Source organism: Mobula hypostoma, chromosome 1 (genome assembly GCF_963921235.1).
Source record: "Mobula hypostoma chromosome 1, sMobHyp1.1, whole genome shotgun sequence".
Classification (NCBI taxonomy): Eukaryota; Metazoa; Chordata; class Chondrichthyes; order Myliobatiformes; family Myliobatidae; genus Mobula; species Mobula hypostoma.
The window spans coordinates 210,767,664-210,839,752 of NC_086097.1; the positions used below are offsets into that span (position 1 = coordinate 210,767,664).

The following is a 72,089-nucleotide window of genomic DNA, read 5'->3' on the forward strand; positions in this document are numbered from 1 at the left end:
GGAAATAAATTATAGGTCATTTAGTCTGGCATCAGTGGTTGGCTCGATGTTAGAGTCAATTGTTAAGGACATGCTTCTAGTGGTACTTGGAGGCACATGATAAAATAGGCCATAGTTAGCATGGTTTCCTTAAGGGAAAATCTTGCCTGACAACACTGTTGGAATTCTTTAAATAAACAACAAGCAGGATAGACACAGGAGAATCGGTAAATGTTGAGTACTCGAATTTTCAGACATTTTTTTGACAAGGTGCTGCACATGATGCTGCCTAACAAGTTAAGAATCTATGGTATTACAGGAAAGATACTAGCATGGATAGAACTTTGGCTGACTGGCAGGAGGCAAAGAATGGGAATAAAGGGATCCTTTTCTGGTTGGCTGCCAGTGACTAGTGGTACTCCACAGAGGTCTGTTTTGGGACCACTTCTTTTTACGTTATGTCAATGACTTGGATTATGGAATTGATGGCTTTGTGGCCAAGTCTGCGGACAATATGAAGTTAGGTGGAGGGGCAGGTAGTTCTGAGGAAGTAAAATGGCTACAGAAGGACTTAGATTAGGAGAAAGGGCAAAGAAGTGGCAGATAGAATACAGTGTTGAGAAGTGTATGAACATGCACTTTGGTAGAAGAAATTAAAACACAAGAGTATTTTCTAAATGGAAAGAAAGTTAAAAAATTTGAGGTTCAAAGGGACTTGGGAGTCATCATGCAAGATTCCCTAAGAGTTAGTTTTCAGGTGAATCAGTGGTATGAAAGCCAAATGTGATGTTAGTATTCATTTCGAGAGGACTAGAATATATAAAGCAAGGATGTAATGTTGAGGCTTTGTAAAGCACTGGTGAGGCCTCACTTAGATTATTGTGAGCAGTTTTGGGCCTCTTATCTAAGAAAAGATGTACTAACCTTGGAGAGGGTTCAAAGGAGGTTCACGAAAATGATACCAGGTTTGAAAGGCTTTGATGGCTCGAGGTCTGTACTCATTGGTATTCAGAAGAATGAGGGATGACCTTGTTGAAACCTACCAAATGTTGAAAGGCCTTGATAGAGTGGATGTGGAGAGGATGTGGAGTGGATGTGCGAGTTTAAGACCAGAAGACACATCCTTAGAATAGAAAGGTGTCCTTTTAGAAAGGAGATGAAGAGGAATTTCTCGAGCCAGAAAGTGGTGAATTTATGGTATTTGTTTCCACATGTGGCTGTGGAGGCCAAGTCATTGGGTATATCTAAGGCAAAGGTTGAAAAGTTTTTGATTAGTCAGGGCTTGAAGGGATATAAGGAAAAGGCAGGAGATTGGGTCTGAGAAGGAAAATGGATCGGACATGATGAAATGGTGGACCAGACTCGATGGGCCAAGTGGCCTAATTCTGCTCCTATGTGGTCTTATAACCCGTAATGAATTATGTAAACAACAAAGAATGCTTAATCAAACTATATATTTACAATATTACTCAAATGTTATTGAAATATTAAACAAACTACAACTGTGAATGTCTGCATGAAAATGAATTACAGGGTTGTTTCTTATGACGTATATGTATTTTGATAATAAATTTACTTTGAACTTTGAATCTGGAATCAAAACTAGAAATGTTGGTGAAATATCATCAACCTTCAGTGTAACTCTGCTTCTATCTCCATAGAGATTGACTGACCTGCTGAAGTGCTACCAGCACTTTCTGCCTTTATTTTAGATCAAGTAGTTTTACTTAAAAGTAACATGAGCCAAGTAATTACTTTTACAAAATTACTTTTATATTTGAAATTGCACAGAAATAATTACATTTTAATTTAAATATTTTAATAAATAATGAAAACTGAAATAGACCTGACCAAAAGGGCTGACAACTTTAATGAATAAAAAGTCAAGCTATGTAGGAAAACAAAATGCCTACTCAAAACTGCCTGCTTTAGCTGAGGTGGTTGTTCAAAGTGGAGCTGAAGTAGAATTGTTGGAAACTAATGAAGCTCCTATAATTGCATTTGAAACTGATGCTACTGTCATAGGGGAAGTCATGAAAAATGAATCGTGACTGGAGGAAATGTCACTTATACCGACCTATGAAAGAGTTACTTTAAATATTTATGGCTTGATGCATATTACAATAAGATATTTTAGGTCAGAATGCCTGTTAGGGATCATTGAAATGAACACTTTACCAATACAACAGAAATTAAGTGTCAGCTGAGTTTTACACAATGCATTTTCATTTTCAGTAGCTTTTGCCCAAGCCTTGGTGTATATTCCCCACATAAATCACTTAAGGTGATTGAAAGAAAGTATAGGTGGGACATCAGAGGTAGTTTTTTTACACACAGAGTGGAGGGTGCATGGAATTGACTGCCAGATATGCTGGCAGAGGTAGATACATTGGGGACATTTAAGAGACTTAGAAAGACACATGGATGAATGAAAAATGGAGGTCTATATGGGAGGGAAGCATTGGAATGATCATGGGACAGGTTTAATGATTGGCACAATATCATGGACTGGAGGTCCTGTACTGCGTTGTACTGTTCTGTGCTCTGTGTTATACATAATATCTCCTAAACACAAATGCCAAGTCTATGAAAGAAACAATTTATATCCACGTAGTAGCCTTCTTGCTTGAAGGATATCCTACAGCCAGTCTTATGCTTTAACCTTTATTGAATGCTCTGCTGCAGACAAAAATTGCCCAAACCTATTTTACACAAGGCAAAATCTGAAAAGTAACAAATTACATAAACTGTTAAGTAACATAATCTACCCTTTGCTTTTGATTGAAAGTGGAAAAGTTGTCAGGACACGGTGAATTCTTCCTGTTTTACTTTGTCTATGTTATGAGGCCCCTAATGCCACCTGTAGCTGAGAAGTTATGGCTTTCATTTCTAAAATCAGAAGGTCAAGTACAATAAAAAAAACCTTTGAGCTCAAAGATCTAGGCTGGGGCACTAGGACTAAGCAGAAGATATGTAGCACACACAGAATGCTGGAGGAACTCAGCAGGTCAGGTAGCAACCATGGAGGGAAATATACAGTCAACGTTTCAGGCTGAGGAAATGTCTGTCTCTCAGCCCAAAATGCTGATGATTTATTTGCCTCCTTAGATGCTACCTGACTTGCTGAGTTACTCCTGTATCTTGTGTGTATTGCTTAAGATTTCCAGCATCTGCAGTCTCTTTTCTGTCAGAAGATACGAGGGGTGATTGATAAGTTCGTGGCCTAAGGTAGAAGGAGATGAGTTACACAGCTCTCGTTACATGCACGTGAAGTTCAACACTTTGAGTGATTATGCAGAAAGTTTGAAGTTAATAACTCATCTCCTTCTACCTTAGGCCATAAACGTATCAATCACCCCTGCTGTGGACCACTTTCTGGAGGTCCGAGACGCTGACTTCTACAAAGGAGGTATCCCTATGCTCCACAACCGCTAGACTAAGTGTGTAAATGTAGGCGGGGACTATATTGAAAAATAAATGTGCTAGGTTTTCTAAAATTGACTCCTTCTACCTTAGGCCACAAACTTATCAATCACCCCTCGTATGTAGTTCAGTTGGAAGTATTAATAAGTCCTTAATCCAATTCACTGCATATTTACTCAGGAATTTTCACTGATCATTAGATTTTATTTGTGCGTTTTGTAAGAAGAATTGTGGAACTAGATTATGGGTGCAAATTTAATCATAGATGTTCAAACACAAATCTGGAGGGATGCCTGTGAATTTGAAAAGCTGCAATAATACAGGAACAAAATTAGGCCTTTTGGCCTTTCAAGTTTGCTCCACTATTTCATCATGGCTGATCCATTTTCGCTGTTAATCCCATTTTCCTGCCTTCTCCTCGTAACCTCTTCTGTCCTCTCTGGCTAAAGAAATCCCTCTGCATCTCCAATCTAAATGCCTGATGTAGTGTGTGAGGGAAGAGAAGTGGGTGTAGTTACTGTTACGAGAGAGAAGGTGCTCAAAAAGCTGAAAGACATAAAGGTACATAAGTCACCCAGACCAGAGGAACTGCACCCCAGGGTTCTGAAAGAGGGAGCATTAGAAATTGTGGTGGCATTAGAAATGAACTTTCAAAAATCATTGGACTCTGTGTCATGGTGCTAGAGGACTGGAAAATTGCAAATGTAACTCCAATCTTTAAGAAAGGAGGAAGGCAGAAGAAAGGGAATTATAGACCAATTAGCCTGACCTCAGTGGTTGGAAAGATGTTGGAGCCAATTGTTAAGGATGAGGTCTCAGGGTACCTGAAGGCAGATGATAAAATAGGCCAAAGTCAGGATGGTTTCCTTAAGGGAAAATCTAGTCTGATAAATCTCTTGGAATTCTTTGAGAAAATAATGAGCAGGACAGACAAAGGAGAGTCAGTGGACATTGTCAAGGCCTTTGTCAAGGTGCCTCACAAGAGGCTGCTAAACAAGATAAGAGCCCATGTTATTTCAGGAAAAAATACAGCATGGATAGAAGATTAGCTGATTGCCAGGAAGAAAAGTGGGAAGAATGAGAGCCTTTTCTGATTGGCTGCCAGTGACTAGAGGTGTTCCGTAGATGTTGGTGTTAGGATTGCTTCATTTTGTGTTAAATATCAAAGATTTTGGATGTATCATCTTGCCTTTAGAATACTTCTTCTTTGGAATGTATCTCTCCTTCGCCTTCCGAACTTCTCCCAGAAACTTCACCTGTTCTGCCATCATCCCTGCTGGTGTTCCCTTCTGATCAACATTGGCCAACTACTCTTTCATGCCTCTATAATTCCCTTTGTTCCACTGTAATTCCGACTTTAGCTTCTCTGTCTCAAATTGCAGGGTGAAACCTATCATATTATGATTACTGCCTCCTCGGGGTTCCTTTACTTCAATTTCCCGAAATCAAATCCAGTTCATTACATAACACCTAATCCAGAATAGCCTTTCTCCTGGTGGGATCAACCATAAGCTGCTCTAAAAAGCCATTTTATAGGCATTGTACAAATTCTCTCTCTTGGTATCCAGCTCCAAACTGATTTTCCCAATCTATCTGCATATTGAAATCACCAAAGTTTATTGTACCATTGTCCTTTTGACATGTCTTTTCTATCTTCCATTGTAATTTGTACCCTACATCCTGACTGCTGTTCAGAACCCAGTATATAACTCCCATCAGGGTCTTTCTACACTTGCAGTTCCTTAACTCTACCCACACTGATTCTACATTTTCCTATCCTATCTCACCTCTTCCTAAGGATTATGAAAGGAGCCACTCCACTCTCTCTTTCTCCCTGCCTGTCCTTTTGATACAATGTGTATCAATGAGGGAGGGAGGAGAAGATGGCAGCACGATGCAGCGCGCGTGGCCGTTCCGAATGCTATTGATATGTTTTAACTAGGGGGCCATGCACAATCCTGATTTGATGGAGACAGCTGTGAGAAGCATGGAGGAACACCTGGAGAAACTTCTGAAATGCCCGCTTTGCAGCCGCTGCGACTGTGCAATCGAGAATCTCCGGAGGGGAAGGCCCCAAATCCTCGGGTTTGCCTATTGCCTGTTGCCAGGGCCGGGGTTGAAGTGCTCGGCAGAGGTAGTGCTCGATGCTCGGAGTCGGAGAGCTGGTCGGAGGCTTGGAGTTTTCGGACGGACTCGGAGTCGGACTGTGGTGAGATGCTTCCAGGATGCTGCATCGGCAAGTTTGCAGTGCTTGAGGTTCAACATCTGCGTGAGATGATGGGACTTTTGAGAGACTTTGAGACCTTTACCGTGCCCATAGTCTGTTCTTATCAAATTACGGTATTGCTTTGCACTGTTGTAACTATATGTTATAATTATGTGGTTTTTGTCAGTTTTTAACTTGGTTTGTCATGTGTTTCTGTGATATCATTCTGGAAAAACATTGTATCATTTCTTAATGCATGCATTACTAAATGACAATAAAAGACTGTGTGTCCTCATAAATTAATCTAATGTAATCTAATCTAATACTAGGATGTTAAGATTGTAATTACAATCTCCTTGCAGCTGTCACTTAGTGATGCCCACAACATCATACTTGCCAGTCTCTGAGTGTGCTCTAAGATGATCTATCTGGTTTGTATACTGCATGCATTCAAATATAACACCTTCAATCCTGCAGTATATTCGTCTCCCTTTTCAATATTGTCCCCATATTACACTGCAACTCATCCCACTGATTGCAATTTTGCCCTATCATCCTGCCTGTCCTTCCTGACAGTCTCAATACACAATGCATCTGCTTGTACACCAACTGCCCCATTCTCAGCCCTATCACTCCAGTTCCTATACCCTGGGTAAATTAGTTTAAATCCTCGCCAACAGCTTTTGCAAACCTGCCCACAAAGATATTGATCCCCCGCAAGTTCAGATATAACCTGTCCTTTTTGTACAGGTCATACCTTCCCCAGAATGGATCCCAAAAATCCATAAATCTGAAGCCCTGCCTCCTACATCAGTTCCTCAGCCACACATTCATCTGCCAAATCAGCCTATTCTTACCCTCACTGGTGCACAGTACAGGCAGCAATCCTGATATTCTGCTCTACAGTTTTCTACTAAACTCCCTAATTTTTTCTTCAGGACCTCCTCCCTTTTCCTACCTATGTTATTGGTGCCAATATCAATCAGGATTTCTGGCTGCTCATCCTCTTGAGAATTCCGTGGGCTTATTCCGACAGGTCCCTGACCTTGACACCTGGGAGGAAACATACCATCCAGGTGTCTCCATTACATCCACAAAATATTGATTCTACTCCTCTCTCAATGGAATCCTCTATCACTACTGCACTCCTCTTCTCCTCTTCCTTCTGAGGCATAGATTCAGACTCAGTCCCAGACACCTAGTCGCTGTGTCTCCCCCTGGAAGATATCCCTCTCAACAGAATCAAAAACGGTATACTTATTATTGAAGGGAAAGACCACAAGGGTACTCTGCATTGGCTGCCTATCTGCTTTCCCTCTCACCCAGGTAGGTACCTGCCTCCTGCAGCTTAGTGGTGACTACCTCCCTGTAGCTCCTATCTATCACCTCCTCATTTTCCCATATGAGCTGAAAGCTCTAGTTCCTTAACATGTTCTCTGAGGAGCTGTAGCTTTGTGTACCTGGTACAGTTGTGGTTATCTGGACGCTGGAGGTCACCCAGAATTCCCACATCTCACACAAAGAACACAATGCAACTCCTGGAGTGAATCTCAGTGCACTAACAGATGAAGAATTAAGAAGAAACTTACCTCACCCAAGCCTATTGAGCCTAAGCCTCCCCACTCTAAAACTTGACCACTCCAACAACGGCCACTCTGCTTGTCCCTATCTTATTTTTCCTATTTTTATTTGCTTTTGCTAACAGATCATGATACAATTGGGCAGCTGGAAAAAGCCAAAAAGCCCGCAAACACTGCTTTTTAATCACTTGCCGTCACCTCTGTGGAGCCTCCTCTGTCAATTTGATTTGGTTGCCAGAAAAAGCCAAAGTCCTATGAACACTGCTTTCTAAATTCACTCCCCATTATGTATGGAGCCTCCACTGTCGATTGGATTGGGTCACCAGAAAGAGTGGAAAGCTCGCAAACACTACTTTTTAAATTGCTTGCCTCTACCTGTGTGGAGCCTCCTCTTCGATCTGATTAGGTTGCTGGAAAAAGCTGAAAGCCTGCGAAGTCTACTTTTTAATTCGTTCGCCTCTACCTGCGTGGAGCCTCTACCGTCGATATGATTGGGCCACCGGAGAAACCCCTGGAAGTTTGGATTGGACTTAGACAAAGGTCAAAGCTAACCAAAAACGTAAAGTTAAATAACAAAGAAGCCCATGCACTTACTACTATGTGAGAAGTAAGGAGCTGGAAGAATCTTAAGCAGGTGGTTTGCAAAAGCAGAAAGAAGATTCTGTTCCCAGAACACAAATAAGTTCTCCTTGTAGCCATACGTGAATAGTAACGTAATTGTAATAGAAAAATAAATGACAATTCTTTTTTGTTTGTTATTCTTATGATACTCACAAACCTCAAAACAATTAGGATTTTATTTGATAAGTCCACAAAGCTAACAACATAAACTATTTCTAAACTGCAGAATAGAACTGAAATTGAACATCTAACTTCAGACTAAACTAAAGATGCCGATGGGGAATGAGTTCTGTTATCTGTTGGGCCTGAAAGATTGACTGTTTATTCATTTCCATAGATGCTGCCATACCTCCTGAGTTCCTTGAGCATTTGGTATTTGCTACTCTGGATTTCCACCATCAGCAGAATATCTTGTGTTTATTATCTGTTGGGTTTATTCCCATCCTCTGGTGTAACTTTTCAAAATGACTGAAGAGAATGCCGAAACATCTGGTCTTTCACTGACACTTTCTGTTAAAGTCCGTTCTGTTGCCTTTACATCCCTGATTTACCAAATCTCTTGTTAATTCCAAGGAGAAGAGCTATCTTTTTTAGTAAGTTGATGTCACTGGTGGTATTTCCAAGAAATTGTCATAAATTGGGTCACTTTACCTTTGTTAAACAGATTGATTTAAACAAAATTTAAGGGCAACATGCATTTCTTTGGCATTTGCATCTGTTAACTATTGAAGAAAACTTTGCATAGATGTATATTTTTAAGCTGCTGATAACAGCACAGTTATATAAACTCATGATTCAATCCATGTTTGTTCATTCATTAATTATAATAGATTGTCATGGGCTGGGTTCTTGAGCAGAATGAGGCAGTTAAGAAGTTGAAGGCAAATTATGTAGTTAACGAGAGTGAGTTTAGTATCCAGGCCAGGCAGGAGGAGAACAAAGAGAACAGTATGGCCAGGGGTTTAATGGAGAGAGGAACACATCAGAGAAACACACACATAATGCTGGAGGAACTCAGCAGGCCATGTAGCACCTATAGAGAGGAATGAACAATTGATGTTTTGGGTCAAGACCCTTCATCAGGACTAGAAAAAGAAGGGGAAGGAGCCAGAATAAGAAGGTGGAGGGGTGATTAAGGAACGGAGTTCAAGCTGGCAGTTCAAAGGTGAAACTAGGTGAGGAGGAAGGTGGTGGGTAAGAGAATGGGACTGATTTCAGGTCAAGATTGCACTAGCAAACAATGATTGCTCGGGTGGACATCTTCCAGATGGTCAATTATTTCACCTTTTCTACACCACCCACTTATTCTTTTTACCATAATTATGTTTTGGAAACTGTTGGAGCCTGTGGCTTACAGTTTGGAGTTTAATCAAGTTATCTAGCACTCTGCTGTCTGCAAGAAAATTACAGGAGAGGACTGTGAGCACAAGGTGCCTTGAGCAGAAGACTAGAGAGGGGGCACAAAGTGTTGAGGAAGATTGAAACATTGAGGTGAATGCAGAGGAGGCCGGGCTGACAGAGGCTCTCTATAAAGGCCGTGTCGGGCTGGTGGCCAGGAGGCTGCAGGTCGGCGGATGGAGGCTGCAGATTGGCTGTTGCTTGCCATGGAAAGACTGAATTCGAGCTGTCATCCTCCTCGATGCTGACGGAGGATATCTTTGAAATTCCAAGGCATATGTGATTATTGGTGTGTACTGTGGTTTATATGGTCTCCAGTTTTCTATGTTTTATTTCTTGTTGCCATTTTCCATGGTGTTGGGGATTTGGGGTCTGATGTTCTTCGTGTTTTTTTGTGTGGGCGATATATTAGTTTTTGTACTTGTACTATTTTTAGCCACAGGTGAAGTTTCAAAGAACTGGAGGGAGAGCCTTTTTTGTACGGTTATTTAAAAGAGCAGCAAAACAAGCCAGGTAACTACAGGCCAGTGACATCAGTGGTGAGTAAGTTACTGGAGAGGAATCTGAGGGACAGGATCTATTAATATTTACATAGATAAGGACTGACAAGGCATTGTTAGCATGGTTTTGTACATGGGACATCATGTTTTACAAACCTAATGGAGATTTTTTTTGGAGAAGTAACCAAAAAGATTGGTAAGGGCAGGCCTATGGACACTGTCTATATGTATCTTAGCAAAGCTTTTGACACTGTACTGAGATCCAAGAAGAGGTAACTAATTGAATACATAATTGGCTTGATTAGGTGGGATTATGACTAAGATTCTGCATAATCCTACAGATTATAACTGAATACTTTACACCACTGGTTCCTCAACCAAACATATATTATGTTCTGTTGGGATAGACTCCAGCTGATTCATGCTGGGACCAGGGCCCTGGCAAATGACATAACTAGAGCTGTGGATAGAGCTTTAAAATAAATCTTGGGGAGGAAGTCAACATATTGGAAAAATGAAGCTAAAGTCCAAGGGAAGGAGGGTGCATATGGAATTCTCCAGAATAAAAAAAAGACAAAAAACTTTAGAAAGGGATAAGAATTTTTCTTCCAGTTACATTGGGGCAGAATTGAAATAGGTGATGAACACAAAACTGAAGGTGTTATATCTGAATGCACGCAGTTTACAAAATAAGGTAGATCATCTTGTAGATTGACAGGTATGACGTTGTGGGCATCACTGAGTTGTGACTAAAAGAAGATCAAAGTTGGGAGCTTAACATCCAAGGATACATATCGGACTGAAAGGACAGAGTGGTTGGAGTGGCTCTGCTGGTAACAAATGAAACCAAATACTTAGAAAGAAGTGATCAGAAGATGTAGAATCCTTGTAGATAGAGTTAAGAAACTGCAAGGGCAGCAAATTCTTGATGAGAGTTTTATACAGGCCTCTGAACAGTAACCAGTATGTGGGATTCAAATTATAATTGGAGAAAGAGATGGCATTATGGGGGAGTTCACTGTGAAGATAGATTTCCATTCTTCAGCTCCTTTTTGGCTGCCTTGTAACTCTCTAGACTCCTGTCTGATCCTTGCTTCCTAAACCTTAAGTAAGCCTCTTTCTTCCTCTTGACTAGCGTGTTTCCTTCACTCTACCATCCTCTTTCTACCTCAATGGGACAAACCTATCCAGAACCCCATGCAATTGCTCCCTAAACAGCTTCTACATTTCTGTTGTGTATTTCCCTGAGTACATGCATTCCCAGTTTATGCTCCCAAGCTCCTGGCTAACAGCATCATAATTCCTCCTCTTCCTATTAAAGTACTTTGCCATACTGTCATCCCTTACCCCTATCTTGGGCTATAGTGAAGGTCAGTGAGTTTGCCACTGTCACCCACTGAGAGATCTGACCTGGTTCATTGCCGAGAACTCAATCCAGAAAGGCTCTCCTCTCGTCGACCTATCTAAAAATTTGTGTCAAGAATCCTTACAGAAGTGTATAAAATCATGAGAGGCATTGGGAAAAAATTCAAAAGAGACTTAAGGGGCAATTTCTTCACATGGAGGATGGGGAATACATGGAACAAGCCTACTCAATCTCTCCCGATAACTGAAGCCCTCCAATCCCAGCAGTATTCTTGCGATTCATTTCTGCACTTTCTCTGACTCAATCTCATCCTGCCTGTCATGTAGTGACTATAAATGATGAATAATGTTGTTTTCTCTCCATGGAGCATATTTATAACTTCTTCCTCAGAGATCAAGAATTATGAGAATTGTTAAAAGTGAAGTAAATTCCTTTCCATCTTAATAATTTAAGCAGGAGATAACCTGATCATAAATCTGAAAAGGAAGCTCATTGAGGAGGAAGAAGGGTACTATAGCCCACAACCAGAGAACTAAAGTAAACCAGGAAGCAGTCTAGAGCGTAGAAGAATGAGGGGAGATTTGATAGAGGTATATAAAATTATGATGGGTATAGATAGAGTGAATAGAGTGAATGCAAGCAGGCTTTTTCCACTGAGGAAAGGGGATAAAAAAACAGAGGACATGGGTTAAGGGTGAAGGAGGAAAAGTTTAAAGGGAACATTAGGGGGGGCTTCTTCACACACAGAGTGGTGGGAGTGTGGAATGAGCGGCCAGACGAGGTGGTAAATGCGGGTTCTTTTTTAACATTTAAGAATAAATTGGACAGATACATGGATGGGAGGTGTATGGAGGGATATGGTCCGTGTGCAGGTCAGTGGGACTAGGCAGAAAATGGTTCGGCACAGCCAAGAAGGGCCAAAAGGCCTGTTTCTGTGCTGTAGTTTTTCTACGGTTTCTATGGTTTTTTTCTATGATACAGGAGCAGCTGTATGTTGTATGTTGAGAGTCAACTGGACAAGAGAAGTATTAGAAGTATTAGAAGCATTAGAAGTAGTCAAGAGGAAAGATTGCACGTTTAACAAGAAATAACAGTTCCAAACTAATGCTGTTGCTTATCGCTTTTCTTTGCCTGCTCCATTAAAACCTCAAGCTTTTTGTTGCTTCCAGTCCCTTTCTTCAAAGAGCTGCCAACTCCGCTCCTCCCACTATATTTCCTGCCTCCTGATCATAACCCATGTAGGGCATCTGTCCAAATCTGCCAAAACACCAAGTCAACACAAAGGATATCAGCTCATGATAAAGGTATACTACTTCACCCAATGCACTCAAAATAAAAACAGCTTCCAAATTCATGGCACATGAGGACTACTTAAGAAACACACTTTTTACTGATTACCACTCATCATTTTATTTTTGATTCTTTTCTCAGCTAGCTTTGCCATAATAGCCGTTTGCTTTGTCACTCTTTACAGTCACATAGCTGTGGATCATGTTTGTAGTTAATTAAGCTTGTTGTCGTCTATGGACTTCTGAGAAGTCGATTCCTCAAAAGTCATTGAAAAAGCAGGAGACATTGTTGAATGTGAAATCAATTTCACAGAATGACTGCTGAGATCAAATAAGAGGTGGACTTAAAATGCTCCGCATTGCAGAGAATACTACTGTAGGACTCAATGAATTGAGTGCATGATAGGAAAGAAGCAGACAAATAAAGTCACTTCACTTCATTTAATCAGAATTGATAGTCAGTGTGCAGTCTGTTCTTGCAGTGTGAACACAGCCCTGTGGTTCTCAGCTGCAGTGATTCATTGTACATTAAGCTGTTAGATCTGCAGCTTCTGCTTTTTTGGAGTGATTTCCTCAGGAGCACAAAATGAAGATCTTTAAGAGCTTTTTAAAAAATTGCCTTTGCTCATCATAGTTCATAAAATTCCACAAATGCATAATCAAATTTGCATGAGTACTTGTGAGCAGCATTTTCTCAAATAATAGCTTCTTAGTCACTATTTCCTCTGGAATGAGCAATGCGTTCTGCAGGTGTGAGATAAAGAAGCCTGCCTACAGCCACGCGTTACTGTGACCAGGCTCAATTCTGTTGAGCTGATGACACTTATTTAAAACTACATAATGCCATTGAATGTAATATTTAAAGCTTCCCATCCGACAACAGGGACAGCGATGGTTGGAAATGTTTTGTTAACCAATTGGACAACAGGAAAATGTTTCAAGCATGTTCAACGTGACCTTGCTTTTTGAGAGATTTTGCAAATATAATTTTAACTTGTTTGCAAGAAATGTGATGTATTGATGTAAACTGTAACAATAAAAAAAATTTAACTTGATGCAGTGGTACATTCCTTAGCAGCTCTCTAACAGAAAAGTCTTGGCTCCCCAGTTTGAATGCTCACAGGTATATGCTCCTCTGCACATACACATACATGCTCCTCTGCCCTGTCTTAGCTTCCCATGACCAATGACCCACCTAATATTGCTGAGAGGGCTGGTATTAGGTAGGCTGGTGCAGGCAGTGTGTCCCGTCACCACCGGGACTTGGGGCTGTAACTTAGTCAAGACCATAACAAGGGCCATTATTGAGATATCATATTGACAGATCAGAGATTTCTCCACAATGGCAAACCAAGTGGCTGGTGACTACAACTGAGTTTTTCACCCACAGGGAGATCTCCAGGACAGCAGAATTCATGCAGCCAAAGAGAGGTGCAGAGAACATCCTCCATCCCATCCCATCCAGCATGAGGTAGGTGAGAGAAACTATGGACCTGCGCAGTCTGCCAGTATGAAGAAGGTGCTGCCAGTCCCTTGAAATGGGCAGCACTCACTGTACTGAGTAAAGTCAGAGAGGAAAATGGTCCAGAGGAGGTTTACAAGAACGATTCCAGGAATGAAAGGGTTAATGTATGAGGACCATCTCTAGCCTTGTACTCACTGAAATTCAGAAGAATAAGGGAGTATGTCAATGAAACCAACTGAATATTGGAAAGCCTAGATATAGCGGACATAGACAAGATGTTCCCAATAGTGGGGGAGTCTAGGGTCAGTGGCGCGGCCTCAGAATGTAAGGGATTACCTTTAGGTCAAAGATGAGGAGGAATTTCTTTAGCCAGAGGGTGAAGAATCTGTGGAACTCATCATCCAGGTGGCTGTAGATGCAAAGTAATTGGGTATACTTAGAGCAGAGGTTTATAGGTTCTTGATTGGTAAGGCTGTCAAATGTTATAGGCAGAAGGCAGGAGAACGAGGTTGAGAAGGAAAATAAATCAGTCATGAATGAGTGCCAGAGAAGAGTTGATGGGCTAAATGGCCTATCCTGCTCCTATTTCTTATGTCTTCTGGCCTTCTGGTTTAAGGTACAGTTCTGAGCCCCAAAGCTCAGTGTTGAGTGACCATAACCTTAGCATCATTTCACTCCCTCCCAGCCTTCTCCACATTATACCATAGTGTGATACATTGCTGAATTCATGCCAGGATCCCAGCATCTAGGTTCTTGCTGTAGCAGTACAGAGGATGGGATTTTGCACCAAACCCCCAGCACAATAGGGCAGTCAGTAACATCAATCTATCTACATTGCAATAATGACTTCTGTTATCACTGGGTCCAATTGTGCTCTCACTCCTAGGAATGATCCTGTGCATGTAAGCAAGATATCAATGTAATAAAGAACTAGGAAATGAACAAGTGAGTATCTCTCAATTAAAGTGATTTGTGACAGTATTCAGTTATTGAATCTGCTATGTCATTGGACTACAATTGCATTGAAAAGGACTGTTTGTGTGGCCACTGCAAAAGCTTCAGTTGTGCCTGCGACATCCAGAACAAAGGTGAAGGGTCAGAGGAACTGTGGGATTAGGTAAATGCTTTGTTTTGAAACAACTACTGCCAACGTGGAAATATGTTCACTTTGTTGGCAGATGACTTGCATTTCTAAGATACAGCAAAAATGCATTAATTCAACTAGCAGAGATTTTATGAAGTTGGTGGTGTAGGTTTTGAAGTTGTGAGGTTAACAAACAATAGTGAAGAGGCAGCCCCATTATCTTGCTCCAGCTTCTTATTTCAATTGGCTTTGCTCTGTATTCGTCAGGGACTCCACTGTGCTCTTGAAGAATACTGCAGCCACATTTCCATTCACCTTTTCTTGGTTCTGATTACCTTTTCCCCACCTCCCCTTTCAGGAAAAACATTCTGATATTTAATTTGGATGTTTTCTCTATCAAGGTTTGGGTGTATTTGATATTACATGAAGCAAATTTGAATCTTTTATTCCTGTATTTTATAAAGAAGGTCAATAATCTTCACAGCTATTTTCTTGTTTTCTTCCTAACTACAGACACTTAAAACACAGCCTGTCATGGTCCGGTCCATAAGTCCGCATTCCGGTTCACGGTCTGGTCCGTGAACTCAGGACTCTGGGTCTTCCAGCTGTCCCTTGTTTCGGTTGGGTTAATCATAGGCACCTGATTCCCAGACAAGGCTATTTTGGTTGCTTGGAGATTCAGAACAATTAAACAGTATTAGAATATTTGAGCAAAATAGCAGGTAGCGATCAAAGGAACAGTTTCATTTTAACAATTATTCTTGGGGCTTGGAATATAAGTGGCCTTGGGGTCGAGTGTGGGCTGCTGGATTGCCTTGTCAAGATTCCCTGGGAGCAACCAGCCGGTTGAAGGCTAGAGCGGCCGCTTGCCATCTTTAGGTCGCGTTGGAGAACCATTGCTTCATGGAGCCTTGCTCTCAGTAGTCGGAGCTGTCTTTGCGGTATGGATTCCCGGGCCAGCTGAGTGGCTGTCAGCCACTCTGAGCTAGGTAGGGATCTGGCTGTTTCCGTAGCCAGCCGAGGTTGCTGGCCGTAACTGCGACTCGGAGCAACCCCGATGCAGAGATGGAACAATCTGTCGTTCTTCGGTGTTTGTCTCTTCTTGTCCTTGCCTCCATGGGGTAGATCAGGCTGTTCTGCCATTGCCCTGCGGGGGGATTTGTCTTGTCTTGTCTGTGCCTCTGTTGGATAAGTCCAGCCATTCTGTCGTGACTCGATGGATGGACCTGTCCCACCTTGGTGTGGAGATAAAGATGAGTCCCGGCTTTTCAAAGGATAAGTCCCGGCTCTATGCTGATGTTCAGTCCCCATTCTGTCTCCGAGCTCCAGCCTCCGAGTTATCAGCCTCCGCATTTCAGGACCCCAGCGTCCAGCCTCAAGCCTCAAGACCCCAGCCCGCAGCCTCGAGCCTCAAGACCCCAGCCTGCAGCCTCAAGCCTCAAGACCCCAGTCTGCAGCCTCGAGCACCAAGCCCCAAGACCCCTGCCTCAAGCCTCAGGACCCAAGACACCAGCCTCAAGTCTCAAGCCTCTAGACCCCAGCTACGTCCAGTCCTGTAGACATGTCATGTCCTTGCCAAGTCCTGGGGGCTGAGTCCGAGGCAAGAACCAAGTTCTGGGTCCTGGTCCAGTCTCTGGCTCGGAGTCCAAGCACAAGCTCCTAGTTCATGGTTCCTAGTCCTGGTCTCGCTTTCCCAAGCCCAGGCTCCTAGTTCATAGTTCCTTGTCCGGGTTCCCTGTCTCGTCCATGTCCTAGCCCAAGTCTGCGTTCTTGTCCCTGCTCTTTGTCTGTATCCTTTCACGTCCCTACTCTAGTCAAGTCCTGTTCCTAGTATTTCAGTGTCTGTGTCTGTGTCTTGCACTTGGGTCCGTTCTCAATGCCCCCCATCGTGACACAGCCATCCTCAGCTTCACATCCTCTGAAAAAAATCCAAAGCCCATTGTACCCATCCATTTTAATTCAGTAAAGTTTAAGGGTTAACTTCTTAACAATGATTTTTCTTTTTCTCTCAGTTCTTTTTCTTCCTTCCATTTCTTCAGAGTTTTGAAACCTAATTTTGACTTTACCAATATTGAAATACAGCTTTTAAAATTTACTCCTATATTATATTTTTATTAATTTTACTCACGACAATGCCCTAGAAAATGCCGTGCATTAAATAGAAATTCTTAAATCCATATAAATGAAACAATTGCAGGGGGATTAACTGCAGATGATTGATCAAATGATTAGCCAAGCATTAGTTTTTTTTGGAACAGTCTGTGCTACCAATGATAATGTGATTTGGATTATGTAAATCATATTTATAATTAACTTGTTAAATAGCAATCCAATTCAAATGCAAATTAGAGTGAATTTTTTATGTAAATGATATTTTCATTTACATATCCTGTTTTAATCAAATTAAGATTACAAGCAAAAAAGTACTAACACAGTTGTAAGAGGAATACTGCAAATACTCCCGAGTCCTGCTAAAATTTGTGAACTACAGGACACATGACAGGAATTAAAGAAAATATAAAATTATGAGTTAAAAAATGCCCCAAATTTCATAGTACTGTAGGTAATAAACAACCATGGTTTGAGATTGGTAGGAGAAGAGTATGGTTTAATCAACATGCCAGTATAGGCTAGTAAAATCAAAGCTGTGGCTGTATCATGAAGTAGATTATCTGTGAATTGGATTTGACCCTGAGAAGTGGAGTAGACTTTTCTTTAATTTGAAAAATATAATTTATTCATAAAATATAGGAAAGAAATACAATATAATCAGTTGACATCTGCATTATCAGTACTGTCAATGTATTCTCTTATCAATACCACTTATAATTTCTCCTTAAACAATGCCCCCGTCGCCTACGTCTCCGAGCATACTTCTTTGGCAAGGATTCCCCTCCCCCGACTGATGACCCCTTCTCCTGTCTTCAACCCTCCTCCTCCTCCTGGACACCCTGCCTGGGACTTCTACCTGCACGATCTCTTCATCTCCAACTGTCGCCGAGACATCAACCGTCTCAACTTCACGACTCCTCTCTCCTGTTCCAACCTCACTCCCTCTGAACGCACTGCCCTCCACTCTCTCCACACTAATCCAAACCTCACCATCAAACCTGCTGACAAAGGTGGTGCTGTAGTAGTCTGGCAGACGAACCTCTACCTCACTAAGGCCAAACGGCAGCTCTCTGACACCTCCTCTTACTTACCCCTGGAACAGGACCCCACCAAAAAACATCAAACCATTGTCTCCTGTACCATCCCTGCCCTTATCAACTCCGGAGACCTTCCATCCTCAGCCGCTAAACTCATTATTCCCACACCCCGTACCGCTTGGTTTTACCTCCTCCCCAAGATACACAAGCCTGACTGTCCAGGTAGACCCATAGTTTCTGCCTGCTCCTGTCCCACCGAACTTGTATCTGCCTAACTGGACTCAATTTTGTCACCCATAGTTCAGTCTCTCCCCACCTATATCCAGGATACATCCCATGCCCTCCACCTCTTCAATAACTTCCAGTTCCCCAGTCCCAACCGCTTCATTTTTACTATGGATGTCCAATCCTTATACACCTCCATTCCCCATCAAGAAGGCCTCAAAGTCCTCCGCTACTTCCTGGATAATAGACCTCACCAGTTCCCCACCACCACTACCCTCCTCTGGTTGGCGGAACTGGTTCTCACACTTAATAACTTCTCTTTTGGCTCTTCCCACTTTCTTCAGACCAAGGGTGTAGCTATGGGAACTCGCATGAGCCCCAGCTATGCCTGCCTCTTCATTGGTTATGTGGAACAGTCTGTGCTCCAAACCTATACTGGTACTGCTCCCCAACTTTTCCTTCAGTACATTGACGACTACATTGGTGCTGCTTCCCGCACCCATGCTGAGCTCATTAATTTCATCGACTTTACTTCAAACTTCCACCCAGCCCTCAAATTCACTTGGTCTATCTCTGACACTTCTCTCCCCTTTCTCGATGTCTCAGTCTCCATCTCTGGAGACGGACTGTCCACTGACATCTTCTTTAAGCCCACTAACTCTCATAACTACTTCGACTATACCTCTTCCCGCCCCACCACATGTAAAAATGCCATTCCCTATTCCCAGTTCCTCCGTCTCTGCCGCGTCTTCTCGCAGGATGAGACTTTCCGTTCCAGGACATCTCAAATGTCCTCTTTCTTGAAGGATCGTGGTTTCCTTTCTACCGTCATCAATGATACCTTCACCTGCATCTCCTCCATTCAGGCACTTTGGCCCTCAAACCATCCTCCCGCCACCACAACAGGGACAGAGTTCCCCTTGTTTTCAACTACCACCCCACCAGCCTCCAGATCCAGCACATTATCCTCCGCAACTTCCGCCACCTTCAACAGGACCCCACCTCTAAGCATATCTTTCCCTCTCCACCTCTCTCCGCTTTCCGCAGGGATCGGTCCCTCTGTGACTCACTTATCCACACGTCCCTCCCCACAGATCTCCCACCCGGCACTTATCCCTGTAAGCATAAGTGCTACACCTGTCCCTACACCTCCTCTCTTGCCTCCATTCAGGGCCCCAAACAGTCCTTCCAGGTGAGGCAACACTTCATTTGTGAGTCTGTTGGGGTCATCTATTGCATCCAGTGCTCCCGGTGTGGCCTCCTCTACATCGGTGAAACCCGACGCAGATTGGGGGACCGCTTCGTCAAGCACCTCCGCTCCATCTGCCACAACAGACAGGATCTCCCAGTAGCCACCCACTTCAACTCTGCTTCCCACTCCCATTCAGATATGTCCATGCATGGCCTCCTCTACTGCCATGATGAAGCTAAACTCAGGTTGGAGGAGCAACACCTCATATACCGTCTAGGTAGTCTCCAGCCCCTTGGTATGAACATTGAATTCTCCAACTTCCGGTAATTCCCTCCCCCTCCCTTCCTCTATCCCTATTTCACTCTGCCCCCTCCCCCAGCTGCCTATCACCTCCCTCATGGTTCCGCCTCCTTCTACTACCCATTGTTTTCCTATCACCTCCCTGCTTCCCCTCCCCCACCCCTTTGTCTTTCAAATTACTGGTTTTTCAACTGAACCTACCAGCCTTATCCTTCCAACCCTCTCCCACCTTCTTTATAGGGCCTCTGCCCCTTCCCTCTTCAGTCCTGATGAAGGGTTCTGGCCCGAAACATTGACTCATCGTTTCCACGGATGCTGCTAGACAGGCCCCAACATTTCAGTGTCCAGTCCTAATAGAATCTGTGGTAGCAGCACTGAGATTCAATGTGGTTCTCAGCACATCTTCCTACATGCTGGAATGTGCCAGCCAGCAACACTTGCTGACTGACATCTCCATACATTGGAAGATCAACAAACTTTGAGCAGACAAAACTGTGTCCTTTACTAAGTAGATCACCTTCCAAGAGCAACAGCTGATGTTTGCTTTCATATGCATCTCCGAGAATGCCTACATGTCAGAGAGTCCAGGACAAACCTCAACAAGGACCACTGGTTTTCATACATTTTTGGCAAATATACAATCATCATACATTTTGCCGTTGATTTTGATTAGGTCACATGGGAGCTGAAAAGATTTTTCTACCTGCTAAAGAACTGGGAGACTGAGCTCTGTTGCCCCAGATCCATCATCAAGTCATTTTTTTAAAGCTTAACTTTTGGATGATGATCTCTTGCAATCCATATTTGAACTATGGAATAGATGCATTATGTCTCATGCTTGACTGAGTGTATCTAGACCAACTTTGGGAGCATGGATAGACAACACCAGTGTATCAAGGGATCCATATAATTGTTAAAAACTCAATATGCATATGTAAATGACATGATGTCTGTTTCGAATATAAGCCCTTGAAACCAATTTCATCAATATACCAGACAATGCTTTTCTAGCACGAGAAGTGCAAAGTGGTGTTGAATGTGGAATTTGGAGAATGGGCAGTGTTTCATGCCAATTAAACTGACCTAGGTAGCCCCTCTCAAGCCAATTGCTAAAGAACTTAGGGATATTCAAAACCTACTGAACACAAATTAATATATGTATACACTAAAATGACTAATTTAGAATTTATAAAGAGTCAATTAATTAAAACACATATAAAGTATTAACAACTTTAAGGCAAAGAATTAATTAAAAATATTTTAAATTGCCTTCAACTTAATTTCCTCCCTCACAGTTATTTCTCTCCATTTAATGGTCAGGAATTGCTGCATGTTAATGGTCCACCACTGGAGCCCAGCATTAAACCTCAGCAGAGAAATTAACAACAGTGTTCAACTAATAAGTTCAGGTCTTTGATGTAAAACGTCTCACCAAGTTTTCATATTGTAGATCACAATGGGATGGCATCGTAGCATGGCGGTCAGCATAAAGCTACTACAGCACTAGTGATCACTGACCCGGGTTCATTTCCTGCTTCTACCTGTCAGTGGTTTGTACATTCTCCCCATGACCATGTTGGTTTCTTCTGGGCTTCCCCCCATATTCCAAAGGTGGACAGTTAAGATTAGTAAGTTGCATGGCAATATGGTGGACTGCGCAGAACAATCCTCACGGTATGTTTTAATGTTTCAATGTACATGTGACAAATAAAGCAAGTCCTTATCTTAATCTTTGTAAAAATGATACACAGTGGACTCAGAATTTCTTTAGTATTTGATCTCAAGTACTTCCTCTGAAGTCCCATAAGTCTGTTTTGTCATCTTCCCTGGCTCATTTGCTGATCTGCCTTCTCATTACCTGTATCATTGCCATTCAACCTCAACTTGTGGTAGTAAGTTTTCCTTCCAAGCACTGACAGCAGAGATCCTGAAGATGCTGGAAATTTTGAACATCGCGCAAATTCTGGAAGAATTCTGCAGGTCAGGTGTCATTTATGGTAGGGAGTAAACAGTTGATGTTTCAGACCATTGCTAAATAGAGAAAATTTATTGATGAATTTCTTATTTATGGCTCCTGGTTTAGTGTTCCCTGACACTTACTGTAGCAACTCTGTCAAACCCTTTCAGAGTACCTTCACTGTAGCAACTCTGTCAAACCCTTTCATACATCTAAAGGTCTATGACACATTCCACCTTTCCTGATTGAGGTGACTTTTGAGTTTTCTATTTTTCCTCCTACTTTCCTACGGTCACCCTCTACCCACACTACTCAACCTCCCCTAACTCCTGTACTTGCTTAAAACCTGTTAGATTTATTTTTCCAGTTTCTGTCTCCACAATCATTGCCTGACTAGCTGAATGTCTTTCCCATCTTTATTTCAGTCCTGGTGCTATTCTTCTCAAGTATTCTTGCTCATTTTCCAGATTTTACAAATAGGAGGCTATAACAGAGAAGTATTTCTTTGCCTTCACCACTGCAAACACTTCTATAAAGTTGGGGCAAAGATGATGGAAGTGCGCCCCTGCGATTTTCACTCTTGTCGGGCCATTATGATGTTTTTTCGAGTCTACTGACCTTATCATACTTTTTAACCTTCTAACATTTTCATGTTGTTTTACACTATGTTATAAACATGCATTGCAAATTAGCTTTAATTACAATGTGCAGATTGTAGCACTGCTGTGAGCTGTGTTTAATGATGGTGAAGTGTACATAATTGTGTATCATACAGAACAGTAATGAGAAATCAAGCTAAGACGATCTCAGGTTATAATTTAATGTCCAAATAAATATGGTTCCAACACAATAAATTACTGTACAGAAAGAATGAAACAGGAGAGCAAACATCTAATCTCACCACTCCAAGCAGAAATGTGATGTTGAATTGAAGATACTGCGCTACTTTACCTGTACATAAATGCTTTGCTCATCAATGCACACCTACCTACACGATGAATCAATCAATCAGACAGTGTGTAATGAATAGGTAGATTAGGAGGTAAAGTTCAATTTTACCATAATTTCTCCGAAATATCCTGCTTAACAGACAAAAATTCAAAGTTTGTGAATATAAAAAAAAGCTGGGAGTTGAAGTTTAGAATTTATCCACTTGATTCAATGCCAAAGCACAATAAAGGCAGCCTGCACACTAAGACTTGAAGCTACACTGTCACTACCTCAGTTCCACTGCCTGCAAGAGCTCTCTACTGAGGACTGCTGTAGGTATCGAGACTCACCCTTCCACTACCACATTGTAAATACTTCAGACTTCTGGTGTGAAAGCCAGTGCTTCTAAATGTTTAAACCAAATCCAGGCAAATTTATACAATACCTAAGAGATGCCACAGACCCCTTCTAAACTGCTTACACTAAATCTTGGTTCTTTAGTTGTAAATACATCTGCAACAAGGAAAAGCTTCCAACTTCTACCTTGTTTACTGTATGCTTCTCACAATATTACTCAGCTCCTCTGCTTCAAGGAAAACAGAACTCCCTCATAAATGAAATGTATTCTACCATGTTACATCCTGCTGAATTTTCTTTTCAACCTCATCTAACGCATTTCACACTTGTAACCAAGGATGAATTGTTAGACAACATTGCCCAGTATTACTTTCCAGAGTGCAAAATCAGCAAGCAGGTCTCGCGCAGTTCCCCAAACAATGTTGGATGAAAATACTTCTTGTATTTTGCCTGAAGATAGAATAAGATTCATAACCAAGATCAATTAGTTCACCTTTATTTATCACAGCCATTTGACTGGATACACAAAGCTCCTTCATTCTAATTAGGTAGATCAATACATGATTGAAGAGGAGCATAAAAGCTTTTGGTAACAAACGATTCTGCTTTAATATACAGTAAATGCACAAAAAAGAGGCACAGAAGGTTACATATCTAGATTTAACATGTGTTAGTGACACATGTTTTCCATATGTTAAAGACAAGGCTACTTTGGTTGCTTGGAGATTCAGAACAATTGAGCAGAATTAGAATATTTGAGCAAAATAGCAGGTAGCAATCAAAGGAGCAGTTTCATTTTAACAATTATTCTAATGCTAACTTGCAAGAAAATTATTGTCAATCAATAAACAGGCTGCGCAATTGAAATTTTTATATAGAAAAACACTGGATTACATTGCATTGTACAAAATTTGTGTTGAACATTCTAAAGTGCTCTCAAATTATTTTAAATGCCACTAGGGTGTTATAGAACTGATTTTAATTTCTAATAGTTTGCTTTAATGTTATTTTGAATATTGAGAATTACAGAACCTAAGCACTTTTTAAAAGTCCAGGTTTGTGCTTTTTATAAACAGGCTGCAGCCAAGCATGGTCAATGGGTACATTTCCAGTGTACAATGTGCTGATGCTGCATTATAATGTTGCTGACCAAGGATAAATTTCTAAATAATTCTTCCCTAATCTTCCTCATGTGACACGAGAGGAGATTCTCTTTCAAAGAAAATAGATATGCAAAGTAAATTGTGCGGTAAAGCAAATTGTGATGCGGAACTCTTGACAGTTTGTCAATCCATGCAGCACTTTGCCTGCTATCAATTTTGAGAAAAGCATGATTAGCCTTTTCAGATCTGCTTTATCTTCCAGAAAAAGTAATTTGTAAATGCTTTAGGCAAAAAAAAAATGACGGTAGTCAGTTATTTCAGGAATATTGTAGACAGTTATCATGTATTTATGTTTTTTTTTCATCACACTGAGCACAAGGGCAAATGGGGATGATATTGGTATGTGTTTGGGAATCTCATACTAGGGTTAGTCTTCTGAAACTGTGGAGTATTTTGGTCACTGGTCATTGCTCTTTCATGTTGCTCATGAAAGCTTAACTGAGGAATGGCCTCATGTGCATGTGACCCTGGTGGGAGGGTGTTTTAGTCACTAGGCCTATAGAACATACTGTACTGTGCAAAAATCTTAGGCACCCTAGATTTATATTTATATGGTTTCAGAGGGTGTGGCCTCCACAGAGCGCTGATCACAACATCGGGGCTCTCTGGAATTACCTGGAGAGACAGAAGCAAGTGAGACAGCCAAAGTCTGCAGAAGAAATGTGGCAAGTTCCCCGAGGTGCTTGGAACAATCTAACAGCCAATTTTCTTATGAAACAGCACGACAGCATACCAAAGAGAATTGATGCAGTTCAAAAGGCAAAGGGTGGTCATACCAAATATTGATTTGATTTATGCAACACACACAGACTGCTGGAGGATCTCAGCAGGCCAGGCAGCATCTATGGAAAGAAGTATCAACGTTTTGAGCTGAGACCCTTCATCAGCCCTGACAAAGGGTCTTGGCCTGGAACGTCAACTGTACTCTTTTGCATGGATGCTGCCTGACCTGTTGAGATCCTTCAGTATTTTGTGTGAGTTACTTGGATTTCCAGCACCTGCAGATGTTCCCTTGCTATTGATTTGATTTGTTTTTTTTCACTGTTTGCTACTCTTTATAGTAAATTTTTTAATAGTTAAAAACTTTTCATTACTTTGAGGAAGCAGTGTGCATGTGGCAAAATCTGCAAGAACGATCGCGGCTTGAAGATCCAACAAGCGAGGATGAAGTGTTTGGCGGGAGCAGGAGCAGCACAATGCGCAGGTGTCCAACCTGGTGAGACGAAGGAGGGGCCAGGCCCAGAGTCACCCCATAGTGCCCGGAACCTCCAAGTGTTGCAAACTAATCCCTCTAACATGAAGTCTAACAGGAGGTGGATCAAATGGCCTGCAGCTAACATGACTTCACTGTGGAAGCAGTTTGATGGAGATGTTAACCAAATTCTGGAGACAACGGCGAAGGGAGGGGTTGATAGGAAGCTGCAAGCCATGACAACAATTATTGTTAGTATCGCAGCTGAACGGTTCGGAGAAGAGGAGAAGGAAGGCTCCAAAACATCTTACTTGAAGAACCGAAGAGCATTGAGGATCCACAACATCAGGCAGGAGATGAAAGTGCTGAAGTCCCAATACAAGGAGGCAGGACAAGAGGAGCACATTGGCTTGGCCCAGCTGATGTGCATACTACGGAAGAAGATCAGGGTCCTCCGCCGGGCAGAGTGGCATTGAAGGCGGCGTCGTGAAAGGACTCCAAAACGTGCTGCCTTTATCGCCAACCCCTTCAAATTCACCAAGGAGTTGCTGGGGGAGAAGCGCAGTGGGAAACTGGCCTGTTCGCAGGAAGACATAGACCAACACCTGAAGAAGATATATAATGATCCTGAAAGAGAGCAGGAGTTGGGAGAGTGCGACATCCTAATAGACCCACCTGAACCGGATGTCAGAGCTGCAACTAAAGGAAGTCAGAGAGGTCGTCCGCAAAGCAAGGGCAAGCTCGGCTCCAGGACCAAGCAACACCTCGTACAAAGTGTACAAGAACTGCCCCAAATTCCGGCTGTGTCTGTGGAAGATCCTGAGAATCTTCTGGAGAAGGGGGAAGATCCCAGAACAGTGGAGAGTGGCTGAAGGGGTGTGGATCCCGAAGGAGGAAAATGCCACCCAGATAGATCAGTTTCGCATCATCTCCCTGTGTGTGTCGAGGCGAAGATCTTCTTCAGTGCCGTTTCTAACCGGCTGTGCACCTACCTAGCAAAGAACACCTATATTGATACATCAGTCCAGAAGGGTGGCATTTCAGGGATGCCGGGCTGTCTGGAGCACATTGGTGTGGTGACACAGCTCATCAGGGAGGCCAGAGAGAACAAGGGCAACCTGTCAGTGCTGTGGCTTCACCTGGCAAATGCATATGGCTCCATTCCGCACAAGCTAGTGCAGGTCACACTGACCAAGTATCACGTCCCCAGCAGAATCAGAGATCTTATCGCTGATTATTACAGCAACTTCAGGATGAGGGTCTCTTCAGGAGCAATTACATCAACCTGGCACAAGGTGGAGGTCGGCATCATCACAGGGTGCACTATCTCAGTGACACTGTTCTCCCTAGCCATGAACATGCTCACTAAGTCTGCTGAACCAGAGTGCAGAGGGCCCAGAATGAATTCCGCTCAACGGCAACCACCTATCAGGGCATTCATGGATGACCTCACAGTCACGACAGAATCAGTCCCAGGCTGCCAGTGGATTCTGCAAGGGCTCGAAAAGCTGGTGGAGTGGGCCCGGATGCGTTTCAAACCTGCCAAATCAAGATCAATGGTGCTGAGGAAAGGGAAGGTGGAGAACAAGTTCCGGTTCAGCATCGCAGGCACAGCCATCCCAACCATCACAGAAAAGCCAGTCAAGAGCTTAGGCAAAGTTTTTGACAGCTCTTTAAGGGACACAACATCCATTCAGGCAACCTGCACCGAATTAGATGGCTGGCTGAAATCTGTGGACAAGTCTGGCCTACCTGGGAAGTTTAAAGCCTGAGTGTATCAGCATGGCATTCTTCCCAGAATCCTGTGGCCCCTCCTCGTCTATGCAGTTCTGATCTCGACAGTCGAAACCTTAGACAGGAGGGTTAGCAACCACCTCAGGAGATGGCTGGGGCTGCCAAAGAGCCTGAGCAGCATCGCACTCTATGGACACCACAACAAACTGCAACTGCCCTTCAAATCCTTGGAGGAAGAATTCAAGGTAACAAGAGCCAGAGAAGTACTACAGCATAGGGACTCAAGTGACCTGAAGGTGGCTAGAGCAGGGATCCAAGTAAGTACTGGCAGGAAGTGGAGGGCAGAGGAAGCTGTTCAGGAGGCAGAGGCGAGGCTGCGTCACAGGAGGCTGGTGGGAGTGGTCACACGAGGCTGAGCCGGGCTAGGATCCTTTCCAACTCCCCAAATGGACACCAGACGGAAGGAAAGACGTCGTCTAGTTCAGGAGGAGGTGAGAGCAGTAGTGGAGGAGATGAGAGCCTGCAAGGCAGTGGGAATGAAGCAGCAGGGAGCTTGGACAAGATGGGAGAATGCGGTTGAGAGGAAAGTGACCTGGGCTGATCTTTGGAAAGCCGAACCACACCGCATCCAAATTCTCATCCAAGCAGTGTATGATGTGCTTCCAAGCCCATCAAACCTGCACACATGGGGCAAGGCAGAGTCATCTGCGTGCCCACTGTGCTCCAAGCGAGGAACCCTGGAGCACATCCTCAGCGGCTGTGCAAGGGCACTTGGTGAGGGACAGTACAGGTGGAGGCATGATCAGGTCCTGAAGACCATCGCTGAAGCCGTCAGCGCAGGAGTTGAGTGGGCAAAGCGGTCCCGACCCTCCAAGCAGACCATTGCCTTTGTCAGAGCTGGGGAGCAGCCAATACCTGCCAAAAGAACATCTGCAGGCATTCTGACCTCTGCAAGGGACTGGCAGCTGCTGGTGGACCTCGAAGGGCAGCTGAAGTTCCCCAACCATATCGCAGCCACCACCCTGAGACCAGACATTGTCCTAGTGTCTGAGTCTACTAAGCAAGTGGTGCTGCTGGAGCTGACAGTCCCACGGGAAGATAGCTTGGAAGAGGCCTTTGAAAGGAAGCTCTTCAAGGACACAGGACTGGTCAGCAACTGTCAGCAGGCTGGATGGAGAGTGAGGTGTCTCCCAGTGGAGGTTGGTTATAGGGGATTCATAGCTCGTTCTTTAGTTAGAGCCTTCAGCATTTTGGGCATCGAGGGAGAGAGGAAGAGGAGAGCCATCCACAGTACCACCGATGCGGCAGAGAGGGCCTCAAGATGGCTGTGGCTCAAAAGAGGGGAGCCATGGAGTCATAAGTAGCTAGCCATCTGGACACAAGCTGGGGTCTGATCAGCCCCGGCTGGGTCACCTGGAGGAGGCTGTATGATTTTGAAAGACCCGAGACACCCGATGATTCCAGGAACATCACTGAAGATGTGTCCAGAAGCATCAATAGATGTATGTACACAGTTGCAAGCATCTTCGCTTTACAGAATTTTTGCGCAGACTTTTGCACAGTACCGTGAATATCTTCATCAGCATAGAGGAGGTTAGGTTATACCAACTTAATCTTGTTGGAAGATTTATTATTATTTTCAACATCCTTATTTGCCTTATAATAAGGTGGTTTAGGAATTTTTGGCTTCTTCATGATGACATCTGCAAAATTCCCAATAGAACAGTCGTCCCTAAGGTACTGAAGAGCCACATGAATGCCTATAAAACACAAAATGTACTATTTTTCTACTTTCAAACATTGTGATACTTCAGAATGAGTCATATGGCTTATTCATACTACCTTAGTTATGCAATTGTGCATGGAAATTCATGTCACTGATCTGAAATGTTAGCTCTGTTATTTCCTCCACAAATGTGTGTGAACTATTGAGCATTTCAGCCTCTTCTGTTTTTATGCAGTTGTGTATCTTGGGATTCTATGACAAAGTTGGAAACTTTTTTTTCTCTTCACCTTTTGACCCAAAACCTCCTCAGAATGTGAGCCACAGCCAGAGGAGGGAATTTAGGGAGATCTCATTGAAACCTATTGAATGTTGAAATGCCAAGATAGCGTGAATGTGGAGGTGATGTTTCTTGTGGTGATGAAGTCTAGGACCAGAGGACACAGCCTCACAATTGAGGAATGTCTATTTAGAATGGAGATGAGGAGGAATTTCTTTAGCGAGTGTGGTGAATCTGTGGAATCTTTGCAACAGTCAGCTGTGGTGGCTTTTGGGTGTATTTAAGGTGGAGAATGATAGTTTCTTGATTAGTCAGGACATGAAAGTATACGGGGAGAAGCAGGAGAATGGGGTTGAGAGGGAAATGGATCAGCCACGATAAAATTGCAGAGTAGACTCAATGGGCCGAATGGCCTAGCTCTGCTCCGATACCTATGGTCTTATGGTCACATATACAGGCCTCTCCTTCACTCATTCATGCTTCTATGAAATGGATTGTAACTCTACTGTATATATAAATAAATGTGATTTGTCCATCTTATCCTATTCAATTAACTTAATAGTTTTCCTGCTTTTTACTGTGGTTGATTGTCTCTATCAATTTAGGTATACTAACCTATTTCCATACATCACTTTGCATTATAATCATACAGTGTGTAAAAAAAAAGACAGAAATTATTAAATTGGTTTATCATTGAAGCACCTTCAATAACTCCAAAAGACTGAAGTTGGGTAAAATAATAAAAGGCTTTTATTCGCTGTACAATTCGACCTCCACAGTGAGTGTCTGCCCCCGGACTGAGGGGGAGGGGCAAGGTGAAACACCTTTATACAGGATTCTGTGGGAGGAGCCACAGGGGCAGTCAGCAGAGGGGCGTGTCCAGACAGTTAACCCAGTTACAACATATATATATATATATGGTTTACCACATTCACCCCTCTTTTTTTAAAAAAAGAGTCCCACAGGGTGAAGTGACTGACAATATTTACAACAAGTATAATTACAGGTCAAGTCTATCAGGCAGTCGAGTCCGTCACTGTGATCTACGTAGCACCAGTGGTGATTGCATTGGCAACGGCGGTTGTGCTGGCTCTGGCCTGACTTGAGGTGCCAGCGCATTAGGCGTTGTTAATCCTTTGCGCATGTGCGTCGCGCCCGGTATGGGAGTGTCATGTGGTGTCTGTATAGGGTTTGGGGTGCACAGTGTCTTGTAGGTACATACATTGGTGTGTACGAGGTCAATAGTCACCACGAAGTGTTCAGGGTAGGGGCCCGGAGCTCCTGCAGGCGCCAGGTCGTGGATGGAGACCGTGTCCTCCCGCCCATCAGATAAAACCACGTAGACATACTGAGGGTTCGCATGAAGTAAGTGAAACCTCTCGACCATCGGCGAGTATTTATTGCTCCTCGTATGTTTCCAGAGCAGCACTGGCCCCAGGGACGTCAGCCAAGTTGGTAGGGTGGTTCCAGTGGTCAACTTTCTGGGAAAAGAAAAGAGCCGCTCATGAGGGGTGGCATTGGTGGCCGTGCATAACAGGGAGCGGATGGAGTGGAGTGCCTCGGGAAGGACCTCCTGCCAGCGGGAGACCGGCAGTCCCTTTGACCTGAGGGCTAAGAGTGTGGCTTTCCACACTGTGCCATTCTCCTTCTCTACCTGTCCATTCCCCCGGGGATTATAGCTCGTGGTCCTACTGGTTGCAATTCCCCTAGCCAGTAGATATTGGCGCAGCTCGTCACTCATAGACGAGGACCCTCTGTCACTGTGGATATAGCATGGGTATCCGAACAGAGTGAAGAGCTTGCGCAGGGCATTTATAACTGACGTGGTAGTGGTATCAGGGCAGAGGATGGCGAAGGGGAACCGTGAGTACTCATCGATAACGTTAAGAAAGTACACATTGCGGTCGGTGGAGGGAAGGGGGCCCATGAAGTCAACACTCAGTCGCACAAAAGGGCGGGTGGCCTTGATGAGTTGCGCCTTTTCGGGTCGGTAGAAGTGCGGTTTGCACTCTGCGCAGACTTGGCAGTCCCTGGTCATCATCCTGATCTCCTCAAGGGAGTAGGGCAGTTCCGGGCTTTCACCAAGTGGAAAAGCCGGGTGACTCCCGGGTGGCAAAGGTCTACATGTAGGGCGTATAGCCGGTCAATCTGCGCATAGGGCATCGGAGGGCTCGTTGAGCTTCCCAGGCCTGTACATGATGTCGTAGTTGTAGGTGGAGAGTTTGATTCTCCACCTCAGAATTTTATCATTTTTGATTTTGCTCCACTGCTGATTATTAAACATGAATGCGACTGAGCGCTGGTCAGTTAGCAGAGTGAACCTTTTGCTGGCAAGATAGTGCCTCCAGTGCCTAATAGCTTCCACTATGGCCTGGGCCTCTTTCTCTACCGCAGAGTGCCGAATTTCAGGGCCTTGAAGGGTACGGGAGAAGAACGCCACTGGTCTTCCTGCCTGGTTGAGGGTAGCAGCCAGCGCAAAGTCGGAGGGGTCACTCTCTACTTGGAAGGGAATGGCCTCATCCACCGCATGCATTGCTGCTTTGGCAATGTCCCCTTTTATGCGGCTGAAGGCCGTGTGGGCCTCGGCAGAGAGGGGGAATGTGGTGGACTTGACCAGGGGGCGGGCCTTGTCTACATAGTTAGAGACCCATTGGGCGTAATATGAAAAGAAGCCCAGACACCTTTTGAGGGCTCTGAGGGTATTGGGAAGAGGGAGTTCCAACAGGGGGCGCATAAGGTCAGGGTCAGGGCCAATGACTCCATTCTCCACGACACACCCAAGGATAGCAAGTGGGGTGGCCCCGACTACACACTTGTCCTTGTTATAGGTGAGGTTGAAAGATTTGGCCGCTTGGAGAAATTTTTGGAGGTTTTTGTCGTGATCCTGCTGGTCGTGACCGCAGATGGTGATGTAATCCAGATATGGGAACTTGGCCTTCAGTTGGCACTGGTCCACCATCCGGTCCATTTCCCTCTGGAAGACAGATACACCATTCATGACGCCAAAGGGGACGCGCAGGAATTGATAAAGCCTGCTGTCCGCCTCGAAGGCAGTGTAAGGGCGGTCCTCCCGGCGGATGGGGAGCTGATGGTAAGCGGATTTTAGGTCTATGGTCGAGTACACCTTGTACTGTGCTATCTGATTGACCATATCTGCGATGTGGGGTAGAGGGTACGCGTCGAGCTGCGTGAACCTATTGATGGTCTGGCTATAGTCCACGACCATCCTATTCTTCTCCCTGTTCCGGACAACGACCACCTGCGCCCTCCAAGGACTTGTGCTTGCCTCAATGACCCCCTCCCTGAGCAGCCGCTGCACCTCCGACTTAATGAAAGCTCTGTCCCCCGCGCTGTACCTCCTGCTTTTAGTTGCCACGGGTTTACAGTCAGGGGTCAGGTTGGCGAACAGCGGTGGGGGAGGGATCCTGAGGGTGGAGAGGCCGCAAGTGGTGTCAGTAGTGTGGCAGTTGGCATGATGTTGGGTGGGATGTGCGGGTCGGTGTGTGTGTGTGGTCAGTAGCGGAGTACGTGACGTATCCCTACAAAACTGGGGATTTACGACAGTACTTGGTGGGAGGGGCCCATCATACTCCATTGTCACGGTTTGCAGGTGGCTCTGGAAGTCGAGCCCCGATAACACAGGGGCACACAGTTGAGGCAAGACCAGTAATGTAAAGTCTCGATATTCTCTGCCCTGCACCACTAGCATCGCTACACAACCCCCCTGGATGTCTGTTGTACGCGACCTGGAAGCCATGGCGACCCTCTAACTTACCGGCCGTATCGCGAGTCCTCAATGCTGCACCGTGGCCGGGTGGATAAAACTCTCCGTGCTGCCTGTGTCAAACAGGCAGCTTGTCCTGTGCCCCTCCACCTGGATGTCCATCGTTGACCTTGCGAGCTGGTGGGGAGCGCTTTGGTCGAGGGTCACGGAAGCCAGGGTTGAGTCGCTGTCTTGGTCCGGCGCGGTGGGGTGGCCCGTGAGCACCCGTTGGTCGTAGGCGGTGGGAGGTGGTGCCGACCAAAATGGCCACCCCCATGTCTCGCACATGGTGGCAGCGTGCAGGGAAGGTGGCGGCAGGGAAGATGGCAGCCCCCATGTCTCGCACGTGGTGGCAGTGTGCAGGGAAGATGGCAATCCCCACATCTCACACGCGGCGCTGCTCGATCCCGCTCGTGGTTTTGACTTACAGACCTTGGCGAAGTGGCCCTTCTTTCCGCAACTGGAGCAGGCAGCTTGACGGGCTGGGCAGCGTTTCCGGGGGTGCTTCTCCAGTCCGCAGAAGTAGTGCTTCGCGGACTCACGACTGGCGGCAGCCGAGGTCGATTCACCGGCGGGTTGTGAGGTCTGCGGCAGCCACGAGGCCATCAGGGGATCGCGTGCCTGGAGAGCCTCAGAGTTGTGCAGAGCAGCCTCCAGCGTATCAGCCAGCTCCATTGCCGAACTTAAGGTAAGATCCGCTTTTTCCAGCAGCCACTGGCGCACATACACTGACCTGGTCCCCATGACAAAGGCATCTCTCACTAGGAGTTCTGCATGCTGCGCCGCTGTCAGCTCCTGGCAATTGCAGGCCCGCACGAGCGTCCATAGGGCCTGGACGAACTTAGCACTCGATTCCCCGGGGCATTGTTGCCGTGTTGCTAAGCAGCGCAGAGCATAGACACTGTTTATCAGCTGCAGGTATTGTCCTTTGAGGGCACTCATTGCGCTATCATAGTTCGGCTGGTCTCTGATCAGTGAATAGACCCGTGGACTGACCCTGGAGAGTAGAACTCTGCGCTTCACTACGGGGTCGGTCGCTTTAATCTCCTCTAGGTACGCTTCGAAGCAGGCCAGCCAGAGTTCAAAAGCATTTCCAGCTTCAGGTGTTTGCGGATCGAGGTCTAATTTGTCTGGTCTCAGTGTGTGTTCTATGCTTTAAAATGTACAGCGAATAAAATTGAAGCACCTTCAATAACTCCAAAAGACTGAGGTTTGGTAAAATACTGAAGGGCTTTTATTCGCTGTACAATACGACCTCCACGGTGAGTGTCTGCCACCGGACTGAGGGGGAGGGGCAAGGCGAAACACCTTTATACAGGACTCTGTGGGAGGAGCCACGGGGGTGGTCAGCAGAGGGGCGTGTCCAGACAGTTAACCCAGTTACAACATATACATATGGTTTACCACAATCATTGTCACATGTAACAAGATACAGGTGAAGACTTTGTCTTGCATACTATCCATACATATTGTGGCGAACATTTAGTCCATGATGACAGACGAGAAAAGCTTGTTTATTCCAACTGATGTCTTCTTTTTATTTCAAAATATACTTTATTCAAAAATAAATATATATGATAAACCATTCAATAACTTTCCATCCTTTACATACATTTCCATTAAAGTCAGTCCATATCCATATTTATGGCCCCCCGCGTGGCACTCCAGTTGTTCACTTTACCACATCATTGTTGAGGGGTATACTCCCCGCCACCCGACCCCTCCCACTCCCACGGGTGGAGAAACCTATACCGTGGTCCTTCCCCACCGGGCCCTTGCGGTGGCTGCACCATGTTTCAGTGCGTCCCTCAGCACGTACTCCTGCAGCCGAGAATGTGCCAGTCGGCAGCATTCTCCCACGGACATCTCCATGTGCTGGTAGATCATCAAGTTTTGGGCCGACCAAAGAGCGTATTTCATCGAGTTGATGATCTGCCAGCAGCACTGGATGTTGGTCTCCGTGTGCGTCCCTGGGAACAGCCCATAGATCAGAGAGTCCTCTGTTATGCAGCTGCTGGGCATGAAACATGACACTAGCCCGTCCATCCTGCTCCACACCCTCTTTGCAAACTGACAGTGTGCAAAGACGTAGGTCACAGACTCCTCCTCACTGCAGTCCTCCCGTGGTTGGGCAGTGGGGTGCGGAGACGACGTTCCGGGCATACAGGAGGGCTCTGACTGGGAGGGCCCCTCTCACCATCAGCCAAGCGAGGTCTTGGTGCCTGTTGGTGAGATCTGGCGATGAGGCAATTTGCCAGATGAACTGGACGGTCTGCTCAGGGAACCACCCCACTGTGTCCATCACGTCCTTCTCCTGCAGTGCCTGCAGGACACTACGTGCCGACCACTGCCTGATGGCCCTGTGGTCAAAGGCGTTCTCCTGAAAGAACTTTGCTACGTAGGACAAGTATGCCGGCAATGACCAGCTGACTGGGGTGTTGCGCGGGAGTGGGCCAGACCCATCCTTCGTAGCCAGGGCGACAGGTAGAACCTGGGCACATAGTGGTACTTGGTGCCCACATACCTAGGTTCTACACACAACCTGATGCAGCCACATACGAAGCTGGCCATCAGGGTGAGGGCGACATTGGGGACGTTCTTACCCCCATTGTCAAGGGACTTGTGCATGATGGTCTGTCTCACCCACTCCATCTTGGATCCCCAGACAAATCTGAAGACAGCTCGGGTGATTTCCGAGCTGTAGGAGCGGGGGACGGGCCAGACCTGCGCCAAGTACAGCGGCCCTGAGAGCACCTCACACCTGATGACCAGGTTCTTGCCCGTTATCGACAGGGAGCGCCCTCCCCACAGTCCCAGTTTCTGTTTTACCTTGGCAGTCCGCTCCTGCCAGTTCTTGTTGCACATCTCAGCCCCTCCGAACCAGATCCCCAACACCTTCACGTGGTCAGACCTGATGGTTAAAGGGACGCTGGATTAGTCGGGCCAGTTGCCAAAGAGCATGGCTTCACTCTTCGTGCGGTTGACCCTGGCCCCCGACGCCAGCTCAAACTGTTCGCAGATGCCAACCAACCTGCGAACTGACCTCGGATCAGAGCAGAAGACGGTGACGTCGTCCATGTACAGGGAGGTTCCAACTGATGTCTTTATTGTGACAAGCACAGAAGGCAGCCCAGGCACTATGACCTAGGGAGAGCATTCACTCAGTCACAGACAGACAGGGGAGGTGATTGTCACACACCCTTGTTAAAGTCAGGGTGATCCACAAACACACAGACAAATAACTGCATAACGCAAGCTAAAATATAACAATAAATGAACTTGAATATCCCACCATAATCCCACAAAAGCATTTTAACACGAGAGCAACAAATAGCACTGGCCCCTAGGAATGCTGGGGCAGGCTGTCAACCAGCCCCCCTCCCCCGGAGGTGTCGGCCATGCCCAGCAACTCCAGAGTACACAACAAAGTCCAAAGGTCCTGGTGATGGCCGATGCTGCCACCTGGGGTACCGTGGGATTTCTATAGCTCTCCTCCATCCATGGGAGGCAAGAGGCAGGGCACCTGGAGTGTCATTTCCTTCCTTCAGCCTCGCTGGGTTGGTGGTGGCCTAGGGTTGAAACGGTTCCAGCCAATCCTGGTGCAGCGTACTGCCTTCCTCCCCTCAAGCTACCGCACCCATTATACCACATTGGAAATGCAGTTGAGCACCTTCCAAGCCTGGGGGATATTCCCTTCATCTGGGTAGGGCAGTAGACCTATACTGGGGCCCCCACCAGGTACTGCAGTATTGGCTCCCTAGACTGTTGGCCCAGCCCTTTCTGGGATGTGCACGCACACCTCCATGTCCTGCCTGTGCCCAGGCCATCAGAAGTGTTCACGTAGCTTGCCCAACATCTTTGTGACCCTGAAATGGCTGACTTCAATCGGCGCAGAGCCCCCAGGGGACCACCAGCTGCAGGAGATGTCTGTTGTTGGAAAATAGACACTGGTGGAATAGCAACACGTTATGCGTCTCCAGTGTGTCAAACTGAGAGTATCGGGCTTTGGTCTCTGGAGACTTTTGCCGACTCTGGCTGCTATCCCACACTCAGCCATCCCCTCTCCCGGGCAAACACGGGATCGCTCACCTGCTTGCCGCACAGCTGATGGTCGATGGTCTACCTGGCTGCTGGCTTCCACCCAAAGTGCCGCCACCACCACGGGCCCCCGGTTCCGCTGTGTTGCGCTGGGCCACTGCAGGGCGTGCTGCACTGCGGTGGGCTGCCGCAAGACCGGTGGTGGTTGTAACTGCTCCCGCTGGGTCCGATTCCTGGAGCTGCCCTGCCGGAGAGCCACGGCTTCGGCACTGAGGTAGAGTGTTGCCCCCGGCACATCCACATGACCCCACTGTGGGACAGCAAGTCCAGCCCAATGATGCGGGGCTCCTGGATGTCGCCGAGCCACACCTCGTGCTCCACTGTGCTTTACCCCACTGCGATCCGCAGCCACCTCTTCCCTCTCATCACCGCAAAGTTGCCAGTGACCGTAGCCAGCAGGACCGCTTTCATTGTCCACCCAGGCGGGAATGGCCGGTCCGTGTTGAGGAGGAAACCCGGGCAGATGATGATGATGGTTGACCCCGCGTCCACCAACACGCGCCATCCGACATCCTCCAGCACTCAGTCCATGTATGAGCCTTGCTCTTCCCCCAGACGCCCACCTGGAGAGGCAGCAGTGGAGGGATTCTGCTGCAGGTATTGGGCTGTGCCACCCACCCGGCATTTCCCAATGGCTGCACTGGGCTGTGGTGTGGCACTGCCCTATCCGCCTCTGCCATCACCTCAGCCAGTGATGGTGGTGATGTCAGGTGAACATGCTGCTGGGGGCACTCCGGTGTCAGTGCCTTTACAAAGGGAAAGCTCTTCCTTGGCTGCAGGAGGGAACTGGGTGCAGCCAAGCCGAGCACAGTGGCGGAGATCTGCTATAAATGTCCCTAAGTTTTCTCCCATGTGCTGCCGCCAGCTGCCCAGTTCTTCCCTCGTTGCTCTCTCCAATGTCCTCTGCCTGAAATGCTACTCTAGTGCCACCACGAGGGCCTTGTAGTCACGCTGTACCGCTGGTGTTCAGTCGAGAAGGGCCCGCAGGGCATCCCCCTCCTGTGCCAGGACAAGGTGCACCGCCATCTCAGTAGGGCTTCACCCGTTGTGCCATGTGGCAAGTTTGACTTGTGCCAGGTAAGGCTCCAGGTGACTGGCACCATTGTATCTAGGCACCTTCATGGTGGACCTTGTAACGTTAATTGCTGAGGCACGTTGATCTTCCTCTTGCTCTGGCAGCATTGGTGGTGCCTGCCATGTTGCCCGACCTCCCATGGCTGCAGTATCTTGGGTTCCCAGATGTGGGCCACGAGGGAGGTGGGCGATGCGTTCTGCTGTGTCCCTCGGGTTGGGGAGCCTGGGTACATCCGGATTACCTGGGAAGGCATAATGCTTGGTTCCCAGTTCCTCCCTCTAGGTCAGCATCCCATCTTCGGGAGCCCAGCCTGGGGATGTGTGTCAGGCATTCCGTTTGGTACCTCGACTTATTCCCAGGGTCTTAAGGCACTCCATCCGACATCTTAGCTCTTCAATTTCACTATCAATTTCTAATCCCACTCCTGATACCAATGTGGCAAGCATTCGGTCCATGATGACAGACGAGAAAAGCTTATTTATCTCAACTGATGGCTTTATTACAACGAGCAGAAATCAGACTGGGCACTATGACCCAGGGACTGAACCCATTAGTCACAGACAGACAGGAGAGGTAATTATCACACACATGGTGGTCCACAAATACACATGTGAATAATTGTATAATCCAAACTAAAATGTAAAAATAAATGAACTTCCCACCATAATCTCACAAAAGCATTTTAAAACAAGAATAATAGGTAGCGCTGTCCACAACAACAGAGAGTGCAGAATAAACTGTTACAGTACTGAGAAAGTGCGGTGTAGGTAGTCAGTAGGTGCAAGATCGCAGCGAGGTAGATTTTGAGTCTAGAAGCCCATCTCATTGTGTTGGGGAACTCTTCGGTTGTCTTATAATAGCAGAAGAGAAGCTGTGCTTGAAGCTGTTAGAGCATGCTTCAGGCATTTGTATCATCTAACCAATGGGAATGGTTAGGATTAGGATCATCAAAGAAATTGTTGCAGGGTGGGTGGGATCTTTGATTATGTTGGCTACTTTATGGAGGCAGGAAGCACTATACAACGTTTGTAGATGGAGTCCATGGAGGGGTGTCTGGTTCCCATGACGTGCTGAGATACATCCACAACTCTGCAATTACTTGTGGTCACAGACAGAGCAGTTTTCCTACCAAGCTGTTATGTGTCTGAATAGGATGTTCTCTTTGGTGCATCTATAAAAACTGATGAGCGTCAAAGGGGACCTGCCAAGTTTCTTTATCCTCTTGAGGAAGGGAAAGCACAGGTGCCCGTTCTTGGCCATGGATGTTCCTCGGAAAATAAAACTCTCAGACTTCTTGACCGAAGTACCATTGATGTACACAGGAACATGTGCACCTCCAACTTTCTGAAGTCATTTGTTGTACTGATATTGAGGGAAAGATTGCTGTCAGAACACCATGTTACTAAGCTCTCTACCTCCTTCCTGTACGTTGACTTATCATTATTTGAGTCATGGCCTACTACTGTGGTATCATCTGCAAACTTGCAGATGGGGTTAGGGCTGTGCATGGCCATGCAGCATGAGTTAGTGGGGTGGAGTAGAGGGCTGAGGATGCAATCTTGTGAGACACCAGTGTTAAGAATTCTGCTAGAAATCTGCAGCAGTTAATTAAATTTAATGCCTTTGTTTGTTGTCCCAAGGTAATAATAAAATCAAATAGTTGTACAGTAGCTGTAATATCATTAATATTATGAGTTCAGTATTCCTTCCAATATGTAATTTTTTCACACTTGTTTCAAAAAATTAACAATTCTTGTCACAAATTCATTTATAGGTCAAAGCACAAAAGCAAAAGCAGAATAAAAACATTAGATTCCTCTTCCGTGAAATTGATTCACTTACACACAATTAGGCCTGCACTGCAGGGACAAGAACTGCAGCTGTTCAGTTTAAGGGGACCAACTATTACTTGCAGATTATAGGGATTTATCCAAATCTGATCTCACTGTGTTTGCTAAATGGGAACAGTGGTATAGCAGAAATTTGGTAAATGAACTTGGATGAATTATTCCAACTCAACACCGGTCCTCAGCCATGTTGCCCTATTTATTTCCCTCTAACTGTTTCTCTCTAACATGCCCGTTATCTCCACCATTATTTCATCGATGAACCAATTATCTAGACCAAGCAGTATGTCATTGGGATGTGGGAGGAAACTGTAGTATCAGGGAGAGACACAAACGGTTAAGGGAAGAACATGAAAGATTCATGCAGACAGCAACAGATGTTCGAAATGAATCAAGGTCATCAAAGATAGTCAAGGCTTCTCTTACTGACAGGGCAAAGAAGGAGAAGCAGGTCCCTAGTCAGGAAAGCCTACCTCCCTTTCAAGAGTCTTCTAGGAACTATAGTCCTATTTCTAAATGTCTGAAGAACACTATACCTGGTAGTAAAGACTACCTTAGCTCTTGGAGAATAAATTTCATCACCTTTATCTCTGTTCCTCAATCTAGTATGGGTGCATGGTAGTACTGGAAACACAGGCCACAGACTCTTGGCCACTTCCCCACAACAAGGCAACAGCCGGGCAAATGTCATGATGCCTTCAAAACCCTGGTGAACAATGGAATCCAGTCACAAGGCAGCAGAGGTCAAATCTTCCAGTCCAGTGTGCATAACTTAGATGGCTTCTTCCTTGCTGCAGTGGGAAGTGTCACATTTGACATCAGAGGCTTCAACGTGGTTGAGTTCACAAGAGTCAACAAGAGGTTAACAGTTATTTCCAGAAGGATAGACTGCAGGCTTCATACAAGGCCATGTATAGCACTGAAACATAACTCTTTCTGGTTATTTGACACCTCTCAAAGAATATCAGGAGAATGGACAAAGCTCCAATAATCCACATGAGCATGCTGATCAGCCTTCGTCTCCAGGCCCTCCCATCCTAGACCTTACCTGAGAGAACTCTGCAGTAGACCTTGAGTGGTACAATGCTGGCCATGATGCACCAATTTTTCATTAATCGATCCTATCTCATTTTATTCCCATCACATTCCATCAACACCCTCCAGGTTCTACAGCTCATCTAACCACAAGGAGCAATTTATGTGTCAAATTAACCTACTAACCAGCACATCTTTGGGTGTGGAAGGAAAATATTATTACACTAATGAAGATTTGTTTTGTGATTTCTGCCTGCCACTTATTTATGAACCGAATACACAAACTTACAGACACCCTGCATGAGGGGAGTGCATGACAATCTCAAGATAACATGACAATCTCCTTCAGTCAAACTGGCATGGATCCCCCGTGAAATGCTATTTTACTACAAGGTTTTTACAAGTGAATGGATTGTTAGGCCTTGCGTTATCAGTGGGATCTTTTCACACAAAGTCTTATCACTTTTTATTAAATTTTGCTTTCCACTATTTCAAGATAGATATTGACTGGAGCGAATTATTATCTCCATCAATATAGTAGAACTTGACATAAATTCTTTATGCATCTGTATGATAATATCATCAACAGTAATTTCTGTACAATTGTGCCAGCACAGCTGATTCCAATGCATTCATTACTTTTGAATCCATGCAAAATTGTTTAATCATTTCCGAGAAGGGGTGCCAGCTAATGAATATGTTGGAATGGAGAAAAAAATGCACTCTAATTGAAGAGGATACGAAATCCAGGTTACATTGTGATGCCACACTTATTTTGAGCAGCAAATGGATTTGTTGCAATTATTCCCTGGGGAGTAAATTAGAACCAATCAATTCCCACATGCAGCCCCATATACCGAATGCATGTTGTCAAGTTAATCCCTTTACTAATCCATAGTGAAGGAAATACAAAGAGGGAGTACAAAGAAGGTTCACCAGATTGATTCCTGGGATGGCAGGACTTTCATATGAAGAAAGACTGGATGAACTAGGCTTGTACTCGTTGGAATTTAGAAGATTGAGGGGGGATCTGATTGAAACGTATAAAATCCTAAAGGGATTGGACAGGCTAGATGCAGGAAGATTGCTCCCGATGTTGGGGAAGTCCAGAACGAGGGGTCACAGTTTGAGGATAAAGGGGAAGCCTTTTAGGACCGAGATTAGAAAAAACTTCTTCACACAGAGAGTGGTGAATCTGTGGAATTCTCTGCCACAGGAAACAGTTGAGGCCAGTTCATTGGCTATATTTAAGAGGGAGTTAGATATGGCCCTTGTGGTTACGGGGATCAGGGGGTATGGAGGGAGGGCTGGTGCAGGGTTCTGAGTTGGATGATCAGCCATGATCATAATAAATGGCGGTGCAGGCTCGAAGGGCCGAATGGCCTACTCCTGCACCTATTTTCTATGTCTCTATGTTTCTATGAAATCTATACTTTTGTCCAGTGAAGAAGATAGTTACATATCCATGAAATACTATATGTTTGTCCAAATGTAAATCCTTTAGAAAATAGATTGGCAAAGCCTGTTCACTTTTATAAGCACTTTCATAAACTGCATTAGTGACATCTCAAAGTGATTCTCTCATTTGTAAAATGCCGACATCTAAAGGGGGAAAAATGGAGAAAAAATACTCTACTTGTTTTGATGGTTTATTTACTCTACTTCAATACAGTATATTGATGGATTATTAATACCAGGAACATGCTCATTAAAAGAAAATATTATATTTTAATGTAAGAAACAAGAAAACAATGGAACATGCTTCTGGATATATTGAAACATCTTACAGCAAATTAAATGTTTCAGAAATGCTTTCAAAATGTATTGTTGAGCTTGTTGCCATATCACAAGCACGTGCATGCACAGGTGGAATGAAAATCTTGTAGCAGAGCCGCAGGCACATCATCACATAGCATCATGCACAAGCAAAACAATAAACTTGAAAATAAATTATACACAACTTTTACAAAATAACACAATTAGAACAAATCTCTTCAAACCTCCAATGATGTATAGATGCTATCATGTATTTGTTGTGATAGCATCCATATAGTAGGATCAGGATAGATTCTCTGAGATTTTGATGTCCAGGGACATGAAACTGCTCACCCTGTCCACTGTTGACTCCACAAAGAGGAGTGGGGTTTGTTCTCTTCACTTCTGATCTTACAGACTTTGAATGCAAAGTTGTTTTTGTGACACCCCTCAACCAGCTAAACTACTTCACCTATTTCTCCTTATCTGAGGCTGTGCCTAACCGCATAGTTATGAGTGTAGAGAAAGTAGACACATATCCTTGAGACCCTTAACATAGGATTGGAAGGTGCAGAATCTTTATGGGTTGAGCTAAGAAATCGCACTGGTAAAAAGACCCTGATGGCAGTTCTATAGAGGCCTCCAAACAGCTGCAGTGATGTGGACTACAAATTACAACAGGAAATAGAAAAGGCTTGTCAGAAGGGCAGTGTTAAGATAATTGTGGGGGATTTTAACATGCGAGTGGATTGGGAAAATCAGGTTGGCACTGGATCTCAAGAGAGAGAATTTGTAGAATGTCTGCGAGATGGCTTTTTAGAACAGCTTGTTGTTAAGCCCACTAGGGGATCGGCTGTACTGGATTGGGTATAGTGTAATGAATCGGAGGTGATTAGAGAGACTGAGATGAAGGAACCCTTATGAGGCAGTGATCATAACATGATTGAGTTCACGGTGAAATTTGAAAAAGTGAAGCCGAAATCCGGTGTGTTGGTATTTCAGTGGAGTAAAGGAAATTACAGTGGTATGAGAGAGGAACTGGCCAAACTTGACTGGAAAGGGACACTAGCAGGAAGGATGGCAGAGCAGCAGTGGCTGGAGTTTATGCAAGAAGTGAGGAAGGTGCAAGACAAGTATATTCCAAAAAAGAAGAAATTTTCGAATGGAAAAAGGATGCAACCGTGGCTGACAAGAGAAGTCAAAACCAAAGTTAAAGCAAAGGAGAGGACATACAAGGAAGCAAAAATTAGTGGGAAGACAGAGGATTGGGAAGTTTTTAAAAGCTTGCAAAAGGAAACTAAGATGGTCATTAAGGGGAAAAAAATGAACTATGAAAGGAAGCTAGCAAATAATATCAAAGAGGATACTATAAGCTTTTTCAAGTATATAAATAGTAAAAGACAGGTGAGAGTAGATATAGGACCGATAGAAAATGATGCTGGAAAAATTGTAATGGGAGATAAGGAGATGGTGGAGGAACTGAACAAGTATTTTGCATCAGTCTTCACTGAGGAAGACATCAGCAGTATACCGGACACTCAAGGGTGGCAGGGAAGAGAAGTGTGCGCAGTCACAATTACGACAGAGAAAGTGCTCAGGAAGCTGAATAGTCTAAAGGTAGATAAATCTCCCAGACCAGATGGAATGCACCCTCGTGTTCTGAAGAAAGTAACTGTGGAGATTGCGGAGGCATTAGCGATGATCTTTCAAAAGTTGATGGATTCTGGCATTGTTCCGGAGGACTGGAATGTCACTCCGCTATTTAAGAAGGGGGCAAGGAAGCAAAAAGGAAATTATAGACCTGTTAGCTTGACATCAGTGGTTGGGAAGTTGTTGGAGTCGATTGTCAAGGATGAGGTTACGGAGTACCTGGAGGCATATGACAAGATAAGCAGAACTCAGCATGGATTCCTTAAAGGAAAATCCTGCCTGACAAACTTATTACAATTTTTTGAGGAAATTACAAGTAGACTAGACAAGGGAGATGTAGTGGATGTTGTATATTTGGATTTTCAGAAGGCCTTTGACGAGGTGTCACACATGAGGCTACTTAACAAGATAAGAGCCCATAGAATTATGGGAGATTTACGCACGTGGATAGGGCATTGGCTTATTGGCAGGAAACAGGGAGTGGGAATTAAGGGATCCTATTCTGGTTGGCTGCCGGTTACCAGTGGTGTTCCACAGGGGTCCTTGTTGGGGCCGCTTCTTTTTACGTTGTACATCAACTATTTGGAATATGGAATAGATGGCTTTGTAGCTAAGTTTGCTGATGATACAAAGATAGGTGGAGGGGCCGGTAGTGCTGAGGAAACAGAGAGTCAGCAGAGAGACTTGGATAGGTTGGAAGAATGGGCAAAGAAGTGGCAAATGAAATACAATTTTGGAAAGTGTATGGTTATGCACTTTGGCAGAAGAAATAAACGGGCAGACTATTATTTAAATGGGGAGAGAATTCAAAGTTCTGAGATGCAACAGGACTTGGGAGTCCTCGTACAGGATACCCTTAAGGTTAACCTCCAGGTTGAGTCGGTGGTGAAGAAGGCGAATGCAATGTTCGCATTCACTTCTAGAGGAATAGAGTATAGGAGCAGGGATATGATGTTGATGCTCTATAAGGCGCTGGTGAGACCTCACTTGAAGTATTGTGGGCAGTTTTGGTCTCCTTATTTAAGAAAGGATGTGCTGACGCTGGAGAAGGTACAGAGAAGATTCACTAGAATAATTCCGGGAATGAGAGGGTTAACATATGAGGACCGTTTGTCCGCTCTTGGACTGTACAGTATTCCTCGGAGTTTAGAAGAATGAGGGGAGACCTCATAGAAACATTTCGAATGTTGAAAGGCATGGACAGAGTGGATGTGGCAAAGTTGTTTCCCATGATGGGGGAGTCTAGTACAAGAGGGCATGACTTAAGGATTGAAGGGCGCCCATTCAGAACAGAGATGCGAAGAAATTTTTTAGCCAGAGGGTGGTGAATCTATGGAATTTGTTGCCATGGGCGGCAGTGGAGGCCAAGTCATTGGGTGTATTTAAGACAGAGATTGATAGGTATCTGAGTAGCCAGGGCATCAAAGGTCATGGTGAGAAGGCGGGGGAGTGGGACTAAATGGGAGAATGGATCAGCTCATGATAAAACAGCGGAGCAGACTCGATGGGCCGAATGGCCGACTTCTGCTCCTTTGTCTTATGGTCTTACGTGCCTGTGTCTATTGTCAGAATGGAGAAGATGCAACTACTAATCCATACCGACTATAGTCTCCGGATGAGAAAGTGAAGAATCCAGTTGCAGACGGAGGTACATGGGCCCAGGTTTTGAAGCCTGTTGATTAGCACTTAGGGAATAATAGTGTTGAACGTGGCGATGTAATCAATAAACAGCAGCCTCACATAGATATTGGTGTTGTCCAGATGGTCCAAAACCCAGTGAGATCGTGTCCACTATAAACCTATTGTAGTAGTAGGAAAATTGCAGTGGGTCCAGGTCCTTACTCAGGGAGGAGTTAATCCTTGCCTTGACCAGCCTATCAAAGTAATTCCTCAGAGTAGACCTGAGTGCTACTGGGTGATAATCATTGAGGCAGCTCACCCTGCTCTTCTTGGGCACTGGGTTGATTGATGCCTTTTGTATCAGGTGGAAACATCCAAATGCAAATGAGAGAGATTAAAAATATCTTTGAACACTCCAACCGGTTGGTCAGCATTCAACGGAATGGTTGATGGGAAGCGCTGTTCTTGAAACTGTGGGTGTGGGACTTCAGGCTTCTATACCTCCTGCCCAACATAATTTTAAATATTGGTGTGCTACTTGGTCTGAAGAAAGGATGCGGGTTTCTAATGTAAATGTCAGTTCCCACTTGACTCCCACACAAATGAGTGGTTCATGTTGCAAGTCATGTCTTCCACGCATAAACTGAATTGTGTGATGCAAGACAAGCAAAATACTGGATATACTGGAAATTTGATATAAAAACAAGAAATGCTAGAATACCTCAGGTAGTGTTGGTATAATGACAAACAGAATTTAAGATCACAAGTATAATTTCAATGAGTAATCTGGATATACAGTAATTTCAGTTTATCTATTATAATGCATGCATTTTATTATTGTTTGATATCTGAGTTTTATGATAAATGGATAAGGGGGGAATACAAGCATGCAAAATACAAAGTCAACTAGATCATTTCAAATGAAGATCTAAAGATTGAGTTAGAAAGACTTCAAATTCAGGATGATTTCAAACTTTACTGCAGTGACACCCACTCTGTGAATACCCTATCCTTCATTCATCTTCAAGTAAGGTTCCAGAAGCATAGTTTACCCTGAACTATTCTGTGCTGCTGGCCACGTACGATCATCAAGACCATAAGACCACATAAGACAATAAGATATAGGAGCAGAATTAGACCATTTGGCCCACTGAGTCTTCTCAGTCACCTAATCATGACTGATCCAGCTTTCTTCCCAGCCCCAGTGTCCTGCCTTAGAAACTTAGAACATAGAAAACCTACAGCACAATACAGGCCCTTCGGCCCACAAAGCTAGCCCTCTGTTTTTCTAAGCTCCATGTATCCATCCAGGAGTCTCTTAAAAGACCCTATCGTTTCCGCCTCCACTATTGCCACCAGCAGCCCATTCCACACACTCACTACTTTCTGTGTAAAAAACTTACCCCTGTCATCTCCTCTGTACCTACTTCCAAGCACCTTAAAACTATGCCCTCTCGTGCTAGCCATTTCAGCCCTGGGAAGAAGCCTCTGACTATCCGCACGATCAATGCCTCTCATTTTCTCGTACACCCCTATCAGGTTGCCTCTCATCCTCTGTCGCTCCAAGGAGAAAAGGCCGAGTTCACTCAACCTATTCTCATAAGGCCTGCTCCCCAATCCAGGCAACATCCTTGTAAATCTCCTCTGCACCCTTTCTATGGTTTCCACGTCCTTCCTGTAGTGAGGTGACCAGAATTGAGCACAGTACTCCAAGTGGGATCTGACTAGGGTCCTATATAGCTGCAACATTACCTCTCGGCTTCTAAACTCAATCCCATGATTGATGAAGGCCAATGCACCGTATGCCTTCTTAACCATTAAGTCAACCTGCGTAGCAGCTTTGAGTGTCCTATGGACTTGGACCCCAAGATCCCCCTGAACCTCCAAGTATCCTTCTCCACGTACCCCTTCATGACCTGACTATTCAAGAGTCTATCAACTTCTGTCTTAAATATACACAATGATTTGGCTGCCACAGCCACCTCTGGCAATGAATTCCACAGATTCACCACCCTCTGGCTGTGCCCTTTGGTCCTAGACTCCCTCCCTATAGGAAACATCTTCTCCACATCCACTCTGTCGAGGCCTTTCAACATTCGATCAGTTTCAATGTGATCCCCTGTTCTTCTGAATTCCACTGAGTACAATCCCAGAGACATCATTCGGTCCTCATATGGTGATCCTTTCATTCCCGGAATCGTTCTTGTGAAACTCCTTTGAACTGTCTCCAATGTCAGCACATCACTTCTTAGACAAGGGGCCCAAAGTTGCTTACAATAATCCTAGTGAGGCCTTACTAGTGCCTTATAAAGCCTCACCATTACATCCTTGCTTTCATATTCTAGTCGTCTTGAAATGAATTTCCCTTTGCATTTGCCTTCCTCACCACTGATTCAACCTGCAAGCTAACCTTTAGGGAATTCTACATGAGGGTTCTTAAGTCCCTTTGCACCTCGGATTTCTGAATTTTTCTCTCCATTTGCAAAAATAGTTCACACTTTTATTTCTTCAACCAAAGTACCTGATCAAATATGTACATTACTTGTAATAACACTCAGGGGTATGCAACCTTGTCTTCATAGCTCACATTATGCATTGCTAAAGTAATTGAGGCACATCAGTTCTTCACAGTGAAAGTAACTGATTTCCTGATCTGCTCATGTAACTATAGTGAAGCAAATAGCAGTGGCCTTGATTCTTCACTCTTCAAATTCCAATGAAGGATCTATTTTGGCAAGCTCTTGTATTGATGCTTACAGATAATAATGTGCAAGATCACAACGAGGTAGTTTGTGAGGTGAAGAGTCCATCTTGTACAAGAGGTTGACTTAGGTGCCTGATAACTGGGATAGTAGCTATCCTTGAGCCTGGTGGTTTGTCCTTTCAGGCTTTTGTATCGTGTGACCAATGGGAGAGGGGAGAAAGAGAATGTCTGGGCTGGGTGGAGTTGTAGGTTATACTGGCTGCTTTACTGAGGCATTGAGAATTATAAACTGAATCCGTAAAGGGGAGGCTGGTTATACTTGTCACTGCATCATTAAAGCAGCCAGCATGATCAAAGACCCCACCCACCCTGGATGTGCCCTCTTCTCTGCTCTCCCGACGAAGGACTCCTGACGAAGGGTCTCGGCCTGAAATGTCGACTGTACCTCTTCCTAGAGATGCTGCCTGGCCTGCTGCGTTCACCAGCAACTTTGATGTGTGTTGCCTGAGCATTCCCATAGGCTGGGATATATTTCCCACCATCTGCAGCCTGCACATGGACATGACCTCTCATGAGAAAGTGTCTGCAGTGTTGCTGGCAGTGTCAAGGGAGACAGTTATTTGCAATAATTTCTTTCTTCTTAAATTTATACTCAGACTCTGTAACACTATCATATCACATCTGTAACGTTATCATATCAAGTTGATAAATAACATCATTAACTTATTGCAATGGTTGAAGAAAAAGCTACTTCTCTCTGAATGCACTTGGAAACCACATCCAACATTCATAATATAACACATTCAATGATTTTAATTATCTTTATTTATGGAATAGATAAAGATACATTTTAAAACCACTGTGGTCTCTATTGCCATTTCACAATAAATAATCTCATACTGTTTCTGATCTACAAAATATATCCTTACACCCTCCCATCATTTTAGATTTCTAGCTTCATGGTTCCAACCATCTAATTTTCACCATTCATGTCCTTACCCCCTAAACTTCCATCTTCATTGAGGAACACCATTTATCACCCTTCTCTGTCTGACTAAAGTGTGCCTCACATTATGATATTAGTATAGCAGTTTGAGCCACTTTAGACCCAGCTATACAAACATTCTCATGGAAAATGGGCAAATGCTTTGTTTCACTCCTACTCAGGTCCTCAACTTTGCCTCTACTTCCTGAATTAAAATTTATTTATTTTGACTATTTGAGATCTCAGCTTCAAATGGAAAATGTCCTCAGCTTTATTGCCAATTTCCAGTCTTCTCCTATTCTCATATGATAAATTTGTGACTCTTCCTACCTCCATGACATCTCTCTCTCCATAACTTCGGCTCAACGGGCAGGCGGAAATGGGCGAGGCGAGAAAGGTTTGGTATTCATTTTCTGTTGTTATTTGAGGAGAGGGGCAGTATGAGTGTGAGGGCAGTTTGTTGTTCTCGGTGTCGGATGTGGGAGGCCCTGGAGTCTCCAAGCCTCCCGGACGTCCACATCTGCACCAAGTGCATTGAGATGCAGCTCCTAAGGGACTGTGTTACGGAACTGGAGCTGCAGCTCGATGACCTTCGTCTGGTCAGGGAGAGTGAGGAGTTGATAGAGAGGAGTTACAGGCAGGTGGTCACACCGGGGCCACGGGAGGCAGACAAGTGGGTCACGGTTAGGAGGGGGAAGGGGAAGAGTCAGGTAATAGAGAGTACCCCGGTGGCTGTGCCCCTTAACAATAGGTACTCCTGTTTGAGTACTGTTAGGGGGGACAGCTTACCCGGGGGAAGCAACAGTGGCCGTGCCTCCGGCACAGAGTCCGGCCCTGTAGCTCAGAAGGGTAGGGAAAGGAAGAGGAGGGCAGTTGTGATAGGGGACTCGATAGTAAGTGGGTCAGATAGGCGATTCTGTGGACGCAGTCCAGAGACCCGGATGGTAGTTTTCCTCCCTGGTGCCAGGGTCTGGGATATTTCTGATCGTGTCCAAGATATCCTGAAGTGGGAGGGTGAGGAGCCAGAGGTCGTGGTACATATAGGTAACAATGACATAGGTAGGAAAAGGGAACAGGTCCTGAAAGGAAAATATAGGGAGCTAGGAAGGGAGTTGAGAAAAAGGACCGCAAAGGTAGCAATCTCGGGATTACTGCCTGTGCCACGCGACAGTGAGAGTAGGAATGCGATGAGGTGGAGGATAAATGCGTGGCTGAGGGATTGGAGCAGGAGGCAGGGATTCAAGTTTTTGGATCATTGGGACCTCTTTTGGCGCAGGCGTGACCTGTACAAAAAGGACGGGTTACACTTGAATCCTAGGGGGACCAATATCCTGGCAGGGAGATTAGCGAGGGCTACTGAGGTGACTTTAAACTAGAATGGTTGCGGGGTGGGAATCAAATTAAAGAGGCAGGCGAGAGGAGGTTAGTTCACAACAGGGGGATGAGAACCAGTGCAGAGAGACAGAGGGGTGTAAAGTGAGGGTAGAAACAAAAAGTAGTAAGGAGAAAAGTAAAAGTGGCAGGCTGACAAATCCAGGGCAAGCATCAAAAAGGGCCACTTTTCAACATAATTGTATAAGGGCTAAGAGAGTTGTAAAAGAGTGCCTGAAGGCTTTGTGTGTCAATGCAAGGAGCATTCGTAACAAGGTGGATGAATTGAAAGTGCAGATTGTTATTAACGATTATGATATAGTTGGGATCACAGAAACATGGCTCCAGGGTGACCAAGGATGGGAGCTCAACATTCAGAGATATTCAATATTCAGGAGGGATAGACATTAAAGAAAAGGAGGTGGGGTGGCGTTGCTGGTTATAGATGAGATTAGCGCAATAGAAAGGAAGGACATAAGCCGGGAAGATGTGGAATCGATATGGGTAGAGCTGCATAACACTAACGAGCAGAAAACGCTGGTGGGAGTTGTGTACAGGCCACCTAACAGTAGTAGTGAGGTCGGGGATGGTATTAAACAGGAAATTAGAAATGTGTGCAATAAAGGAACAGCAGTTATAATGGGTGACTTCAATCCACATGTAGATTGGGTGAACCAAATTGGTAAAGGTGCTGAGGAAGAGGATTTCTTGGAATTTATGCGAGATGGTTTTTTGAACCAACATGTCGAGGAACCAACTAGAGAGCAGGATATTCTAGATTGGGTTTAGAGCAATGAGGAAGGGTTAATTTGCAATCTTGTCGTGAGAGGCCCCTTGGGTAAGAGTGACCATAATATGGTGGAATTCTTCATTAAGATGGAGAGTGACATAGTTAATTCAGAAACAAAGGTTCTGAACTTAAAGAAGGGTAACTTTGAAGATATGAGACGTGAAATAGCTAAGATAGACTGGCAAATAACACTTAAAGGATTGACGGTGGATATGCAATGGCAAGCATTTAAAGATTGCATGGATGAACTACAACAATTGTTCATCCCAGTTTAGCAAAAGAATAAACCAGGGAAGGTAGTGCTCCCGTGGCTGACAAGCGAAATTAGGGATAGTATCAATTCCAAAGAAGAAGCATACAAATTAGCCAGAAAAAGTGGCTCACCTGAGGACTGGGAGAAATTCAGAGTTCAGCAGAGGAGGACAAAGGGCTTAATTAGGAAGGGGAAAAAAGATTATGAGAGAAAACTGGCAGGGAAATTAAAAACTGACTGTAAAAGCTTTTATAGATATGTAAAAAGGAAAAGACTGGTAAAGACAAATGTAGGTCCCCTACAGACAGAAACAGGTGAATTGATTATGGGGAGCAATGACATGGCAGACCAATTGAATAATTACTTTGATTCTGTCTTCACTAAGGAGGACATAAATAATCTTCCAGAAATAATAGGGGACAGAGGGTCCAGTGAGATGGAGGAACTGAGCGAAATACATGTTAGTAGGAAAGTGGTGTTAGGTAAATTGAAGGGATTAACGGCAGATAAATCCCCAGGGCCAGATGGTCTGCATCCCAGAGTGCTTAAGGAAGTAGCCCAAGAAATAGTGGATGCATTAGTGATAATTTTTCAAAACTCGTTAGATTCTGGACTAGTTCCTGAGGATTGAAGGGTGGCTAATGTAACCCCACTTTTTAAAAAAGGAGGGAGAGAGAAACCGAGGAATTATAGACCGGTTAGCCTAACATCGGTGGTGGGGAAACTGCTGGAGTCAGTTATCAAAGATGTGATAACAGCACATTTGGAAAGCGGTGAAATGATCGGACAAAGTCAGCATGGATTTGTGAAAGGAAAATCATGTCTGACGAATCTCATAGAATTTTTTGAGGATGTAACTAGTAGAGTGGATAGGGGAGAACCAGTGGATGTGGTATATCTGGATTTTCAAAAGGCTTTTGACAAGGTCCCACACAGGAGATTAGTGTGCAAACTTAAAGCACATGGTATTGGGGGTAAGGTATTGATGTGGATAGAGAATTGATTAGCAGACAGGAAGCAAAGAGTGGGAATAAACGGGACCTTTAAAGAATAGCAGGCAGTGACTAGTGGGGTACCGCCAGGCTCAGTGCTGGGACCCCAGTTGTTTACAATATATATTAATGACTTGGATGAGGGAATTAAATGCAGCATCTCCAAGTTTGCGGATGACACGAAGCTGGGTGGCAGTGTTAGCTGTGAGGAGGATGCTAAGAGAATGCAGGGTGACTTGGATAGGTTGGGTGAGTGGGCAAATTCATGGCAGATGCAATTTAATATGGATAAATGTGAAGTTATCCACTTTGGTGGCAAAAATAGGAAAACAGATTATTATCTGAATGGTGGCCGATTAGGAAAAGGGGAGGTGCAACGAGACCTGGGTGTCATTATACACCAGTCATTGAAAGTGGGCATGCAGGTACGGCAGGCGGTGAAAAAGACGAATGGTATGCTGGCATTTATAGCAAGAGGATTCGAGTACAGGAACAGGGAGGTACTACTGCAGTTGTACAGGGCCTTGGTGAGACCACACCTGGAGTATTGTGTGCAGTGTTGGTCCCCTAATCTGAGGAAAGACATCCTTACCATAGAGGGAGTACAAAGAAGGTTCACCAGATTGATTCCTGGGATGGCAGGACTTTCATATGAAGAAAGATTGGATGAACTAGGCTTGTACTCGTTGGAATTTAGAAGATTGAGGGGGGATCTGATTGAAACGTATAAAATCCTAAAGGGATTGGACAGGCTAGATGCAGGAAGATTGTTCCGGATGTTGGGGAAGTCCAGAACGAGGGGTCACAGTTTGAGGATAAAGGGGAAGCCTTTTAGGGCTGAGATTAGGAAAAACTTCTTCACACAGAGAGTGGTGAATCTGTGGAATTCTCTATGCCACAAGGAAACAGTTGAGGCCAGTTCATTGGCTATATTTAAGAGGGAGTTAGATATGGCCCTTGTGGCTAGGGGGATCAGGGGGTATGGAGGGAAGGCTGGTGCAGGGTTCTGAGTTGGATGATCAGCCATGATCATAATAAATGGCGGTGCAGGCTCGAAGGGCCGAATGGCCTACTCCTGCACCTATTTTCTATGTTTCTATGTTTCTAACCAATCTGCGCTGCTCCGAAGAACACTATATGAGGTCACTCTTACCCTCAGCCATTAGGCTGTATAACGAGTCAACCTAAAGCTGGAGAAGTGATGACCCCCTCCTGTTAGCCTGTTGGTGGTAACTTTTTTTTATTCTTTCTACTTCTCTTCTAATATTTACAGTAGATCTGTGCACTTGTATTGCTACTGTGATGCTGTAATTTCCTTTGGGATCAATAAAGTATCTATCTATCTATCACTCCCTATAACCTAGAGCTTCTTTACCTCCATTCACTTCTGATAAGAATTATTTTCCATTATCTGAATTCTGACAATGCTTTTTGCATGACGAATACTGGTTATGTTTTTCTTTCCCCTTATTGGAGGATTATTAATCATGCTTGCCATCCCCCCCCCCTCCATTTTCCTTCCTTTCCCTCAGCTCTTCAAGTGCTTGAATCACATTATCATTCTCTTGTAATTACCTCCTGTCTCAATCCTCCATACTTAACAAATTATCAGAATCAGAATCACTGGCATGTGACATGAAATTTGTTAACTTAGCAGTAGCAGTTCAGTGAAATACATAATATAGAAGAAAAAAATAAAAAATAAATAAGTAAATCAATTACAGTATATGTATATTGAATAGATTAAAAATCATGCAAAAACAGAAATAATACATATTAAAAAAGTGAGGTGGTCTTCATGAGTTCAATGTCCATTTAGGAATTGGATAGCAGAGGGGAAGAAGCTGTTCCTGAATCGCTGAGTGTGTGCCTTCAGGCTTCTGTACCTCCTACCTAATGGTAACAGTGAGAAAAGGGCATGCCCTGGGTGATGGGGGTCCTTAATAATGGACGCTGCCTTTCTGAGTCACCGCTCCTTGAAGATGTCCTGGGTACTTAAGCGAGTACCCAAGATGGAGCCGACTAAATTTACAACCCTCTACAGCTTCTTTTGGATCTATGCAGTAGCTCCCTGCAAACCAGACAGTGATGCAGCCTATCAGAATGCTGTCCATGGTACATCTATAGAAGTTTTTGAATGTTTTGGTTGGCATACCAAATCTCTTCAAATTTCTAATGAAGTACAGTCACTGTCTTGCCTTCTTTATAACTGCATAATTATTCGTCATACTTTTCCCACTGTTTTCAGAATTTCCAAGTGATCGGTCACTATACTGTACATTGTTTTGGTCTCATCTCCTCATACGGGAACAAGTCATGCTACGCCTTCTATTTTTGCTTCCTCTCCAGCCCAACATCCAGTTGCTATACATCCGTATTTCTTGCAACTTCATCAAATGGATTTATTGCTTTTGACCAGTGCATTGGAGAGGCATTGGGAGACAGCTTCATGGAACTCCATGGCTCAGTCCATAAGTACAAAGTACATTTATTATCGAAGTATGTATACTATATATAATCTTGAGATTAATCTCCTTACAGCCAGCCACAAAACAAAGAAACCCAATAGAACCCATTAAAAAAACACCATCAGACACCCAATGCCCAGAAAAAGAAAATCAAATTGTGCAAACAATAAAAATAAGCAAGTAACATTTGGAACTGAAGTTCACGAAAGTGATTTCACAGCCACAAAGCCAGTCGTAGTCACCCACTAGTTGCAGGCCACAGACTCAGTTCAGCACAGAGAAAAGTAAAACTCACAGAACAGTGAACTGAACACAGGCCTATCCCTTACTCTGGCCCAAGCACCCTGACTTTTTCCAATCTGGCCCATCGCTTAAGTCGGCCAAACAGTGATTCATTCCTCACTCTCAGATCGGCGGCCTGCTGCTTCAATTTGCTCTTCGGCCTGGGACCTGCCACCTCAACTATGCCTCACCTCAGTTATGCCACTTTGAATTGCCTTCAAGTCCTCTCCAGCAGCCAAACATTGGCCTGTTCCACACTGTTGAGCCTGGGCCCTGCTGCCTTGATTTGGCCCATACACGTCGTGTTGCAACCATCTTGCGCCTTTGAGACTTCAGTTCACACCTCAAAAATGCCAGGTCACACAGATGGTTCAAAAGATTGACTTCAAAAGGGAAGTTACAGGCTATTCATCGCAGTGATAATTTTCAACAAAAATGTGATTAATAAAGTAGTTGATAGTTGTTTTTGCTGCTAGCAAGTCATCACTGTGCATCATCTTCTTATAGGCATCCGTTAGAAACATAGAAACATAGAAAATAGGTGCAGGAGTAGGCCATTCGGCCCTTCGAGCCTGCACCGCCATTCAGTATGATCATGGCTGATCATCCAACTCAGAACCCTGTACCTGCCTTCTCTCCATACCCCCGATCCCTTTAGCCACCAGGGCCATATCTAACTCCCTCTTAAATATAGCCAATGAACTGGCCTCAACTGTTTCCTGTGGCAGTGAATTCCACAAACTAGTCTCATGAGACCATGGATTTGTGCCTTGGAAGGTTTCCAGGGCGCAGGGCTGGGCAAGGTTGTATGGAAGATCAGCAGTTGCCCATGCTGCAAGTCTCCCCTCTCCACGCCACCGATGTTTTCCAAGGGAAGGGCAATAGGACCCATACAGCTTGGCACCGGTGTCGCCGCAGAGCAATGTGTGGTTAAGTGCTTTGCTCAAGGACACACACGCTGCCTCAGCCAATGCTCGAACTAGCGACCTTCAGATCACTGGACAAACGCCTTAACCACTTGGCCATGCGCCACCTGTGTATCACCAGTGCCATCTTAAACTGGAACTGGTAGCAGGTCTGGTTTCTGAACAGTCTGAGCTGTCATATTCTCCTGCTGAGAGTCTCCCTTCCTCTCAAATGAGTCTTCCTGCCCAGCTTGTCCTCTGGTCCGTCTCCCAGTATGCAGCACAGCACCAGAATCAATACTAGTACTCTGGAAACAACTCGGTTGAAACAAGCTCCTTCAGCACACATCATACTAATGCTGCAGTGTAGAAAGAATCAATCAGCTATGGAATTCAAGCAAAAGCAAATGAAAACCCTCAATGAACTTGTAGGTTTAAACCGCACTTTTAAATAGTTCAAATAGAGGTAGAGAATGTAAGCATTCTCCCTGATGAAGTTGGAGTTCTGAGCTGTAAAACAATAGTGAAATATGACTTAGTCCTATCAATTCTCATCCTCTGCTTCTGTGCAACTTTAAACTACCGTAGCTTATTTTCTCTCTTTCCCTGCACTGACAATGGGTTTTCAACCTGAAATGTTAACTCCATTTCTCTTTCCACAGATGCTCTCTGACCCAGTCAGTACTCTTATTGTTCCATTTTTGTAACATTCAACACAGCTCATCATAAACTCACACACCTACAGGATGAGCTTTATACTGCAACTGGTTTGGCACCTGTAAAGCCCTAACTTTTGTGAATTATTCATGTTTTTCGGTGCAAAGATCTATGGATAGATTTAGAGGACTGTGTAAAAGCCTATGGGACACATGCATATAGCCAGTGTGCCTAAGACTTTTGCATGGGACTCTTATTTGTCAACGTGGAGTGGAGAGCAACTTTGTAAATCTGGTGGGAATAAAGGATGTTGGGAATGGTGAGGGTGGGGTGCAGTGGGAGGGATGTTGGACAGGTGTCAAAGGTGACATGGGTGCAGACACCAGGCAAGGTCATTTGATTCCAAACAAGTGGTTTATTGATCATCACAGAATGTCTTTCTGGTGCTTCCTGCTCCCTCCCCTCTCCCTTCCCCTTTTCCCAACCAAGTCTCCCTGTCCCTTTCCACTCTCAGTCCACAAAGAGATCCATATCAGAATCAGGTTTAACATCACTCACATATGTCATGAACATGTTTTTGTTTTGTGGCAGCAGTACAGTGCAGTCCATAACATTACCACAGTACTGCACAAAAGTCTTAGGCACCCTAGCTATGCTATATATATATATATGCCAAAGACTTTTGCTCAGTACTGTAATTATTGTAGTCAACCCTTCTGTGCATTCACTTTCAGTTCTAATATGTAGAAGAATATCATTTTAATAGAACTTATCTCATTAACGTTTACATAATTAAGAAATAAAAATGCCTGAAGTTGTGATAGTAACTTTCCTTCATGATTTTTTCTTCATTCTGGCTCAGAAAAGCAATTAAGTGATTCATATGATTTCCTTGCCAAAAGATAGTAAGATGGATAAAATTCCTTTTATTGTTCAGTCCTACAGGGCTCCAAATCAAGACTTAATTATTAAAATAAGATCCTTTTATAATTATGGTCTGACTTATTTTTCATGATTCTTTAAAAAAATTATTTCTCTTCCTCTTGTGTGCTCTCCCACAATGAAACAGTTGCTATTGATCCTGAATGAACAGGAGTGGAAGAGGATTGAATCAGACAGGTTTCTATTCTCCAGACTCTGCTATGTTGAATCCATTTACTTTATCTTTGCATCCCACATTGGCCTCGGAACTCATAAAGTGTATTAAAAGAGAATTAGCAGTTTAGGCAGCATCTATGGAGAGGAATAAACAGTCGAAGTTATGTGCTGACACCCTTCATCAGTCCGCATGAAAGTCCTTGGTCTGAGGCACCATCTGTTTATTCCCCTCCATAAATACTACCTGACCTGCGCTATCCTACAGTATTTTGTGTGTTTTTCTCTAGATTTCCTGCAACTGCAGAATCTCTAGTATTATTGAAAGGAAGTTATTCTCATTCCCAAAGTACTGCCGGGGAGGAGGAGCATTCCAGTCACTGTGATTATTTACCTGGTTTTCTTTGCTCTGGCCTGGTGTCCTGGTGTATAGTGGGTCTTGTACCCTTATCAAAATTCCTAGCCGTGAACTCAAAAATAATCTATCCACTGGCCCACTGTCTTGTCACTTTTATTCTACTTTTGCACGTGCTAAGGAAATTCTGGGCATATATGTAAAATATTAACTAGATTTTGTAATTTATTTAGAAACTTAAATGGCTGTACAGCAGCTTGAGGCCTCATGGTAAGTTTATTTACTTCTTAGCACTTAGAATTCAACCAGGTCACCAGGAACCAGATGCAGCAACTGGCACTCTTGATGGGAGAGAGGTTACACCATTGTCAATCACAAACCTCCCTTCCATGGAAAAATTATTCAACTTGAGTTTCCCATTGAATCTGTCAGAGCTGAACTCAGTATTTATTTTGCTGCTGTAATATTGTGACAAGGATTCATACAGATGTGTTCAGTGTTGGGGTGGACACATCTATACAAAGTGTTGTCATAGGAAAGCAGCATCCATCTTTAAAGACCCCACCACTCATGTCATGCTCCCTTCTCGTTGCTGCCATCAGGAAAAAGGTACAGGAGTCTCAGGACTCACACCAGCAGGTTCAGAAACAGTTATTACACTTCAATCATCAGACTCTTGAACCAAAGGGGATGACTTCACTCAACATCACTTGCCCATCATTGAGATGTCCCCCAACCAATGGACTCACTTTCAGGGACTCTATCTCATGTTCTTGATATTTGTTGCTTATTTATTTTTTTATTATTATTTCTTTATTTTTGTATTTGCACAGTTTGTTTTCTTTTGCATATCGGTTGGATGCCCAAGTTGGTGCAGTCTTTCATTGATTCTATTACTGTTATTATTCTGTTATGGATTTATTGAGTACACCCTCTGGAAAATGAATCTCAGGGTTGTATATAGTGCCATTTATGCACTTTGATCATAAATTTACTTTGAAATTTGAACTCAGTCAATAATCTGCACTAGATGTCTGCACTGATTTTGTTCATGTACAGTCAATCAAAAGAACACCGCAACATACACTTTCAATAGTTATTAGGAACTAATACAGTTTTGTAGTACTGTAGTTATATTTGTATTATTCTAGTTTGTTTTTTAGTTCATTTAAAAATATAATTTGCTAGTGGCTGTTCGTGAACGAAAAAAGCTTGTTAAATCCATTCGCTGGATTTTTTTTTTGTTTTTGGCACCATTTTTTGTAAACTCCAGAGTATGTTGTGAGTAAAAATCCCAGGAGATCAGCAGTTTCTGAGAGACTCAAATGACCCTGGGAGGCACCTAATTAACTAGCTTGTTTATTTCAGCTTTTTTCTTAAAGAGGTGCCGAACGTGTTGCAGAGCCCTCCGGCTACCACTGCACCCCTGGTGCCAGACAGGGTGGTTCGAGTATCTCAGAAACTGCTGATCTCCTGGGAGTTTTCTGATCAACGGTCTTGAGAGTTTACATTGAATTTTGCGAAAAAACGAAAAGCATCCAGTGATCAGTAGTTCTGTGGGCGATAACACTTCGTTAATGAGAGAGGTCCAAGAATAGCTGGATTGGTTCAAGCTGACAAGAAGGCAACAGTAAGTCGAATAACCATGCAATAAAACAGCAGTCTGCAGGAGATCATGTCTGAATGCACAACATGATAAATTTATAAATACTCATGCATAGACACATCTATATATGAAACAATCAGCATGGACTTGGTCAGAGTATTTCCCTGCTGTACCTATACCTGACAGTATAACTGTCTACGAAATATCTAGATAACAGTAAAAGTCATTCTTTCTAAGGCAAATAATTCCATGATATTTGCTTGGAATCAAATACTACTTGAAGGACTTAGAGCAACCACTGTGGGACAACGATCCAAGCAGTGAGATTAATATTAACGTTTCCCACATTTCCATTACATGAAATAAAAATGTAATCTTACACAGTTCTTGTGTCTGGTAACAGTTTGGAGGACAATTTGGGCATTATTTTCAATCAGTAGACAATTTCAGGGCCTCACCATTGTCTGAATGAAGTTTTTAGAAACATAGAAAGCCTACAGCACAATACAGGCCCTTTGGCCCACAATGCTGTGCCGAACATGTACTTACTTTAGAAATTACCTAGGGTTACCCATAGCCCTCTAGTTTTCTAAGCACCATGTACCTATCAAGGAGTCTCTTAAAAGACCCTATTGAATCCACCTGCACCACCATTTCTGGCAGCCCATTCCCCTCACTCCAATTAAACGCTTTCCTAACTTGTCTGTTCCTACTCCTCTCCAATGCTATGGTAAAGGAGATAGAATTGTGATCACAAACTCCAAAATGCTCTCCCACTGAGAGAACTGACACCTGACCAGGTTCATTTCCCAATACCAGATCAAGTACAGCCTCTCCACTTGTAGACTTATCTACATACTGTGTCAGGAAACCTTCCTGAACACACCTAACAAACTCTACCCCAGCTAAACCCCTTGCTCTAAGAAGATGCCAAGCAATATTGGAGAAATTAAAATCCCCCATCACAATAACCCTGTTTTTACTGCACTGTTCCAGAATCTGTCTCCCTATCTGCTCCTTGATGTCCCTGTTACTATTGGATGGTCTATAAAAACCACCCAGTGGAGCTATTGACCCCTTCCTGTTCCTAACTTCCACCCACAGAGACTCAGTAGACAATCCCTCCATGACTTCCTCCTTCTCTGCAGCCGTGGCACTATCTCTGATCAGCAGTGCCATGCCCCCACCTCTTTTGCCTCCCTCCCTGTCCTTTCTGAAACATCTAAAGCCTGGCACTCAAAGTAGCCATTCCTGCCCCTGAACCATCCAAGTCTCTGTAATGGCCATAACATCATAGCTCCAAGTACTGATCCACGCTCTAAGCTCATCCGCTTTGTTCATGATACTTCTTCCATTAAAATAGATATATCTCAAACCATCAGTCTGAGCGCATCCCTTCTCTATCACCTGACTATCCTCTCTCTTGCACTATCTCCAAGCTTTCTCTATTTGTGAGCCAACCACCCTTTTTTCTGTCTCTTCAGTTCGGTTCCCATCCTGCGGCAATTCTAGTTTAAACTCTCCCCAATAGCCTTAGTAAACCTCCCTGCCTGGATACTGATGCCTCTCGGATTCAAGTGCAACCCGTCCTTTTTGTACAGGTCACTCCTGCCCCAAAAAATGTCCCAATGATCCAGAAATCTGAATCCCTGCCCCCTGCTCCAATCCCTCAGCCACGCATTTATCCTCCAGTTCACTGTATTCTTATACTCACTCTCGTGTGGCACGGGCAGTAATCCTGAGATTGCTACCCTTGAGATCCTGCTTCTCAGCTTCTTTCCTAACTCCCTGTAGTCTGTTTTCAGGACCTCCTCCCTTTTCCTACCTATGTCGTTGGTACTAATATGTACCACAACCTCTGGCTGTTCGCCTTCCCACTTCTGGATATCGTAGAAGCAATCAGAAACATCCTGGACACTGGCACCTGGGAGGCAAACTACCATTCGTGTTTCTTCCTGGCATCCACAGAATCGCCTGCCTGTCCCCCTAACTATAGAGTCCCTGATCACTGCTGCCATCCTCTTCCTTTCCCTCCCCTCTGAGCCACAGGGCCAGACTCTGTGCCAGATGCGTGGCCACTGTTGCTTCCCCCAGATAGGTCATTCCCCCCAACAGTACTGAAACAGGTGTACTTATTGTTAAGGGGGACAGCCAAGGGGTACTCTCTAGTATCTGACTCTTGCTCTTCCCTCTCCTGACTGTTACCCACTTAGCTATCTCCCAAGGCCCCGGTGTGAGTACTTGCCAATAGCTCCTCTCTATCACCTCTTCACTTTCCCTGAACAGACGAAGGTCATTGAGCTGCATCTCCGGTTCCCTAACCTGGTCCCTAAGGAGCTGCAGCTCGACGCACCTGGCGCAGATGTGGCTGTCCGAGAGGCTGGGAGTCTCCTGGACATCCCACATTTGACACCCAGTACAGAACACTGGACTCACAGACATACTTCCTGTTTCTATTCTTCACAAGTAACTTACCTCACCTCGACCCGTTATCACCGAAACCCCGTAGAGCCAAAACTCTCCTACTCTGACTCCCTCTGCTCCAACACCCGCTCTATAAAGCTGTCTTCTTTTTAAATTCTTCCTGCCGGCCTATCTTACTGATGTCCACGCACCTGAGCTGTTGTGCCTCGAACAAACCACTGAAGAAAAAACGCTCTCCTTTTAAATTCTTCCGGTCGTCCAATTTTCCACAGTAATTATATCTTTCATGGTAAAACTTAAATTGTACGCGATAATCCAACTGTGAATTCATCGATGTCCTTTAAAATTTCAGTAAGACTGTTTTACTCCCTTACCCAAATATTCTTGTGATAAAGGGCAATGTACCATTTGATTTTCTAAATATCTGTTGCACCTGAATGTTAGCTTGTGTATATCACCTTTACCCAATCTCTCAATTCTTAAAAACATTTTGCTTTTATATTTAGTGCACTAGATAGCTTTGGATTTTTCTATCTGCCACATTCTCTGATAGTCATTGAACATCCCCATACTCCCTTCAGACTCCATGGTTTGGCCATAGGCAAACTTGGAAAACTGGCAAATGATTCCAGATCATTGATCTATGCCCCATTGTCCCAAAAAATGCACATTAGTGTGTTACAATGGAAGCTAAGACCATGTTTCAAACAATGAATTAGGCTGAGTGCTCTGATGTGATTCATAAATAACCTCAGGAGAGTTAGCTGAAAGTCCATTCAACAATTGACTAAATCAGACGTTAATATTATATCATCTGAAAACAAATTTAAAAAATACACTGAATTGCTTTTCACTGTCATAGTCATAGAGTCATTGAACACTACAGAACAGAAACAGTCTCTGTGGCCCATCTTGTCTGTGCCAAACCATAAATCTGCTTAGTCCCATCGATCTGCACCATGCTATCCATACTTCTCTCACCCATTTTCCTATCTAAAATTTCTCTTAAATGGTAAATTCACCCCACATTCACCACTTCCGCTGGCAGTTCATTCCACACGCCACCACCCTCTGAGTAAAGAGCTCTCCCTTATGCTCCCTTTAAACGTTTCACTTTCCACCCTTAACCCATGACCTCTGTTTGTCATCTCACCCAGTCTCAGTGGAGAAAGCCTGCTTGCATTTACCAGATTGAAAAGGTCAGGGTGCAGGGCCAGAGATGAGGGACAGGCAGGTTCAGCTCATTGCTCTGCAAGATTTGCTCATTCCTGTGCTGAGCTGAGGCCGTGGCCTTCAACTAATTGGCTCCTGAATCAAACGCAGCGATAATTGGCTTCGTGGCTGAGAGCTCACTTTCATGAACTTCAGTTCTAAATGTTATGTGCTTACTTTTATTATTTGCAGGATTTGTTTACATTTTGTTCACACTGGGTGTTTGATGGTCTTTTTTTAATGGAGGTCTATTGGGTTTCTTTGTTTGTGTTGCTGCCTGTAAGAAGACAAATCTCAGGGCTGTATATAGTATACATACTTTGATAATAAAAGGACGTTGAACTTTGTCTACTACACCCTGAATCTTGGTGGCATCTGCAAATTTGATGATCCAGTTTACAACGTTATCATTCAGATTGTTGACATAGATTACCATTAGTTACAGACCTCCAGGCAGAGAGGCAACCACCTATAACCACTCTCTGGCTTCTTCTGCAAAACCAAAGTCTAATCCAATTTACTACTTCATATTGAATGCCAAGTGACTGAACCTTCTTGACCAACCTCCCATGCGTGACCTTGTTAAATGCCTTACTAAAGTCTATGTAGACAACATCCACTGCTTTGCTTTCATCCACTTTACTGGCAACTTCCACGATAAACGATAAGATTGAGCTACCACGCATGAAGCTATGCTGACTTTCTTTAATCAGTCCCTGACTATCTAAGTACTTATATGTACAATCCCTTAGAATACATTCCAATAACTTTCCCACTACTGATGTCAGGCTCAAAGGCCTATAATTTTCCGGCCTTTTCTTAGAGCCTTTCCTAAATAATGGAACAACATCATCTATCTTCTAATCCTCTGGCACCTCACCTGTAGCTATAGATGTTTTAAATATCCCTTTTGTGGTCCCTGCAATTTCTTCACATGCCTCCCATGGGTCCGAGGGAACACCTTCTCAGGCCCTTGTCTTCTTTTTGCCCTACTGATTTCCTTCTTAAGTGTTCTCTTGCATTTCCTATACTCCTCAAGTACCTCATTTGTTCCTGCCTGCCTACACCTGCTATGTGCCTTTCTTAACCAGGCTCTTAATTTGCTGAAAGACCTAAGGGTACATAAGTCACCAGGACCAGATGAACTGCACCCTAGGGTTCTGAAAGAGGTAGCAGTAGAGATTGTGGAGGCATTAGTAATGATCTTTCAAAAATCATCGGATTCTGGCATGGTGTCAAGAGGATTGGAAAATTGCAAATGTCACTCTACTCTTTAAGAAAAGAGGAAGGCAGCAGAAAGGAAATTATTGGCCAGTTAGCCTGACTTGAGTGGTTAGGAAGATGTTGGAGTCAATTGTTATGGATGAGGTTATGGAATACCTGGGGTCACAGGACAAGATAGGACAAAGCCACCATGATTTTCCCAAGGGAAAATCTTGCCTGATGAACCTGTTGGAATTCTTTGAGGAGATTACAAGTAGGATAGGTAAAGGGGATGCAGTGAATGTTGTATATTTGAACTTTCAGAAGGCCTATGACACAGTACCATACATGAGCTACTTACCAAGTTAAGAGCTCATGGTATTACAGGAAAATTACTAACGTTGTTAGATAATTAGCTGATTGGTAGGAGGCAGTGAATGGGAATGGGAATAAAAGAATCTGGTTGGCTGCCGGTGACTAGTGGTGTTCTGCAGGGGCCAGTGTTGGGACCACTTCTTTTTATGCTGTATGTCAATGATTTAGATGATGGAATAGATGGCTTTGTTACCAAGTTTGCAGATGATGCAAAGATTGGTAGAGGGGCAGGTAGTGCTGAGGAAACAGTTAGGCTGCAGAAGGTCTTAGACAGATTTGGAGAATGGGCAAGAGAGTGGCAAATGAAATGCAAAGTTAGAAAATGCGTGGTTGTGCACTTTGGTAGCAGAAATAAATGTGCCAACTATTTCCTAAACAGAGAGAAAATCCAAAAATCTGAGATGCAAAGGGACTTGGGAGTCTTTGTGCAGAACACCCTAAAGATTAACTTGCAGGTTGAGTCAGTGGTGAGAAAGGCATATGCAGTGTTAACGTTCACTTCAAGAGCAGGGATGTGATGCTGAGGCTTCATAAGGCACTGGTGAGACCTCACCTCGAGTATTGTGAACAGTTTTGGCTCCTCATCAAAGAAAAGATGTGCTTGCATTGGAGAAGGTTCAGTGTAGGTTCATAGGGATGATTCCAGGAATGAAAGGGCTATCATACAGGAACATTTGATAGCTCTGGGTCTGTACCCACTGGAAATTAAAAGGATGAGGGGAGATCTCATTGAAACCTTTCAAATATTGAAAGGCATTCAAGTAGGTGTGGAAAAGATGTTTTCCATGAAGGGTGCGAAGGAAGAGAAGTGAGTGCAGTTACTATTACAAGAGAGGAGGAGCTCAAAAAGCTGAAAGACCTAAGGGTACATAAGTCACCCAGACCAGATGAACTGCAGTTTGAAAGATCATTACTAATGCCTCCACAATCTCTACTGCTACCTCTTTCATGGTGGGACAGTCTAAGACAAGGGGCAACAGCCTCAGGATAGAGGGGCATCCATTTAAAATAGAGATGTGGAGAAATTTCCTCAGCCAGAGGGTGGTGAATTTGTGGACTTTATTACCACAGGCAGTTGTGGAGGCCAGGTCATTGGGTGTATTTAAGGCAGAACTTGATATGTTCTTGATTATACATGACATCAAAGGTTACGGAGCGACAGCTGGGGAGTGGGGCTGAGGAGGGGAAAAAAGGATCAGCCGTGATTGAATGGTGGAGCAGACTGGATGGGCCAAATAGCCTAATTCTGATCCTATGTCTTATGCGGTGTAATTATTATTGAGGGAGCAGCCAAAAGGGTAGTCTGCCTGACTGTTTATTCCCTTTCCCTCTCCTGAAGGCAGCTTGCATATCCAACAGGAGGTGATGAGAGAGAAGGATGATGAACCATGGGGGAACAGAAATGGCTTAATTCCTCTCCTATTTCTTGACCATTGGACCTAAGTGGGCTTTCAACTCATGGAGAAATTCCTTCCAGTCTTCAGCAATGGTCTGCATTCTGAAGGGTCTTGGCCCAAAACGTCAACTGTTTATTCTCCTCCATAGATGCTACCTGGCCTGCTGATTTCCTCCAGCATCTTGTGTGTGTTGCTCTGCACTCACTTTATTGCCCAGGTTGCAATTCTCAGCCCCATAACTCAGCTCAACAGCTACAGTGGAGAGAGCCCAGGCATCAGTTAGCACAGAAATAGATGACAACGTGCAATGTTGAAGAATTACTGATTAGTCACCAAGGCATTAAATATTTAATAGCAGCATTCCACATACAAATGACACTTTCATTAGGTTTGCAACTGAATATTACAGCTAACCTAAACCAATATTAAATGAAGATTAATCAGTCAGCATGGGGTTAAGGCTATTGTTTAGGAGCAATCTTATTTCTAAGCAGTTGTTTTTAAATGCTTTTTCTGATAACTATATAATGACAAACTCAAATACTTCATTTTGCTCCCAATGGCATTAACCTATGAGGTCAAAATGAATTTAAAATATCTGTGACACTTCTTTCGACATCATTTTGTACAATTGGATAGAGTACAATGCAGCTAGGTAATGGATGTAATTCGCCATTTACTTCAATGCTCCAGTAATGTGTCTTTTTAAAATTTTATTAATACCATTAGGGTCACTATTCATATTTCACTTTTTAAACATGAAATACAAAATTCTTCATTCTGTATACACCTCATTGTTGAGATTCATGTACTTTGCACAACCTCCTCCTCTTGTTTATTATTTCAGAAGACTTCATAATCAGTGGAAGTATTTATCATCTTCAGTGTTTCCATAATGCTAATCATCTTCTTTTAAATTTCAAGCTCAAGGTCAGCTAATCATTTAAGATTTATCTCATTTTCTTTTTAACCTTTTCATTTTGGATAGTTTCCTCCACCACAACAGTTAATGAGCTTGGTATTCACAACTAAAAGAAAAATGACACTAGAGTAAAGAAATATTTTCATTTCTATTATACCCTCTACCTTTACAAGGTTGTTCACATTGACTGATGCTGCCGCAACATAATCTAATATTAGCAATTAAGCAGTGGTGAAATCACTAAAATTGAAAACTCAGGGCTCTATTTTTACCTCGTTTGACAGATATGATCTGAATCTGTGGGCAAACAAAATCAGAAGTTTAGCTGTAATTATATTGTCTTGAAGAAGTATAACGCATATCCCACATCTGTCCAAAAATGGACATGCATGTGACATTAAGTGGAAGGTTGCACAATGGAGTCAAAAGTAAATTTCCAAGCAGCAAGGAATTCCAGTGAATTAGTCCTGACAGTATTTTTCAGGCATGCGCAGAAAAATTATATTTTAATGAGCACTCATCACTGCGGATGCTAGAATCTGGAGCAACTTTCAAGATGCTGGAAGAATACAACAGGTCAGACAGCATCTATTGAGAAATGGACAGTCAACATTTTGTATCAAGTCCCTCTGTTGTGACGATAATCGAAGTCAGCGGGGGAGACACTGAAACTGGTTTGTATAGAAATGTTTATTTATCACAACAAGCAGGCATTCTTCTGGAGATCCTCCAGGTAGAGGTTCACATATCCAGAAGTACCTCACATTTTTATACCCTTAAGATCAATGGTAATGGCAGCTGATTCAATACAGTCACAAAAGTTAATATGACATTATTTACTTCAATAGTTTGTGTTGAATTCCCTTGAATTGCATATCTGCAGTGGGAATGTTCAAATACCTTTGCTGGGACAAACTAATTGACACAGATATTCGAAAAACTTCTGAGGACAGGAGGACAGAGAGCCAGGTGCCCAAGGTTAGTGTTGTGAGACCCGACACTCTGAGTACGCGAATCTCCCAGTCTCCAAACTATTGATCAATTAGCTATTTGATGTGCTAAGTGATAGCATCAGTCTGGTCTCAAGCATCAAGCTTCCTTGAATTTGCTTACCATGATGCAAATTACTTAAACCTATAATTGCCTCGATTGATGCAGGCCAATTAACACAAACCCAGGACCTAGTCCTTTTCTGACGATTATGACAAATAAACTCTTCTCGGGTTTCCAGCTGGGTACAGCTATCGATTTTAACTGATGTTTCGATGACAGACTCTGATGTAGATGTCAGAATCTGTCATCAAAACTTTGGTTAAAATCAATACCTGTACCTAGCTTGAAGCCTGAGAAGCATTTAAACCCATGATCTTAACACTTTGAGACACGGTGAACATCTCATGGTCACCATTTTACGAACCATATCTCTTAATCTGTAGGCCAGTTTGTACTCCACAGACAGTGTTGTTTATTTGAAAATGGTTCTTTTAACTTCAATTCACTGCTTACAATTTACAATCTACTGAAGATTGGATTTTGCTTAAGTTATTGTCTGGTATATTTACGTAACTCTAAAACCCTCCCTAACATCTTCATCTGGATCAGCAAAAGGATCTTAATTCGAAAAAATCAGCTGTCCATTTCTTTCCATAGATTCTGCCTGACTCAGTAAGTTCCTCCAGCATCTTGTGTGTTGCTTTATATTTTAATGAATCATTTATGCTTAGTAAATTACCTCAGTAAATGTCCCTGGTAGCAAACAATTACCAGAGTAGATGCTGATCAAAAACATGCCGCAGTCTCCTTCCCTGTGATATTTTTTGGCCTATAACTCCTGTATCAGTACCTTAGAAAGGAATTTTGCATCAGGAAAGGATCTCAAATACTTCAAACATCTTTCAGCTAATATTGGATCTTTGACTAGCTGACCAGGACTTTACACAGGCCCAATTCAAGAGTAAGGGAAAACATTCCTCTTCAGCCAATAAGCTAAATTTGCAAACCCATCTTGCTTGTGCTCCTGATTCTAATCCATGTTTCAAGGTCAGAGCTACCAAAACAATTTTAATGAGTGCTGATACTACTGACCAAATTATCAAGGTGGACAGCATCACTTTCCTCTGCTCTGACAGCTTAAAATAGGAAAAAAGGTTTTAACGTCTGTCCATAACAAATATTTTGAAAGAAAAAGGAAAAAAAATAATCTGCTTTAATATATATTTTTTCACAGGTTCAAAATTCACAGCCAGTGAAGTGCAAATGAATTGTAGTCAAATATAGCAAAAGACAAACTGCTGGAGAAACTCAGTGGGTCAGGAAGCATCAGTGTAGGCAAAGGTAGAGTTGGCAGTTTAGGTTGAGACCCTGCTTCAGAACCATTGTATGCCTCCAGCAGTCGTTTCCGCTCCAGTTTACGGTGTCTACGGTGTCTGCAGTCTCTGTAGTCAGATGGAGTCAGCCGATTGCACAAAGCAAGACCACACAAGCTGTAGTGTATTTAATATTTCAATAATATTGAGTAATATTCTAAGTATATGGTTTGATTAAGCGTTCTTTGATTGTTTACATAATTTATTACAGGTTATACATAAGAGGAATGTAAAGGGCGTGCATCATTACACCACCACATCATAAGTGCAGACCTCACTAAAAGAGAAACTAAGTGCACACAACCATCTCTCAGCTCCTTTGTTTTTCTTACAATTAGTTTCTAGAGTTACAAAGCTTAACAAAATCAGTTCATCTGTTTTAGTTGAATGATAAATGTTGGCCATGACATAGGTGAAGGCCCTTTGACAGATGGCATGGAATATACTTTCATACTATGACAAAATTATCCAATTTGTGTATTTCATAACCTTTATACAGGAAAAGCTACTCAGTCTCCTTTGAGTAAACATTAAGCATTTAATTAAAATTTAATAGTATTAGTTCTTTGAAATCCCAGATATTATATTGTAATGACAAGACCTTCTGACAAGAAGGCGACAGTAACCTGCCTAAAAGACTCTTCTCCTGTGGCATTAACTTCAACCATTATGAAATGCTTTGAGTGGCTGATCATGGAGCACATTAAAGCCTTTCTCCTGGTTACACTGGACCCTCTCCTTCTTCTTTATCACTCAAATTGATCCATTGACGATGCAATAGCCACTTCCCTCCACTCTGTCCTGTTCCACCTGGAAATTGGGGTCTGATATGCCAGACTGCTGTTTCTAGACTTCATTTTGGTGTTCAACACCGTCATGGCCCACAAACAGGTGAGGAAACTCATTCGATCTCAACACCTTCCTCTGCAACTGGGCACTGGACTTCGTAACAGTGTAACACACCCTGGGAAAGGTTTCACTATTAATGTAATGGTCTTTCTGTCAACAGAAAGGCCACAGTCATCCTCTGTGCACAGCAATGTCTCTAGTCCCACTACACTGAGCACTGGTGCTCCCTAGGGCTGTATGCTCAGCTCGTTGCTGATGCATGATTTGTGTCGCAGGATTCAGCTCAAACCGTGTCATCAAATTTGCGGATCGCATAACAGTGGTTGGACTCATCACCAATAAAGACGAGATGGAGTACAGAGAGGAAGTGAAGCGACTGGTGCATCGGTGTGAGAAGAAGAACCTAAACCTGAATGTGGAGATGACCAAGGAAATCAGTGTGGACTTCAGGAAGGTGCAGATGATCCATTCCCCTCTGAAGATACATGGCTCCTCTGTTGAAAGAGTTAAGACCACCAAGTTCCTCGGAGTTCACATCACGGATCACCTCACCTGGTCCCTTACTATCACTGCTCTGAACAAGAGGGCACAGCGGTGCCTCCACTTTCTAAGATTAAGGCAAGCAAGGCTCCCACTCTCCATCTTAACTGCATCTTAACAGGAAAACCATTGAGGGCATCCTGACAAGTTGCATCTCCATTTCGTATGGGAGTAGTCGAGCATTGGATCTGAAGTCCCTACAAAGGACTGTGAGAACAGCTGAGAGGATCAAAGGGCTCTTTCTACCGTTCATCAGGGACATTTATCAAGAGCGTAGCATATGCAGGGCCCTTAGTATTATTAAGAATCCGACCCATCCATTCAGCATCCTCCTTGACTTTCTGCCATCAGGCATATAAACAAGAATAGTCAGGATGGGAAA

At 44.0% G+C, this 72,089-nt stretch overlaps 1 pseudogene; it reads left to right on the forward strand.

Annotated features, from left to right (window-relative positions):
- The first annotated feature begins 25,303 nt into the window (after nt 1-25,303).
- Nucleotides 25,304-28,459, forward strand: LOC134343047 (uncharacterized; annotated as a pseudogene).
- Nucleotides 28,460-72,089: the final 43,630 nt, after the last annotated feature.